Source organism: Camelus dromedarius, chromosome 29, assembly GCF_036321535.1.
Source record: "Camelus dromedarius isolate mCamDro1 chromosome 29, mCamDro1.pat, whole genome shotgun sequence".
Taxonomy (NCBI): domain Eukaryota; kingdom Metazoa; phylum Chordata; class Mammalia; order Artiodactyla; family Camelidae; genus Camelus; species Camelus dromedarius.
The window spans coordinates 26959413-27028092 of record NC_087464.1 but is presented as its reverse complement, the minus strand read 5'-3'; the positions used below and the strand labels follow the sequence as shown (position 1 = coordinate 27028092).

Here is a 68680-nt window from a genome sequence, read left to right as displayed (position 1 = left end):
GGTAAGGCAGGAACCAGGGGCCTGGGCCACGGGAGGAACGCTTCCCACCCGGACAGTCCTCTCCATGTCAAGGGGCACTTCCACTCACGGCGTGCCAACTCCAAGCAGCGCCGTGAGGCAGGCCGTGTCACCTCAGCTGCGTGGATGAGGAAGGGACGTGGGTCCTCCTGTCCCACACTCAGTGCCCCCCTTTACGCCACAGCCTCTCGGAAGAAGGAGGGTGAGGCGTCTGCTGAACACCCTGCTTTTGGAGTGGGCTGTCTCCTGACATTTCTGGGGCCTGGAACCGGAGCACAAACGGAGGCCCCGCTTCAACAGGCCTAAATATTTAAAAGTTCTTAATCAGCCTCACAAGCCCCACAAAGAAGAATGTTCTCTCCTCCCGCCTTCGCCAATAGACCTCAATAATGACAACACTGAGAACTAGAGTTTCTCATGTGGCTGAAAACTGGGTTTTTTGCCAGTTTTTTCATCGAAGTATAGTCAGTTTACAATGTTGTGTTAATTTCTGGTGTCCAGCATGGCAGAACTGGTGGTAGATGCCTGGAAGTCAGTAAAGCAACAGAGACGGCTGGACTGAGCACGGCCGTGCACGTCGGGGCCCTGCGTTGGCGGGCTCGTGATGTTTGAAAGAATGAGAAAATGAAAACACGTAAGTCATGCATTTATTTCATAAAATCTCTCTCCCTTTATTTCAACAAAATCACTGTGTTGTTAAATAATCGGTAACAAAATTTTGTTCTATGGCCAGAAATGCCAAACTGGACAACCTTTCTTGAATTCTTAGTTTTTCTTTAAATTCTATATGGAGAAACTTCGATTTTCTGAGATGAAGCATCTGGAATTCTCCATATACCCCTTACAGCGGTACCCAGAGCCGGCAGTGCGCCAGACGTCTTACCTGTTACGTTAAAAAGTGCAATGAATTTCCATATAATAACTCATCACCATCGCAGGAAACACCACACGATATTCTGTTTTTCCCGAGAAATCTCTAGCTCTACAGGTGTCAGCACCTCCTGAAGCAGCGTCTGCCCTGCCGCTGCCCGACACGCCAGGCCGAACACGCGAAGCTGGCCTGTGACGGGCCGGCGGGGCTCGGAGGGGCTGCGCCCCCGGCGCACTTCATTCATTCAGCTGGTACGTTTCCACAGCAGGACTTTCTAGATAAAGGAAGCAATGTGCTGGTTAACGTTCCTTGACCAGCATGAGGAAGCCATGTAGCGCTTCCTAAGTTCTTCCACATTCTTCAGCACTGAGACATCATAAAGAAACCCCAAAATACCAGTGTTTTGTTCATTTGTTCACATCTCTGCTCACTTGAGACTCTGCCTTGATCGGTAACGGCCAGAAAACGGCCTCTGTAAACTGGACTATTTGAACGTGAACCTTCTTCTTTATGGTCGTACGAGCGTTTATTTCTGTTTTCTAGTTTCCTTACATTTTATTGGAATATTACTCTCATTGCATATTTTACATGAAGGTTCTTTCTACTTATAAAATTGTTTTTCTCTAAACATTTAAAAGTGACAGTCCTTTAAAAAAAGACACAGTCAACTTAGATGTGTCTGTTTTTTAAAAAAAGCCTTCTGCTGCATTTTTGGCAGCAAGCTCACACCAGATAATTAAGGACAGCACAAACTTCTGAAAGTACTTCCATTTTCTGCGGAAGTCCACGGTCTTCCCTCTATGGGAGGATCTTCTGCGGTTCCACGGGAGTCTCCTAGCGATCCTGCATCTCACCCACATTGCATCCAGCCCCTTTAAGACCATGTCGCCGGCGTTCCCATCAGGTCTGTGAGTGGCTGGAAGGTCAGGTTTGATAGCAGTTTCATCCAGATGTTCCGTCTTGGAGCAGATCCAGAAAAAGTCGTACATAATCGCTGAGTTGTCCAGAGAGTGCCATTCCACCAGCACAGCTGAAGCCGCTCCCCCAGTGTGAGCTGAAACCTGCACGCCGCACAGCGCACGCCTCTGCATGTGGGGCCAGAGCTCTGGCTCGTGCCCACTTCTCTTTATGACCGTGTCAGTGGCGTCACTGCAGGTCCCTCTCAAACATTTTTTTAAAAGCAATGCCTGTAATCGAAAGCTGTTTATTCCGTTTGTCACTTTAATCAAAACCTTTGCTTTTTATAAAAGGTATAAAACCAGTGAAATTCTCCTTAATTTTGACCTTGTTTTCTTTTTCTATAGGTCAAAACTTGTACAACAAATGTTAGTCATCCAGTGTGGCCTTTGTCCCTCATACAGCCTAACTGATCTGAGTAATAATTACTTTTAAAAAATTATGCTCAATTTCATCTCTCATTTCTTACTCTCCAAATTAATCGTTTCATTTTGAATTTGATATCCTAGAAAATTATTTGTTTCAGGTTTTTAAAAAACCCATCTTAGCTGTTTTTTAGTCATTTCTACTAAACCTAGGCCTTATTACTTTGTTTTGTGTATGTACCAGTGCCTCTCCCACCTCAGAATAAGCCATTATGTTTGGCTGCGTAGAGGGCACATAATTTAATTCTTTTAAGAACATCCCATCGATGTTCCTTTGTCTTTTTTTTTTTTTCAAATGGAGGTGCTGGGGATTGAACCCAGGACCTCTTGCATGCTAAGCACGTGCTCTGCCACTGAGCTGTAGACATACCCCACCTCTGTTTCCTGGTGGCGTTTACTCACCTGTGCTGAGGACAATCCACAGGTGGCTGTTCCATCAGCTCCTTTTCCACTTCTGGTAATCAGGGGAGTGTTTGGGGGCTACAGTGAAAGCTGCTCACTTGTTGTTGGCAGTTTTAAAAATGTTAAGCAGACTGTCTCTTTCAAGATTTTCTATTTCTTTTCGCCTTTTTTGGTCCATAATTGCTCTTTCTATCATGATGTCTATTTGGATTCTCAATGATCCAAGGGAATTAAAAATAATATGAATTCCATCCAGAGTATAAAATTTGAATGCATTTTCGTTGTAGAAATGTAAATTAAATCAGTCGTAAAAATTTTACTTTTTTGAAAATGTACGGGAAAAATAATTTTTTGTAACGTGTTAAAAAGTATCTATTAAACTTTAAAGGCCAAATACAGATGATAAGAAGTGGATACCAAAACTTAAAATCAAAATTACTTAAACCTGGAATTCTCAGTTTAAGTTTTTGAGACTGTGATCTTCTTAAATATTCTCTAAAAATAAAGCCGCGTGTGACTCTAGCATCCAGTGGCGACCTGGCTGGCAGTGTAACCTTTCCTGGCGCTTTGACACGTGGGTTTGCTGAGTAGCAACGATTACTAACGTTTACTAAGCGTTCATCAGCTGTCCTGGCGGCCCTGCGAAGCAGGAGAGACTGCTCACTGTTCGGGTGGGAAGAGTAAGGAAGGGCGTGCCGGGGTGTTCCCGCACAGCGAGCGATCTGCGCCGGGTCCTGCTGGGCCCCCGCGCCGAGGGCCACCCAGGGAGGCCGCTGCGGGCCCGGGCAGGCAGCTTGGGCGGGGCTGCTTTCTGCCTTCGCTCTGATGCCGCCGCGGCCTCGGCTCTGCGGGCGCAGGGCGGGGCCGGCCGCTGCGGCGCCGGGTCAAGTCCCCGCGCCTCGGGCCGGCGCGAGGGCGCCACCTGCAGGGCAGCGGGGCGCCTTCCCCAGCGAACTGCCTGCCGCAGAGCGAGGCCCCCGCTGGGTCAGGATCCCGGTGGCGGATCCCAACGGCGGATCCCGCGGGGAAGGAAGGAAGCCCGGACAAGCGCGACCAGAAGGACCCACCCTACTCCCCCCACCGTGAACTCAGCCATCCCGCTTCACTTCTCCCCCTCGGACCGCAGTGGGAGCACGGCCAGCACGGCAGCGGAGCACGGAACAAACCCCAGGCCGTCTGGTGGCCGCTTCCCGGGGTTTGCAGAGATTCCGCTCCCCGGGAACCCGTCAAGAATTCCTGCCCTAGTGAGCCAGCTGCGCTCCTCCACCCAGAACTCACTCGGACCCGCCTCCTTGCCTTACGAAGCCTCGGTTTGTAAGTGTGTGCGTCCAGAATCCGTTCACCGAGCTCCACCCCCACGGGCTCACAACAGCGCCTGAGACCAGGATTGCTACTGCCGCTCTCAGGGGACGAAACTGAGGCCCAGGGAGATGGACTGACTTCTTTCCAAGAGTCGGGGCAAGCTGGAAACAGGGACCCTGCACACTGCACATCTTACACAAAAATTACCCCCAGAATGGACCATCGTTCTAAACGTAAAATGCAAACCCATGAAACTCCTGGAAGATGCAGGAGAAGACGTTTGTGACTCTGCGTGAGGCGAAGCATCCTCAGGTAGCAAAAGCACAGCCTGTAAAAGGAAAACATTAATAACAAATTGGCTTCATGAATATGAAAAACCTTCGCTCTGCAAAAGACATTGGGAATGAAAACCAGACTGCGAGAAAATATTTACATATCACATCTCTGACAAAAACTTATGTTCAGAATATATAAAGGACCCAACAATAAGAAAAGTAAGTCAATCCAAAAACAGACAAAAGATTTCAGCAGGTACTTTGCCAAAGAAGGGATAAGGGAGGCAAATAAACACAGGAAGGCGCTGAACATCCTTCGTCTCAGGCTAACGCGAATTAAGACCACAATGCAAGAACTTAAATACTCAAAAACAAGGACACAAGTAAATTATGGGGCATTTGTGCGAAAAGCATATTATCCACCCTCCAAAATTTATATTTTACTCTTCAGAATAACATGAAAATACTTAGGGAACAATGTATTAAGTGGAAGAAACAGGACTTAAACATACAAACAGTATTACCCCAATTTGAAGGAAAATTGTGTATGTTACACACACGTATTAAAGATTGAATTGTATAAAAATGTAAATAGGGCTCATTTCTGGGTATGATAATGACAAGAGATTTTTGTTTTCTTATTTATACTTCCCAGAATTTTCCAAAATATTTCCCAACATACGCACATCGCTTTTATAAATTATCTAATTAAGTCGAGAGAGAAAAGGATGCTCAGCAAGGATCTGAAGAAAGAATGAATGAGCAAATGAAGAAAGAAGCCAGGGCCAGAGGGAGCCTCCCCTCCCTGCCCTGTGAGCCCTGGCCCACCTGTGAGCATCGGAGCGTCTGGCCTGGTCCCCGGGTGATGGGGCCCCACGGCGCTGCTCAGCACATTGGTCCTGCAGCGCGGGTTGGCAGGTGCAGTGTGCTGGGCAGGTGAGGCTCGACAGTGAGGCTTTACCAGCCAGGTCACAGGCTGGCAGGCAGCCCTCACCAGGCACTGGGGCAGGCAGACCCTCAGCGGGAAGGTCGGCTCTGAGGGGGAGACAGAGAGGCAGGCTGGAGGGATTGGTGTCGGGAGCACGTGCACCCTGGGGTCCGTCCTGACTCAGCCACCTGCCACCTCACCACTCCACGCCTCCCCGGTGACTTCGTCTGCAGTGTGGGATGGCATCACGGCCTCACTGGGTTGTCGGGTTGTGGCTGTCGTGGGAACCAGAGATACGGCATGTGGCACTAGGCCCTGGAGGGTGAGTGAGGGCGGGACAGAGGCGGCGAAGTGGGCTGCGGGGCGGGGCGGGTGCTGACTCGGCTTGGGGTGCCTGGCGATCAGCCACCGCCCAGAGGCCCCCTGGTCCCCAGCCTGCAGCCCTGGGTGTGAACGAGGCTTTAGGGCTTACGTAGCCCTTTCTTTCCATGCAACTTGCTGACTGGCTTTAGTCATTCATTACAGGGAACTGAACTCAGAGAGGGCAGGAGTCATAGGGGGCCTCCCTGTGGGCCCCAAGGTGGGGCAGAAAATGCTCAGGGTCTGGGTGAGGAAACCTGGGCTCGGTTGGCTTCCCTGACCCGTTGAACCTCCACTTCCCAGTCTGTAAGCAGACACGATGCAATCTGCGCCCCCCACCCCCAGCCCTGGGTGGCAAGGATGTGCCGGGGGTGATGGGTCACAAGGATGCGGGCTGGGAGGACGGCGGGAACAGAGTGCAAGTGACAGAAAGAGGCTCCCCTGGAGTCTGCTGACCTGGGGTTTGAAGCGAGCCTGAGACAGGGCTGTCTGTCCTTAGTGAGACCCAGGAACATTATGATGAGGACATCAGTGTTCTGCAACTAAGACATGGGCTTGGGGCTAAATTAAATATCTACACAGCCCTTGATTAGAGCTCCCTCCCCGAAGCAGCTCCCTCCCCACGCTGAAACATTTAGCAGGGATTTCAGGAGTATTCCCAGCCCCAGCCGTGGAGCAGGACGTTGCCTGAGAGTGAGGACAATGGTGACCACTTGCTTTTAGCAGGTTCCCAGCCGCCGCCCAGAGGCCAGGACAGCTCTCAGAACTCAGGCGGACCTGTGTGTTAGAAGGAAGACATTGATTGTACTTAGGTCTTTAAAGGGCAAATGAAACACACCCCGTACGCCAGGTCCGACGCAGGCTGGACCCGAGGGACTGTCTAGTATTCGCGTCAGAAACCACCCTGAGAATCATTGCACACCAGTCTCTGAGGAGGAGGAGAGACGGCAACCTAGTGCAAATTCAGCCGTAAATCCACGGGTGACCTCTGCCGAGTCACGGGTCCTTCCAGGGGCCTGCCGTTCTCACAGTGGCTCACACACCTCTGCGTCCTTCTACCCTGATGCAGGACACTGACCGCAGGCACCCCTGTCCCCCACAAGTGGGCATTTCCCAAAGGCTCCGTCCTGTGTGAGCTGGAGACTGGCTGGCTGAGGTGAAGAGGACCCGTGTTTTCAGTGTTACCTACAGGATACGTGCTGTGGTGAACCTCAGAGCGCGTGTGTTCCAGTAAAGCTGTCTATATGTATTTAATTTCTGATTCCCAAGGACAGTGTGGCACAGTAACTGAAGGCGCAGACTTTGGACCAGTCCTGAGCTGAGTCCTACTTGCCTGACCTTATAGAAGCCACTGCCTCAACTTCCCAATCTACGAAATGGGGGTAAATGGCCTGGGCTCTTGGCGGCCGTCAAGCGAGATACCGTGTCTACAGAGCCAGGGCGCCTGGCCTGTAGCGAGAGTGTGGCGAGCAGGGGTCCTGTTACCCCTGCAGTTCTTGTCAAGGCGAAGCCTTTGTGCTCTGCTGAATGTGTTGTGTAAAGCTGGGCTTCCACGCTTTAAGCAGACCGGGTACGTCACCGGGCGCACCGGCGGTCCCGAGCTGCCCTGCCCAGCCGGTGCGGCCCCAGGAGAGCACGGCGGGCACTTCTGGCCCCAACCCTCACAGCTCTGAGCTGGGTGGGGACTGGCTTCTCCGGCCTTTCCTGAGACAGACTTCAAAAGGCCCACACCCAGACTTGAAGAAAGCCTCAGGCCCAGTGCCAGCCCCTTCCTCCCGGGCCAGCACTCTGTCTAGAGGTGTCCGTGCCCATCCAGGCTGCCGCCGAGGTCGCTCTGGACAGCACCGGGCCACCTCCCTACCCCGGGGGAAGTCCCCAAAGCAAGGGGGCGCAGGCCCTTGCCCTTGGCTGGGGTCCACCTAGGCTCAGACCTTTGCTTGCCTCTTCCGGGCTGTGAGCCCAGCCAGAGTGGCCCTGTTTGGCCCACATAGATCCTTGCTACTGAACGTGACCACGGGCAGAGCAGACGGGCTCCGCGGCCTCGCCTGTAAGCTCTTCCTGCCTCTGTTGCCGCACAAAACGGGCCCCTGAGCTGAGAAGGCAGGTGGTGGGGGTAGGGGGGGTGTGCGGAGAAGGGGGCTCCCCTCCAGGTGGGGCCTTCAGGGCCTTACCCTGCTGGGGAAATCGCTCTGCCACCCTGGCCTGGGTACACGGTCTGTCTGAATCGTTAGCTTCTTTCAAATGCAAACACTCCACTGAGGCAGCCCCGTCAGGAAAAGGCGTGCTCATGCATCCCTGAGCCTGAACAGACTATTCAGATTCTTCCCTGGGAGGGGAGGACAGGCCGTGTGCTTAGCACGCACGGCGTCCTGGGTTCAATGCCCAGAACCTCCATTTAAAAAGTTAGGCAAAAAATACCGAGCCCACCTGCCGAGAGCCCCATGGAACTGGTGCCTGACGCTGACGTCCAGCCGAGGTCAAGGACTGCTGGGCCCAGTGTTGCGTTTGCTTGTTAGGGCGCTTTGGGGCACAGGGGCAGAGCCCCTCTGAGCCTAGCAGGGAAAACAACGGCCCTTTGTGTAGTGACTGGGGCCACTTGGCTGCTGTGAAGATACTGCTGGGGCCTGGGAAGCCGACATCTGAGACAGAGGCCGCCCTGGACACCACGGTCTGCGGGTCCCGCTCCTGGCCTCCCCGTTGCCCTCTGTGAATCTCTGCACCTTGGGTCGAATGAGCCTGAAGGCCCCTCTGCATTCTCTGGATCTTGAGGGATACCAGCCCCAAGGGGCCCACCCGGCACAGGACTTCCCTCAGGCACCTGGGATGGCGGACCTTCATGGTATCTCCCTGGGGAGGCCCGATGGCCAGACAAGGTGGGTCGCTTCCTCCCCTCTCAGCATCTTCCTGCTCCACATTACTCCGCAAGGGTCACCCTTTCATGTTCCCCTCCCTCTATCCTGCTCTGAGGTCAGGACCCAGGCCTGGGGAGGGACTGTGTGCCCCGGCCCAGGGGCTGTGCCTGGGACTCAGTGCTCTCAGCACAGAACGCAGGCTCTGTTGCTCCCTGGCAGAGGGCTGCCAGCACCTGGGCGTGAGAAGAGGGGCCAGGACGCAGGGTGGGAGGAGGACTCTCTCCCAAAGGGGTGCCTTTCCCACAGGCCCCCCACGATGGAAGGGGTGCGGGGTGCTGTTGAAATAGCTATGGTCTGGCTGTGGGGTGGGGCGAGGCAGTCAAAGAGAGGTGGGTCCCCCAGCTCCATGCCCCCAGTGAGGTCCCCGTATGGCGTTAGTCTCCTCTCTCCCCCAAAGGACCGGGCTGGAGAAGAAGCGGGCAGTCTCTCCAGGCAGGTGAGATGAGGTGGGAAACTGAGGGAAGAAGGAAAGGAGACTGACCTCCGGGGGCCACGAGGTGCCACCAGACGGAGGAGAGCCACTGCAGTGGGTGGAACAGTGTCCCCTGAAAAGCTAAGTCCAGTCCCTGTGACTGTGACTGCATTAGGAAAAGAGGTCTTTGCAGAAGTATTTAGGCTAAGGATCTCGAGATGGGATCAGCCCGAATGCAATGACCGGTGTTCTTACACCGAGAGGAGAGGACACAGAGAGAAAGCCATGGGGAGTCATTCCACCACCGCCCAGCAGCTCCGGGGACCACCAGAAGCTGGACGGAACACATCTTGCTGGGGGAGCCTGAGAGGAAGCACGGCCCTGCCGACCCCCGGGTGCGGGGCTCCCAGCCTGCAGGACTGGGGGCCGGCAGGCCCCTGCGGTTTAAGCCACTGCGGTTGTGATGATGTGTCCAGCTGCCCTAGGAAACCAGTCCCAGTGTTGCCCACAGCGGCTGAAAGGAAAGCGCCTGGAGCAGTTGCCATCAAGCACATGCTCTCCCTGAGTGGCCATTTCTTCCTCTGTAAAAGGAGGCAAATGTTTCCAGCCCTGATGAGATGATGGCCTGGGAAGGGCCTTGTCAGCAGGGCAGCTCCAACAGCATGAGGAAGGTGTGGTTCCAGATCAGGTCCTGCTGAGTGAGTCCTGGCACCTCTCCCAGCCTCAGTTCTCGCAGAGTGGAGCTGTAAGCCCTGCCCTGATGACGCCACTGCAGGGAAGATGGCGGGGGCACTGATGGGTTAAGATAAGGTCGGGTGCAGGGGAGCCGAGTTCTGCTCTTCCTTGGGGACGAGAGTCTCTCTTGCACTGTTCTGCTGCCAGACAGCTTCTGAACACAGAGGACACCACCCAGGAGGTGCTGGCGAGCCCCCCGAGGTGGAGGCGCCAGTGGGGAAAAGTGACCTCGGATTCCTGCCCCTAAATGCGCAGGTGCCAGGGCAGGGCAGGGGGGAAAGAGAGACGCCAGGTCCCATGGATGGGGCAGGACTGTTCTCCCAAAAAGGGCATTTGAATTATGTTTTACAAGGTATCTGAAGAACTGTGCTCGCCTGTCTTCCCCACCTCCCTTGCATCCACCCATTGCCACCAAGGGACCTGCCACGCCCGACCCAGTGTGGGCAGGGAAACAGCAGAACCCTGTGCATTACACTCAGGCTGCACTCTGCAGCTTCCAGAGAGCCTCCAGATGCACTCTGTGGTCACCATGGTGCTGGGAAAGGAAGATGGTTACGATCCTCGCCCTACAGATGAAGATACTGAGGGTCAGGGAGGAGAAACAACTGCTCAGGGCCACCTGACTCCATGTTACCTCACTGCCTTTCTGACACATCGTCTACTGCCTCGCTGGCTAACTGGGGGCCTGTGTGCCTCCAGGAACACCCCATGCCCATATCTCCCCAACTGGTGTGGCCTCAAAAGTGGCCATGGCCAAGGCCTACAGCTCTCAGCCTGGCCTTCCAGCCCCTCCCTTCTGCTCGCCTCCACACGTCAGCTCAGTTCCTCTTCCCGGCTAGGATGCTGGCCCCAGGCACCGGTACACAGCCTTGTTCTTCCTCTGCTCACCATTTCCTTGGGCTGCACAGGAGGCCCAAACCCAGTACAGAGTCCTGAAATCCTGGTCCAAGCTGCAGCTCTGCTAACTCACTGCTGTGTGACTTCAGGCAGGGCACTTCCCCTCTCTGGGCCTCTGTTGTTCCCTCACTTAGGAAACGCGGGAGGTGAGCCTGATGTTCTCCACATGGCCTGTGTCTAAGCCCTCCAGGACCCCCCTCCTCGCCTCCGCTCTGCCCTCCTTGTGTCTCACTGCCCACGAGAGTCCCCCCTCCCTTTCTCCAAAGGGCTGCTGTTTAATCACGCAGCTGGACTTTAATCTCCCTAAGAGCAGAGAAGGGTGTGTGTGGCACCTACTGGCCGGGTGTTCGGCCGAGACATGCTGATTACTTAATCGGTAATCCACCCACCACCTCCCTTTATGTCGGGAGACAGTCTTCCCTCTAGCTTCCTGAGATGAGTGCCCAGAGGCCTGCAGTGGGCCGGAGTGCTGGGCACTGCATTTATGTTCACCCTGACTAGTGTATGTGTGTGGGGGTTGCTGTGCTGTGTCCATGGCAGTGTCTAAAGGATGTGGACAAGGCCACCTCACACCCCACTCTGCCTCCGAAGCCCATCACTGCCACGGGCACCAAAAGAAAGCACACACCTTCTGCCTTCCCCCTTCAGAGGGCTCCGTATCTCGTGTCTCACCTCGTGTCCCCTTCTTGGGAAGGCAAAGCAGGGGTTGTTAACGGGGGTCTTGTCCGAGCCACCCTGAATCCAGCAGAGGCTGGCACTGGGGGCTCCATTCCTGGTCAAGCTCTAGTTTGCACAGGATGACTGTGCCTGTCTGTACAGCCCACCACTTTCCCTTCAGAGACTTAGGTCTCAGAGGACAAGCTGATCTCGATTGAGGGGACACACGCACAAGCCCCTTTACAAGGTGTATGGCCACCAAGAAAACCTCATGAGCCAGATGCCCAATAGCACGACTGAGGCCTCATAAAGAGGACCTGAGAGACAGTCAGCTGCAACCCACTGACTGCAAATAGGGAAACAGGACCAGAGAGGGACAGAGACTTGCCCCAGGATGCAGAGCAAAATGGACCCCAGGCCCAGGGCTCCTCCCACGGCCTGCACGCCTGGCAGAGAAGGCCAGGAGGCGGAGCAGAGGGAGCTCAGAGAGCCAGGGGCCACGGGGGAGATGCGCCCGGGGAGACTCTCCGCAGTTCTCCTGCAGGGGCCGCAGGGAGGGCCGGAGGCAGCGGCTGCCTGCTCCTTCGCACCGGGGCGCAGCCACGAGTCTGCGTGGTGGGGAGGGAAGGAATGTTTTCTCTTTGTCCTCTGTGTCCGTTCGACTCTTGTCACCTTGTCCGCTGAGTGGCAGAGGTCCAGGCCCAGCACTTTCCGGACCTGGGGAATGGAGGCCTGGGGAAAGGGTGAGGGTGGCCAAGTGCCCTCGGTTGGGGCGCTCCTGAGACAGCGGGGTGGACCTGACGACGGGGCCGACAGGGCGGAGAGCAGCCAGGAGCCTCTCCCACAGTGGGGAGGACACGGTGGGGTGGGGCTGCGGGTGCCCCACCTCATGCGTTCTTCTTCAGGGCAGGCTCGGTGGCCCAGGCCTCTGTCCCTGACAGTGGGCGCAGGGAGGTGAAGGGGCCCGTGCGCACCCCCTGCTCCGTCTGGGCGCCGGCTTCGCTCGCACTTCAGGCCGGCGGGGTGGGGGCCGTGGGGGTGGGGGTGGCGACCCCTGGAGGTCACGGGGTCCGGCGTGGGCGGCACGCGGTCAGGTGCAGGCCCCTCCCCCGCCCGCCCCGTCCGCCCCGCCCCGCCCCGCCCCGCGCGGGGCGGGTGGGCGGGGCTGCGGGGAGGCGCGCGAACCGCCCCGCCAGGTGCAGCGCCGGCCGGCCGTCTGGGGCCACCGCGGCGGGAGGAGAGTCCGGGGCTCCCAGCGCCCGCCGCGTCCCTGCGCCCTCTCGGCCGGACGCCCGGGACACTTGGAACCCAGGTAACCGAGGGCGGGACTGCCCCGCGGCGCGCGTCCTCCCGCCTCCCCGTCCGCGCGCACCCGGCCTCGGCGGCCGCCCCGGGCTCCCCGGAGCCGGCTGGCCGCTCCCCGGGCGGCGCCTGGAAAGTTTGCGCCGCGACGGCCGCGCCCCGGGTGGCGGTGAAACGCGGCCACTGTCGCCCACACGCCCTCCGCCCCGTGTCTTGCGGCGCCGGGAGCCGCTGCTGGTGCCACAAGACGGCTGCCTTGTCACTTTTCTCGTCTCTCCCTCTCCTGAGCGTTTGCGTCTCTGCCCCTCGGCCCCCAGTCCCTTAAAAAATCCTCAGATGGGGACCGCAGAGTTGGCCGTGTCTTAAGGGATGTTTACACTTGCGCTTCCCGCCTCCTCGGGCCAGATGTACGCTGGGAGGCTGGGCTGAGTCAGACAGGGTGAGGGGCAGGGGCGGGGAGCCGCCGGGCCGGTGAGGTGGGTGCCCAGCCCCCGTTCTGGGCTGCCTTATCTCCTGCCGGCCACAGCCCAGCGGGGCATCTTCGGCACCCCCAGCCCACCCCAAGGTGAGCGCCGGACAGAGGGTGGCCCCAGAGGCGGCTCAGCCGACAGTTGAATAGAGTGGGCTTCCTCCAGCCTGGGCGCTGGGGGGCTCAGCTGTGCGGAGGAAGGGGGTGAACGATGGTCTGGACGGAGCAGCAGAGAGAACGGATGGGGGGGTCAGTGGATCAGGAGAGCTGGCAGCACTCACATGGACACATCCCTGACTTCACCCCCCCACCCCCACCCCCACCGCCGTTAACCAGCGAGGTGGTGGGTCTCACTCCGTTGTCAGATGAGCGAAAAAGGAGGCTCCAAGAGGTTATGTAATTTGCTGGAGAAAAATGTGAAACTGGACCTCAAACCTCAGGCAGGTGGCTGGTTCTCCATTTTGCTGGGCCCCTGACTTAGCGGGGGTTCATTTCTTCTCCCCTCTCCCTTGAAGTTCTTCCGCTGAAAAGCGCACCTCCAGGAAAAAATAAAATCTGATCAGGGGTTTCTCCAAGAGGGCCAGCCCTTTGCTGAGCCGTGAGGACTGCAGGAGGCAGGGACCTGTTTTGCTCACGGCTGTAGCCATGGTACCTGGCACGGGGAAGGTGCCCCACAAGAATGGAATGAATTAACCTGAAATAGCAGAGACTTTCCAGTTGATGGATCTTTGCCCTTGGGGAACAGAAAGGGCACTCTGAAAAGCTGGACCAGAAAGGCACCCAACGCCATCACCGAGGGTCCTTGAAATCCTTACCCTCTTGGGGCAACTTAGTTGTTTTTCAAGCCAGGGAGCACAGCGTTGCCGCAGGTGCTGTTCCAGACAGCCAGGCCTTCACTTCACCCCCAGCCCACTTCTTGCCAGGCCTGGGAGAAGCAGAGGGGAGTGGGCTACATGCCCGGCTTGGCCCTGCTCTGGGTTGGAGGCAGAGGACCATTGGCCCATCTACACCAAAGTCTTACCCATCTCTCCAGGAAATCTTATTTGGAAACACTAATCTTCATTGCCTCCTCCCTCTCCTTACAAGTTCATGGGACGGCCATGCACTGAGCGAAGAGGACTTGCTTTTCTGAGCCTCAGTTTTCTTATCTGTAAAATGGGGACAGCAGAATCTTCATGGTTTTATGTGAGAATGAGTGGCCTAGAGGGCTCTGTAAGCTTCAAAGCAAACTAAGAGATGACTGTTATTTCCCCACGTGAATGTCCATTAGCCTGACCTCCCCGGTGGACTGTAAATTCCTCCTCAGGAGTGATCGCACAGCTGGGTATCCCTCTGAGAGCTGCCTCTTCCTGAGCACACCGCAGGTTCCCAGGAAGTACTGACTGGTCAAAAATCATCTCTAGAGGAAGAGAAATTGCTAAAACTGGCGAAAAAATCCCTCTCCCTGATCCCCATGTGAGGAGAGGGCACACTACACCATACAGGGGTGGGAGGAGTCCACGGTCCAAGGCCAGGAGCGAGTGGGAAGGCGGGGGCATGGGAGACTCCGTGGCAGTGCCCTGCAGACTTTTAACCTTATATTCCTTAGCAGACGTGGTGCCTGCTTTGGCCTGAGGACAGACCAGGACACTTCGAGTTGGCCATTCCTGTTCCTTGGAGGAGGCCTCTGAGAGCATAGCTGGTACTCAGGCCCCGGCAGGTCACCCCCTTTCCCGCCCCACTGGTCCCTGCACACACAGGGCCCCGCCCAGCTTCCTGCTGCCAGTTCCTAGCTCTTAACTGGAACCCCGCGGAATGAGAGCTCTCGGCCCAGAATCCCTCGGCTGGGACAAGCCTTCGCGTTCACACCCCTGCGCCCCTCCCTGCTTCACTTTCTTTAGCAGGTACCGCCGTCCAGCCTCCGTGTTCCACGTTTAAGTCTTGTTCATCGCGCGTCCTCCCTGTTAGAAGCTCTGCCCGCCGAGGGCAGGGCTCTCTGTCCGTGTCACTCCCTGCTCCACCCTCGGGGCCGGGGCAGGGCCCGGGGTGCGGTAGGCGCTTAGTTAGCGTTTGCTGAGTGAATGAACACGCCCAGCCTGCCCCTCCTTGCGGCACAGGCGGGGAGACTGAGGCCCAGAGCTGAGGACTGACCTCCTGAAGGCGGAGCTGGAGCTTGTCTTGACTGGACTTGGGGTCCTTCTGAGCTGGTCCCTGTCCCCTGCACCAGGTTGCTGGGGGTTCAGGAGCCACCTGGGCAAGAGCCTTCAGGCCGACTGCCTCCAGTTCCTCAGAGGGGCAGCGCCTCGGCCGAACGGACCGCGGTCCACGCAGGGGGAGCTGCGAGAGCCAGGGAGGGGCGCTCCCAGCCGGCCCCCCCCCCCGCCTCGTCCCCAAAGACACCTCCTAAGGCTGCTCTCCAAGGTGAGCGGTGCCTGTTAGTGGTGGAAACAGTGCCCTCTCCAGGCGGCCTTTCCAAATTCCCCGGGGCACCGTCCCTGGCGGTGGGGAGAGAGGTGGCGCTTCAGGTCAGCTGGGCCGAGGACAGCAAACTGGTCCGAGGAGGTCCGGCCAGAGCTGTGGGCCGGAAGAGGGAGGGCGGTACTCTGCCCAAAGCCCGGGCTCGGAGGCCTCTCTGAAGACTCTGATGAGTGGCGTCCTTGGAGGCCCCAAGAGCTTGACTTTCTGAGACACGTGTCTGGACGAGCAGGATGGAGATGGCGGTGGGGGAGCGGGTGGCGGGGGTAGAAGTTGGAACTTCCTCTGGGATAGAAAATATGGGAGACACAGCCACAAATCCAAGCGACTTCAGCCTGCCCTCCCCCCGTCATTCTTCTGGGCACCATTGTTTCTGCAAACAAAATTTGTTTGTTTTTGCTGGTGGCGGGGTGCGGGGGGGTGGTCATTAGGTTTATTTTAGCTTTATTTATTTATTTTAATGGAGGTACTGGGGATTGAACCCGGGACCTTGTGCTCTGAACTCTACCCTCCGCCACTCTGCAAAGAAGTTTTGTCTGTGTCCGGAGGCAAAGCTCCAGGCTCCGTGGAGTTGACTGGAGGGGAAGACCTGGCTCAGGAGGACCGGCTCCTGGAGTGCGTCCCCGGAGGCACCTCTCCGCCTCACTCCCGCTGCCGTGTGGACCCCGCCTTCTTTCCTGACCGCTGGGGGTGGGAGGGCTGCCTTTCTAATCACAGTAATAGGCGTTCAGTAGATGTTCCTAGGGGGCCAGGCCCCGGTCTAAGCACTTTACGTGCATTAGGTCATCCTTACAACAACCCTATGAAGCTGAAACTGTACCATCTTCATTTTACAGATGAGAAAACTGAGCCTCAGGAAGGTGGCATAGCTGCCCAAGATGACACTTGCAGGGAGAGGGCACCAGACTCAGCCTTAGCCTCCATGCCGTGCCGCCTCAGTCAGCCAAGGAGGCCACACTGGCAGGACGGAGACCTGGAGGCCACCCCTCACAGGGAAGCCGCTCCGCTGCGGGCCCACGTGTTGGACCACAGAGAGCTTTGGCTCTTTTTTCCCTTCTATTGATCCCCAGATCTTTTCCCATTGTCATTGTGTCTTGCCAGGTTCAGAGCTGGAATTGATGTTGGGGGAGGGACTCCAGAAGTTGGGCTGTGAAGGATGTGTAGGAGTTTACCAGCACATTGGGAAAACTGGTGAGGAAGGGGACTGTGCAGGTAGGGGGAACAATGATAATGCTTTGCCTGAAGAAATGAACCCATAATGGTGACTCCTCCTCTGTCTGAGGCCACTGAAGTTCCCCCTCCCCCATTTCTGCCTGTAGCCACTCTTTACCAGCTCCTTTCCTAGGGAGAGGGTGGGGCCCTGACCCGAGACAGAGCTCATGCATTCCTGTCCCTGGCTTCTCTTTATCGCCACCATCACGACAAGTCTGGTGCTTCCAGCAACAGTGGATGGAAAAGTACGCCTCTTGTGATGTGGTGTGAGTCAGCCCCTCGTAAATAATGGGGTTGCATCGTCAGCTCTGATGCCTGGACCTGTGCCCTAGTGTCTGGCTCATGGTGGGAAACATGGTGTTGGCTCCAGGGGGAAGAGGACAAGGGTGACTTCAGGTGTCATTTTGAAATTGTGCAGAATGGCAGCGAGGAGCCAGCAGGTGCGAGAGAGATACAATCATTTTTGGCAGCTAGGAGAAAAGCGCTCTCCCAAAGCGGTGACCGCACGTGTGCTTTCTGCCCGCGTCCTGCCTGCTAAGCCACGGTTTATCTTACAGGGTTGTCCTTACCCCTGGCCTGACCCCGGGTCAGGGCCAGCCCCAGAGAGCTCTGTGGAGACTTGCTGCCAATGGGCGTTTTGCCTGGACACACTGTAGCCTCTTAAGACATTCTTCCTCTTTGGTTATTTGGGAGCCCTGGGGTCGGGCTGACCCAGTGGGATTCGTTTGGAGCCACGGACCCAGCCATTGCGGATAGCTAGATCCCAGGGTCCTGAATCCGGCTACTCTGCCAGCCTGCCACCGGGCTTTGAGTCAGTCACTGAGGCCTTGGGAGCTGGTGTGGTGGGTGGGGAGCCCTGAATCTCACTCTGACACGATCTGACTTTGGCCCTGTCCCTTCCCAGGCCCAGTTTCCTCATCTGTAGGAGAGACAGCGTGGCTTAGATCAGGACTGTGTCATTTTGGACCAGGTGTGAATGCTGACGGGAGAGACTGGCTGGGGAGGGGTGACCCTGGCACGGGGGTCCCTGAGGAAGCGCGAGGGTGGGTTCCGGATTAGGACCAGGATCTGTGCAGTGCGCGGAGGGGCAGGTGGAAGGAGAGTGGCCATGCCGGGGGTGTTGGCGGCAGCAAGTTTCGGGGGTGAAGGCAGAGGGCTGAGTTTGTCCGGGATGGGGCTGTGTTAACAAGGTGGTGGTGTTTGAGGGCAGAAGGACTGTGCCCACGGGAGAGTGACCGCACGAGCCAGATGAGGGGAAGGGAGTGGATGGGGGTCCCCTGGTCTCTCAGACAGCGTGTGTCTGACTGAGCAAGCTAGCGGCCAGTGCTGTCTCCATCTCCCCTGCGATCAGACCCTACCCTCGGAACCCCTGCTTCTCTCACTCACACGCCAAACCAGTATCTCTTCTGCCCCGAACCAGCTCTGCGCTGGGTCCGGACAGCTGGAGGCAGCCCCGATGCCCCAGAGCTGCCGGAATTACTCAGACTAGCCAGGCCTAACCGGCCTCACTTTGCCTTTCCCAGGGGAACCCCGGTAAAGGCTCTGGCCTCAGGCCCTCCCCTCGCGCCTGCTTCTTGACCAAAGCCTAGAACCCCTCCCGTGGTCCCGTGTGCCACGATAGGCCCCTTCTCTTGGGAAATGCAAGTAATAAGTCCTTCTTTCAATGGCGTTAGCCTCTCCGTGTGCCATTCAGATGCCTCCATCAGTTACAGTCCTGGGGGTGCACTTGAGACAGCGGGGGCCCCGGGACAGGAACGGAGCGGGAGGGTGAGTAACCGCAGGCCCCTGGGAGGCTCCAGAGCCGTCCCTGTGTGAGTGGTTAAAGAAGCTGGCTCTCAGGGCCTGGAGAAGGGGGGTGGAAGGGCAGGAGCAGACTGGGAGGATGGGTGTATGGGGGCCGGGGGCGGGGGACCAGAATGGGGAGGCTGGAGAAAAATATACCATGGGGGGGGTGGGTCTGACCATGAACAGGGAAGGAGGGGGCCAGAGTGTCAGTGATGCAGGGTGAGTCCTGCACATGCTTCTTGAAAACAGTTTTTAAATTCTCAGGAATAATCTGACTTTGTGTTCACTCCCTTTGTGAGTTCAGGGTGGGGCTGGGAGTTGCAGGTGATGAGGGACCTAGAAATGACATGAATGTAACCAGGCTCCAGCATTCTGATGTCACGTTAACAAAACCTTTTCTTTGGGTGAACTCAGCGAGCTGCCTTCTCTCCCGACTTCCTGCCACCAGTCCCCGCGCCGGCACCCTCCTCCCACCGTTCCCGGCAGAGGTGTCCCCTCCTGCCCCACGTGAGCCCCCGCCACCGTGGTGCTTTCTGCCTCCCCCCGAAAGCCCCCTCCTTCCTCCCAGAGCCGCCTTCCCCCAGGATCAGATGCCCATCCCTGTCAGCTGGTGCCAACAGTGGCAGTTGATTTGAGAAAAGAATCAAAAAGTCCTCAAAACATGGAGAATAGAGCAGTGATGGTGGGAGGGTCGGCAGTGGCCTGGCTGTCTTGAGCTGGGGGATCTGGTCCACACGGCCTCGGATCACACAGAGTCGTGTGTGTGTGTGTGTGTGTGTGTGTGTGTGTGTGTGTGTGTGTGTGTGGTCATGCCGGCCTTCCTCCCAGTCCTCCGTGCTCAACGTCAGTAAACCCACTGGAAGTCCACCCACACACTTGGTAGTCACTCCTGCTGCCTTGCGGTTTTTCCTTCATTGTTGCCTGGAGAGTTATCTAGCTTTCTGAGAGTGGAATTTGCAGGGAAATAACCTCACATTCAGCTGGTGTTGACCCAGTTCCTCTGACCTCTGAACGGGGCTGGGCCGTGTGGGTCTTGCTTCCCCAGGAAGGACGGCGAGTCCCAGTTCTCCGCCGTGCTCTGCCACCCCAGATGCCAGAGCAGAGGATGAAGGGAGGCCAGCTGGGCAGAGCCGACGTCTGGAAGGAGGAGGGGCTTGAGCAGACCGCGGGTCTGGAAGAGACGGCCACCAGGAGGGCAGCTGTCCCGGGGGGAGGCTGAGCATGAGGCCCCTGGGGGGTGGGAGGAGGTGATGGCGGCCGGAGGGGGGCCACGGGTGAGCCCCTGAGAAGGGACGGGACAGGAGAGGTGTCCCCGTGGTGGCTCTGCAGGTGTGCTGCAGGTTCTCTGCTGGGAGGGGGGCCCGAGGGCTGTGGGCTGGACGGACGTGACCGGCCCTGCTGTGAGGGGCTGTGAGGCCTTGGCAGTGCTTCCAGCTGGGGGTGTTGGGCCCCAAATATCCTGCAGGGGCCTCAGGGCAGGAAACCGCTCCTTCCCCAGGTCAGGGCCCAGTAACGCCTCACTGGAGCCCTTTCTTGTGGCAGGCGGAGCTGGGGGCCGCAGCTGCGAGAGGCTGCCAAGGTGGGGGGGCGTCCACTTCTGAAGTGTGGTGTCAGTGGTTTATTTCTTAGATGTTTTTGGTACACATCCTCTCTAGAACCTGACTGATGGTTTAAAAAAAATGTGTTTTTAAAAAAGGGAAATTGTGTGAAGGAGGATGAAACATTTGGCTTAAGCTTGAGGCTGGGGGAAGATTCCGGAAGAAGGGAAAGTGGGCTGTTGCCCTCCCCCCTCCTCCTTCCCTTCTCCTCCCTCCCCCCTCCTCCCTCTCACTCCTCTCTCTCCTCTCTCCCCTCTCCCCTCCTCCCTTCTCCCCCCTGGTCTGGTTTGGCTTTATCTTCACCGTCCTCCCAGGGACAGTTCCTCCAAGTCCAGCAGATGCCCAGTTGCTGGAACGTTGCTTCTGGGTTGTGGCTTAACAAGACCCGGGGCTTCTGGACTTACCCGAGGACCAGCTCGCTGTGTGACCCTGAGCAGGCCGCCTAATGTCTCTGGGCCCCAGTTCTACGCTAGCTGCTCTTCTGGAAGCATCAGTTTTGCCCTTTGGGCCCCTTAAAATGATCAAGTCTTGACTCACCATTCTCTAGATTTTCTTCAGGGTCTGAAGAGAACAGGAGTCCGAGGAAGTGAATTCCAGGAGCCAAGCGCTCCGGCCAGGGAGGGGAGGGGGGGCTGCAGCCTCTGTGTGGGCCTCCACCCGCCTGCCTGGCCATGCTGCCAACACCCCTCCTTGTCCATCGAAGGGAAGACACCTGCCCTGATAAAGTGGGCCTTGTTCCATTCAGGCTGCCTTTGTTCAAGCTCCTGGATTTAGTTCCATGTCTTGCTGGTGTGAGGACAGAGGCTGGGCCTGGTCTCTGGGGGGTTAAATGGTCCCTGCTTTGGGAGAGCCGGGGGCTTCACACATCTGGTCTCGCCCAGCTGGGCCTTCAGAGCCGCCCCCCGAGCACCTCCTGGTGCTCCGCTTTCTCATGCTGGGATTTGGAAACTGAGGCCAGAAGGTCACACAGCTCATGCAGAGTCGCCTGGGCCCCCAAGACAGCTCAGTCAGACATGGGCCAGGTCCTCGGACCCCTTGCCCAGTACTCTCATAAGCAGTAACTGTTTATGGTGGGCCCTAACACAGCTGGGTCTCTGCTGCTGCGCTCCAACCCTCTGCTCTGACTCACTCCCTGCAATGCCATTGGCCACCAGCTACTGTGGAAATGAGTTCACTCTGCGTAGGAAGGAAGACCTGGGACTTGGCATGAAAAGTAAGAGGGGAAGAAAATTCCTCTGATAATCTCTAAACCTCGTGACACCTCTCTTCTCCCCAAAATACCAGCATGTTCCTCAGGCCTTTCCTGAACAGCCCAAAGAAATGAATCTCTAATAGTGAAATTTCTAGTCTCACAGTGTAGTGGGTGGCCCTCGACTCACACTGCAGAGGTGACCATTTTTCCACTTCCTAATGCAGATGCCAGGCCCATGTGACATTCCTGGGCCAAGGAAATAAAATGGGACCTGTCTCCAAGCGTATATCCCCCTGGCGGAACTTCCAGCTTCACGGTGCTCTGTGGGACACTGTGGGGACACGTGTTTGCAGGAGGTGTTTTAAGCATGGAAATGATATTTTCCTCTCTCACTTTGCAGATAGAGGCCAGCTTTCCATCCCTGGGCAGAGCGGATCACTGTCCACAATAACCAGCGGCCGTTGGGGGCTTGGGGGCCAGGAAGGGATGGCCAGGGACTGCAGGAGCCAGAATCTGCACCCACTGTCGCCTGCTCACCGGTTCCCCCCGGCTGCCTCTGGTGGCCTCTTGGGTTCTGGGCAGACCTCCAGGCAGGGGTGCAAGGCCAGCCTGGAGCCTGGGAGGTGGAGGTGAGGCAGTCCGGCAGCCGAGGCGTGGGCGAGGCAGGGTGCACTGTTCCCAGCTTCCCGAGCTCTGGCTGCACCTTCTTGGGGGCTGATTTGAAAGCACCTGTTTTTCCCAGTTCTTCATGGGGTTTTGAATAATGCATTTTTCCTCAGCCCTTAAAGAGCCTGTGCTTAATAATATAGAGTAATGGCCGCGCGTCACGTTTCGGCCCCTGGGGCTCTTAATCCACCGCTGCATTCAGATTGTGAAGTGTGTTGCTTCTGAAGTTGGGGTGGCAGGAATCCCTGCTGGCGAGGAGGAAGGAGGCTCTGTCTGTGGTCCACCTTGTGGCCTGTGGCCGACCAGAGAAGAAGCGTCCTGTGTCATAAGTGTCCCTATGGGCAGGTGACTGTACGGGACCCCTACTGTGTGCCAAGGTCTTACACATAGGCTCATGTCAGTGCTCGAAACAGACCAAAGACACAGTCACTCTGAGGACTGTAAGGCGCCCTCCTGAAGGCAGATTGTCAAGGTGCAGCGGGGTGTAAAATGCCCATTAGAGTCGGAATAGACCGAGGGCTCAGTCAGTTCAACGCCATCGCCCCCACTTAGAGGAGGAGAGTGAGGCCCGGAGAGGCCTCAGGACTCAGCGCCAGGGCCCCCTGACTCCAGGGCCCAGACTCACTCCTCACCCATGAAGCTGTGTGTTCCCGAGGCGCCTACCTGTCTGAGCTCCTCACTGGCTGTGCGACCGCTTGCAAAGTCAGGTGGGCCCTGGGTCCTTCTCCGCCCCTCTGGTCTCCACTGAAGGGCTGGGCACATACCGGGCCCCTGCCCCGTGCGAGGGACCTTCTTCCTTTGCACCTCCCAGCTCCTTGGCTGCCCCTGCTCGTCCCCACCTTGCTCGTGGGGTGTGTTCTTTGGGTAATAATTACAGGAGACGGCTCACTTGCCAGTTTGATCAGAAAATAATTCCCCTCAGTCCCAGGGGGTGAAGCTCAGAGTTAATGATCGCCAAGGAAAGCTGCTCAGAATGCAGATGGGGGGGGAGGGGAGAGAGGAGGGAGGGGAGAGGTTGCTCTGAGCTCACTGGGGGAGGAGGAATGCACCCAGGGGGCCGAGTCTCCCGTCCCCTGCTGTCCTCCCATCTCTGGTCCCTCTGAACCCCCTGCTGGAAGCCAGCCCACCCCCTCTCGGGGCCTTTGCCCTACAGTGCCTCTCCCTTCCCCTCTTCTCCGCCAGAGCAAGCGGTCCCTCATTCGGGATCCACCTCCAGTGCTGCCTCCTCCAGGGGCCTTCCCTGACTGCCCGACACCCTTGCTCTGGGCTCCTTCTCTGGACTCCTCAGGGCCGCTGGGCAGGCGTTTTCTGAGTTCTTTCCAGCGTGCTGGGTGCAGTGCTTGGTTCCAAGGACCCAGCAGTGAACGAGGCGGGAGCCTGCTGTCCTGAGGGCTTGGACGTGCTCCAGGAGCATCCATGCAGCCTCAGGTGCGGCAGGGGCGCCAGAGGAGGCCCCGGGGCTGAGGGCCGGCGCGGGCACTGGAGCTTGATGGAGTGGGGCTTGGGCGGACATGGAAAGCTGAGTTGGAATTTTCCAGGCAGATGGAGGATGAGGGCAAAGCACCTTAAAGCCAAGGGAGAAGCAGGCACCAAGCACACCGGCACGACGCGGTGGTCGGGAACGGCTCATCTGCGCGTGTGGCGTTGAGGCACCTGGGGAGCACCCGGTGGGGGCGTCCAGGGGGCAGGCGGCCCCTCGGGGGCGTCTCCCTCCCGCCCGCCCTTTGCTGCTGCGGCTGCGTTACTGGGCGCGTCTGTCTCCCCAGGAGGAAGGGACTCTCTGCGGGGGCGGCTGTGCTTTCTTCTGCGCCGCTCCCTGCTGGTCGGCGCCCATGACGACTCTCCCGTCCTGCCTGCCCCTCCCCACCGCTGCGCACCTGCTCTGCACCCTCGCCCGCTAGTGCTGGTCCTCAGCTCCCGCACTCCTACCCTCTCTGGGCTCTGGGCATGTCTGCCCGGTGGATTTTGGGTGTGAAGGTGAACGATCCTGGAAGGTCAGGGCAGGTGCTTCCTGACTGGGCATGTGTGGGGTCACCACTGGGGCTTGATAACGGGGGAGAGTCCCAGGCTCCCCCACCCCTCAAGCGTCCAGCTTGAGAGAGCCTGAGACAGACGCAGCTTGAGAGAGCCTGAGACAGACGCACTCAGGTGGTTCTGTGTGCCCAGCAAGCCCCTGGGTGGCTTGGATGCATGGCTGGGTCTGGGAATTACGGCCAGGGTGGTTTCTGAGGCTCCTGCCTCCACCCCAACCTCACCCACCCCCAGCGTCAGCACGCCAGACCCCACCTGGACGTTTCCCTGGTGGGAGCTCTGCCTGGGAGCGGCCCTTCCCACCCTGGGACCGCAGCACCTCTGTGACTTGAGCCAACACCTGCCTCCCAGAAGCTCACGTTTGGGGTCTTGGTTCTGCCCTCGGGGCTGCGTGCCTCCTCCGGGCTTCCAGAACTGCTTCCCCAGGATGGGGGAAGGCGCCTGCCCTCAGCCCAAGTCCCCACCGGGGCTCCCTGCCTGCCTTCCTCCTGTGGTCTGGGCTCTCTCACGGCCACAGCTCCATCTCAGACTTGAAGTTTCTGATCAGATTAGCAGCTTGGGAGGAGGGTGGAGACAGGACCGTGCCTTCCCCAGCAGCCTGACGGTTTCCTGTTGGAGTGAAAGGAACCCCCCAGTCAGGGCCTCATGCACCTTCCATCAGCCTGGCAGAGACTCACCCCTTCCCAACCTTGGGGGAGGCACCTGCCTGCTGCACCCAGCCTGGAGGCCAGCAAGCCACGTAGCCTAGGCACCTGGTCCTGATTCTCCAGGGCTCGGCGGCGGACCGGCTCGGCTCTCACCTTGGCCCAGAATCCCAGCCGCCTCGACCTTGGCTGTGCTGTGCAACCACCGGAGCTCCCTCTTCCCTCCCTGACCTTCGGAGGCCTGACTTGGCTGGGCGGCGGGCCCAGGCATCAGTGTGCTGTGCAACCCCCTGGGCGGTTTTGAGGCACATCGGGAGTTGAGAGCCGGCTAGACCCCTGGCACCCCCGTCCAGCTCCGGCAGTGTGTGGAAGTGCCTACCCCGGAGTAGAATGGCCGGGGCCATCTAACTGTGTCTGTCACCCGATACTGAAGCACACTTTGTGCTTTATAAGAAGATATTTAAAAGTTTCATCAGTCCAAGAAAATATTTAATAATTTTAAAGACAGAAAATGTGTAACATTTTAGAACATCAAGTGAACACAAACTTATAAAAACAGACCTTGTAACCCTGGCCTGTATTAGCAGATAAACAAAAATGAACTATTTAAGACACTGAAACCTACACACCTCAAAAACACAAAATCTAACCATGAAAAACGGAAGGTGAAATGTCATTTGATCCCTTTTAAAGCAGGATCTTAAAACCAAGGTTGGCAGGATCCTTATGTCACTTGTGTCTTTTTTCCTATAAAATTCTCTGGAAGAAGCTTTTCCGGACTCACCTCTAGCTGGGGAGAAGATATGCTTGTGAGATATCGCGGGCATTTTCCGCTGACAAGGCCTTTTGACTTTTCTTTCTGGGGCTGCAGTCTTTTATTTATAAGGAGGTGGGTTTTGTCCCTAAGGCATTTCTGGTTTGTCCTGAAGCTCTTCAGCTTCAGCTCGTTCGGGTGGAGATTTTGGTGCAATGCTTCCTGTGTGCGTTTCACGGCTGTCACGTTGGTGTCCCACACGTTAGGAAAGCCTGGGAACAGAGCAGTAATAACTACTCTTGCAACAGCGTTTTGCTTTGTGTGCTGCTGTGCAACGGCTGAAGCATATTTCACATTTCAGCATTTTTTGTTTTTTTCATCGTGATCGTCTCCTTTTAAGAACACACACACATTGAGAAATTGGTATAATGAACTTCCACGCCCGGCCTCAACAGTCATCAACTCACGGCCAGCTGACCTCGTTCCACCCGCAGCGCCCACCCGCCCTGCTCCAGCTGGACTCCGTGTCATTTCCCGTGGGCTTGCTGCGGCGTTCATCTCTAAGTGAAAAGGGCCCTTTAAAAAGTGTAACCACCATACAATTATCACATCTTAAGAATGGGTCATTTCTTGTTATTATAAAATATTCAGTGCTCAGGTTTTCCCAAATCTCTCAAAAATTTCTTTACAGTTGATCTGAGATTTCAGATCTTAGAAATGTTAGAGCAAGCAAAGTAGACCATTTTGGCATGGAGGTGCGGGATTCTTGAACAGAGTGTGCAGCCGCTAGGTGGAGGTTCCTAGACAGATGGGCCCGACCCTGCCGCTGGGCTCCAGGGTGCGGCCGTGCGCAGAGCCGTCCGGCTGCTCAGTGAGCATGCACTCATTCCGCAGTGGCGCTGCGCCGGCGCTGGGGCGGGCATCTCGGGCCTAGCAGTGAGCAAGACAGACCTGAGGGGAGCCAGAGCCTTGTGTTTCACTGTGAGGTTTGCAAAGGGGATGACAGAGACCCTTTCAAGTGATGCTGAGTTCAGCCCGGAGGAATGGGAAGAGTTTCATCCAGAAGAGACAGTGGAGGCAGAGGCGTCTGTCCCCGAGGATGCAGGTGCGAAAGCGTGAAGTGTTAAAGCCCGGCGTGCTCAGGACCGCGAGGGCTGACGGGGTGCGAGTGGGCAGCAAGGCTGGTGGGAGCTTAGGGGGTGCCTTGCAGGGAGTGGCGTCCCCAGGACCTTCCAGAAGGGACTCCATAGTTTTGTCGTAGAAGCACAAAGTGTGGCCCATGAGTCAGGAGGGCAGAGCCTTGCAGGAGCTCTGAGGGGTCATTGGGGTTTCCTGGCCCTTCCTGGGCTCTCCCTCCACTAGACCGGAGTCCCGGGGGGATGGGGGCGGCCTGCGTCTGCCGGGACCTCCAGGTACCTCCAGGGCTAGCGCAGGGCCTGGTGCACAGCACGCTCTTACTGTGTGCCTAGTACTGACGACCTCGCGGTGCTCCCAGTGCAGGGCGCCCCTCCTGCCTCCGCCTTCACCTGGCCGTAACGGGGAGCTGTTTGGCTTTAGAACCTGGCCCCAGGGACCCTGAATGGGGGACTGCAAGGCCAGCATTGCCCGGGGCCAGCAGGCAGGCTGACCCGCTCAGTGGGTGTGAGGGCACGCCAACATTCGCAGCCCCTGGGCTGGCTCACATGGTTGTTTCTCCAGAACTGGCCAAGTGGGAGGGCCCGTTCATTTATTTCCTTTCAATGGCATTGCTGCTTTAGTTTTTTTAAAAAATCAATTAATTAAGTGCTGGTAAGAACACACACGCTCATTACAGAAAAGCAGAAGGGAGAAAATAAAGCAGATCCCGTGATGTGGACCCACCGTCCACAGAGAGACCGCCGAGCCTGAGGGGAGCGCCCTTCCCAACACGCTTCTGGCCGTAAACGTGAGCAGTCGGAAGGAACACAGGTTTATACAGACGGCGTTACAAGATTTGTGCTGTTCCATAACCTGCTTTCTTCGTTTAACGGCATGTCATGGCACCGTTTCCTGTCCGTAACCACAGACCTGTCGCACCTTAATAGCCACACAGTGCAGTTTTACATGGACGGACCGCGACTTACCCAGCAGCTCTCTTTTGCCAGCGATTTGTATCGTTTCCAACTTTTCTCTCCAACGTGCGATAACCTATCATCCAGCTTTTTTCAGATGTGCAGCAGTCGCCTCGTGGTAAATATGCTGCACAGCCGGGTAGCTGGGACAAAGGAAAGGTTCGGTCCACTCACTGAGTCCTGAAGCCAAGCGGGGAGGTCACCATGGCAGCCCCTCGGGCTTGTGGAGCGCCGGCCCCTCAGCCTCAGCTCCAGCCAGGGAGGTGGGGCAGAGCCAAGGGGAAACAGTCCGTTTTCAGGCAAAATCATAAGCCAAGGAGGAAGGAGTATTACGGAGCAGGAACGCAGAGCTGAGGTGCTTCAGGAGGCAGTGGTGTTATTTCCGTCCTCATGAGAGCCATTGATAGTTTTATTATCCTCATTTAGCTGATAAGAAAATTCAAATTGAAGAGATTAAGGAATCTGCCCGAGGGCGCACAGTAAAGGTGGAATCAGAACTTGACAGTGGCCTGCATCCCCTCTTAATTCTCCTTCCCAGCATAGGGTCGCCGCCCTCTCTCCCATCAGCACCCCCGAGACCTCCAGTCCTGACCCCGCCCCCCCCCGCCACTGCATCAGGCGGGGTCCACGCTGTGCCTTCACCTGGCTCTTTCCAGGCTCCACCTTGGCCCCCTGCCCCTCCACACAAGGTGCCCCCTCCACACTGAGCTGTGGACAACTCCTCCTCCCTCTGCACCCTCAGCCTAGAATGCCCTCCCCTCCATGGCTGCAGGCTGCCTGTTCACTCTTCAAGACTTCGCGGAAGCTCCATCTCTTCAAGAAGTCTTCCCCAGCTCCCTGATGTGACGTCTGTCCTGTGGTCCCCCAGCAGCATGTGGTTCTAACGGCAGTTCTACCGTCAGGTGCGCCTGGGACAGTGGTCGGCGGTGACCTGCACCAGCTGTGAGCTCGTCAGGGACAGACGTCGTGACGTTCATTTCTCCACCTCCTCTCCTGCCGTAGCCTCGGACACAGAGCGGGCAGCGGTAAATGGATGCTGAGCGACTAAGTGACCGAGCGTCTTCCCATCTGCTCTGCATTTCTGCTCCCAGCCCCAGGGACCACCTTAACCCAAGCAGACTGGGTGCTCTCTGCTTCCCTGCTGCTTACCTGGCTGGTTCCCCAGTGTTGCCCCCAGCACCTGCCCCAACCTCCAGCCTCCTTAGACCTGGACCGCCTCTTTTTCTCACCACGATTCCTACCCTTGCGTTGCCAGGGAGACCGAGGTACTGGGCAAACCCTTGGTATCACCCCCCGCCCCACCCCCGCCCCGGCTTTGTCAGCGCTGCCCCTTCAGTCCCGGGAGCCTTTGTCTCATCCCGCGGGCTCCTCTGGGCTCCTCTGCCCTGAGAAACCGCGGGACTTTGAAAATCACCCCTCTGCCTCCTGAATTGATCTGTAGCCTCGACTTCTCCAAAATGTGGTCACGTATTTTCAAACTGCAATTTGTGTGAATCCAACTTAACTTGACTGGAAACTGCCCTGGCCGTCGTCCTCCCCTGCGTAGGTGCCACCACCTCCCAGCCGGGGGAGCTGGTGCTCTGAGCCGTGATCTGGGATCAGAAACCCGACCTTTATCACCAGGGCCCAGAGCTCCGGCCAGGCTCGGCTGGAGTGTGGGGGCTGGGAGGCACCTCGGGGCCTGGCCTTGCCCGGGGGCAGCTGTGGAGGGACCCGCTCACTCTGCGGGGTTTGGGGTCTTCCCTCCCGGTGGGGGTTTCGGGGCTGGTGCTGGGACCTGCGGTCTTTCGAGTCCTGCTGCACGTCTCTGTGTGCATTTCCCCTGGCGACCCCAGACCTCGGCTCATCCTGACCTCGCCGAGCCCCTGCAATGCCGTCGGTGACACGTGCGCGTCCCGTGGTAGTTTGCACCAGATGACCTCTCAGGAGCTCCCTGATCTCCTGTTTCTAGTTTTCTGAAAGAAGCGAGGGAGACGCTCCCTCCCAGACAGCGTGCTTTGCCCTTGCTGTGTCTGCCCAGCGGGGAGTCGGATGTTTTCCAACGTCACGCTTTTCCAGAAAAGGAGGAGTGGCATTGCGGTCGGCTCCGTCCAGAGTTCTCTTCATCCTTTCTTCCTTTATTTTGAACAACAAGCTCTCTGGGCTGCTTGGGGAAGGCATGGTCACCTGAAAACGTCCCCATGAATGCTTGTTTGGGATCCTTTCAGGAGGCACCTGAAGTGCACCATCAGCTTAAAGAGGGAGGGGCAAACCACGGACCTCCGACTGGGGTTTACTCTCGGGAACCTGCTCTCCCGTTTGGAAGAACTGGTTCTGCTGTACAGGAGCTTTTGAGCCCCGTGGAAATCAGAGAAGTGAGTCTGCAGAGTCGCCGTGCCAACTGACCCGAGCCAGTCCCTCGCTTACCATCGCTGCGTTCCGTCCGTTCCTACGGGCACATTCAAAACAAGCAAACAAGCGAACATGCAGACAGCTCTGACGCCAGCGCTGCCCCATGATGAGAGCTGGCAGCAGTGTTTTCTGTCTTACTGGTACGTGAAGCCGAGGTGTGACTTCCACCTGGCAGGATCTGAAGTTCGGGAAACGCAGCCTCAAACGCGTCGGTTCTTCAAGGTCCGTGAGGGCTGGCGGACCCCGGCCTCAGCACCGGGTGCCACAGCACGTGGGGGGGGTGTCTCAGGCTGAGTCCCGCCCCGTGCCTCCCCCCACACAAGTATTTTCCAGGAAGCAGGCACAAAAACAGTGAGGTGGCCGCTCTGTTGGCGGGTGAAGTCCCCGCAGCCTCCCCCTTGGGCGCTCTCGGTGCCTTTCCTGAGGGCTCACGTGAGGTGGATGCGCCCGCTGGACTTCTCCTTGGTTCAGGCCCTGAAGCCTCCTTCGAGGGCCCACCTGGGCCCATTCAGAGGGGCGGCCACCCCGGGGCGCCCCGTCACTGTCCTTGCTCCCGCCGGGGTGGGGGAGGGGGGCGGGCAGCTGTGCGACACTTCTCACCAACATGCGCGTCTCTGATTCCACTGATCTCCCCAGTGAGACGGCATCCATTCCGATAACCAGCAAACCCTCTGGTGTTGATCAAAAATAGCCCCAACCCAGCCAAAGCTGAGGCCTCTGGAATGTGAGCCCTCGGCGAGTCTTCAAATGCTGGTGAGCCGCCGCCCCAGAGGTGTGGGCTAAAGCTAACGCCTTCAGATCACACTGTGTGAAGTGTTTGAAAGCAGACTGCCCACAGTGTCACGACGGCAGATGTAGCAGCAGCATTAAACACAGCTTCAAAAAGTGCTGCTTCTGAGTAACTTCGATGGAAGTGGTAGCTGACTCCAAAAAGTGGCGGCTGAAATCCTGCTGTCAAAGATGCGGATGAGGGTTTTACTCTGCACTGGTGCGAGTTATCCTTGTTTCTATGACCTGGGAGTGGAAAATGACACTTAAAAACTAGCACCGTGCTGGACACAGTAAGGGGTTCTAAGTGCGCACGTCTAGCTGAGCAAGTCGTGGTGATGAAGGGTGTGTGCTGCCCCTGCGTCTCCAGGGGCGGCACGCTTTGGGGCCTCTCGCTGGGAAACAGCCCATCCGTTTACATTCGGCCGCCTTGTATGTAAACATATTCGGGGGGTGGTAAGTTTTGCCGCCCGAGTCCTTTAAGGCCCGGGATGTGCAGAGTGTAAGTGGAAGTTTGCTGTGAGGAGGGTGGACAGGAGCAGGGCCCGAGCACTCGCCTGCGAGGGGTCACGAGGCAGGTGCCCAGAGTGTCATCTCTTGTTAAGTCCCCTCGTTTAGCTCTGAGGGGACGAGCCTGAAGCTCCAGGTGGTGTTTTGTTGTGAGCTGCCTCGCCCTCCCCTCTCCCTCGCTTCTTAGGGCTACTTCAGGAGAGCTTGGCAGGTGCGCGCGGTGCCGTGGGCCTCTCTGAGCTGCAGCGCGGGGCTGACGCATTGGCCGAGCGTCACACTGTGTTTTGATTTCAGAACTCTCCAAAGCCTTTCTGTCTTATTCAGTCTTGTTTCTAAAACCCTGGGAAGAGGCAACAAACCAGGCTGCCGTTTGAAATGCTGGAAATCATGCTCTGACTTGCACGACGCCGGTGAACTTCAGAGCTTGGCTGGTGATGGGGAGAGACTGGAAAGACCAGTGGGCTCACGCGACGATCCTGAGTCTGGGATGCCTGGCAGTAGGCGGAGCCCACACTTCGGCTGTGCTCCGCGACGTCCCTGATCATCCGGAGACGCTCCGCACATCCGCGAACAACAAAGTGGACGTTTAAGACACGAAGTAACAGGGTATTAACGGGAGAGGCCTGATGCCCTTGAATGGTGGGAAAGCATGACCCAAGACGCTGCTGCGAGAGCGGTGTCCCCTGTGAGCTGACAAGCAGGGTCACTGTGTAGCATCTGGGCTGTGAGCACCGTTGTCAGTGCTCTGTATTCTTCATCTGTTCTCAGCAGCAAAGAGAAGCTAGGTCCTCCGGCTCTGTGCTGGGACTTAATTCCCTTTAATCAGAGCCACTTCTCTTCCTAAAAGGAAGCTTTTGCTTCTATTTTCCTTCTCAAAGAAAGGGCTTTTGTTATTTTGTTTTTACTGTAATTCAGAAAAATTCCACCCGAGACATCTTCTGGTTGACCTGGGGGTGGACGTGACCCCCTCTTCCCTCCAGTTACTGTACAGCCCGCACGGCTGAGTTTAGGCACAGGGGATGCCATGTGTGTCACAAAGCTGTGCAGCTTTGACTTCAGCTAAATTCCCGCCTTTTCCTTCCAGCCGAGGTGGCCCACAGGGAGCGACTGGCTCTGCTCGGAGCCCTCGCCCTTAAGGGCTTATTCGTCATGCGAATAAGATGCCAGACACATTGGCTGAAGGAAGAAATGGGTGAATCGTGTGCTTTCACAAGGCCCAGTCGGCCGCCCTGCCTGGCGCTGTGCGCTGCGAGAGCGAGCAGGGACCGTCTCTTTCCTTTTTCTTGCCCGCAACATTGAGATCCAGGAGAACCAGGGGACCAGGGTGGCCAGGTCTGTGGAGACCCAGCCTTGGCCCTGTTATGGTTCGGGGTTTTTCTGGTGTGCCTGAATGTCCCCAGGTACTGGACGGTCATCTCCAGTCCCGCCACCAGGTGAGCTAGTAGTGTTCTGGGAATAAAAGCTTGGCGATTTAGGTCAAAAAGCCAGGAGGACCACGGTGTACCAGGTCCACTCACGTCAGTGTTGTTCCGTTGTTTGCAAAGTATCGGCTTCCAGGTTTTAACCTGGGTACAACGTACATGTGCTTTAAAGATTATTTTCTTTATCCTGTGATTCAGAAATATAACTTGTGTATCATTTTTAAGTGTATAATTCAGCGACATGACAATTCCACAGCCATCCCACTGCCCATTTCGAGAGCGTTTTCTCATCCTGTGCAGGAGCTCTGCGCCCCGAGCAAGCCCGCAGCCTCTGCTCTGCGTCCGGTGTCTGTGAGTCGCCTGTTCCAGGTCCTCAGACAAGTGGAATCAGGCGTATGTCCTTCTGTGACTGGCTCATCTCGCCTGGCGTGTAGTTTCCGGGTCTCCATCCACGTTGCAGCGCGTCAGAACTTCGTGCCTTTTCACTCGGTCACACCCCAGTGTGTGCGCCAGCCGGGTCCTGTCTGTAATCGTGTTTATTCACCTGCTGAGGGGCACTTGGTCGGCTTCCACATTTTGACTGTTGTGAATGACGTTCCCACCCGTGTTTGTGAGGAAGAAGGGCATTTATGGTGGAACGTAACTACATTGTGCTTTGTGCACAGTTCCTGATGGTAACACGTGGAACATGAAGAACTGTAATGAGGCAAAGGCATGAACAAACCACAAAAACAAAAACGCACTCTAAGTTCAAAGGATGAACAGCATTGCATCATGAAGGAAGCATTTGCTGAAGGTCGGGGTTGCGCCAGGCACACACCCTGAGTTCCCAAGCATCTCAGGAGGGCCCTCCCCAGTTGGGAGGGGCGGCGAGTGTGTGCTGGAGAGACAAGGCCCAGGCAGGCAGCTTTGCTCGCAGGCAGAGGTGGCTGGTGCTGCCGGAGAGGTGCAGGCAGGGCCTTCGGGCCTTCAGAGGCCGGGACAGGGCCCCCCGGGTCAGCGTGGGGGCGTGAAGGAGGCTGCAGGACTCAGCCCGGCACCACGGGAGCAGACAAGGCACTGACTGTGGTCAATGTCCAGCTCTGCTCTGTCTTTGCTGAATCCAGCTTGTGTTCTTCTGCTTCCTGGGCCTGCCCGGAGGGCTCTGGGTTCCTCTGGTTCACGGTGCTCACCGCTGTTAAGCAGTCTTCATCCTGCGCTTAAACAGTCCTGCCGCTCTGTCTCCAGCGGCGCCTTGGATTCGCTGGGTCTGGCTCTTCTGTGTCTCCGGGCGACCACGCTCTGCTTAACCTTCTGGAAGAGCTGCTTCTCTCTGGGTGGTCTGGAGCACCGCTCTCAGGGGACGCAGACCTGGGCTCACGCTGTGTGCCCAGGGGCAGCACACGACGCAGTGAGCAGCAGCCCCAGCACTCCCGAGCTGTGTGACCGCAGGGAAGTTACTCCACCCCTCTGACCCCCTTGTGCAACATGAGGGCTTTGGGCGACACCTGAGGCCCCGTCCAGCGCTACAGCTTTATGCTTGCCCGTATTGTGAGTTAATTGCCTCCCTCTGTCACTTGCGGAATGAGTGACTCAGCAGTCTGACTGCTTTGCGGGCGTTTCTGAGGAAGCCTGGTTATCCTGCCATCAGGAGCAAGGGCATGTCCATGGTCAAACAGTCTGACGGTCTGATCTGGCTGGCGTCTGGCTGACACTCACTGGGTTTCTTCTCGCTGCCCCCTTTCAGTGAAGCAGCTCGGACATCGGCTGGCCAGAGGCATCCGGGCCATGGTGGGACTCTGAGCGAGACCTGCCAACAGGAACCGGCTGTCACCCACCGGCCTTCCCAGCCCGGATTCAGGATGCTGACCCTGAAGCTCCCGAGGCTGCTCAGCGCCGAGCAGGTGCCCCAGGTACGTGCTCTCGTTCAGGTGGCTGAGCTCCCGGATGGGGCCCGGTGACTGCTCTGTGAGGCCCACTCTCTCCCAGAGCCCCTCCCAGACTCCGTCAGGGGATTCCAGCCTCCTGTTTCCCTCACTTACACCGAGCCTGGAAACAGAAGGGACCCCGAAACCACGTAAGGTGTAGCCCTTCCCTGTGACGGCTGCATTTCATTCTGAAGCAAAGTCATTGTTAAGACTGCAGGCTCCGGGCGGAGGGTGTAGCTCAGTGGTGGAGCGTGTGCTGAGCACGCACGAGGCCCTGGGTTCAGTCCCCAGCACCTCCATTAAGATAAATGGTAAACATAATCCCCCCAGAAAAGGGAAAAAATTGTTTTTAAAAAACTTAAAAAAAATGAAAATGCTTTCTAAAAAAAACCAGGACTAGATTCAAGCTGAAGAGATGAAGCCAGCAGCACGGGGTGGGGGGACGTTTTTTAAGGCCCCTCCCATGGGTGCTGGAGGCCCAGGCCAGGTGTGGGCTGAGGCAGCGAGAAAGGTGGCTGATCCTCCTGGGCCGGGGAGCCCTGGGGCGGCTGCCCCGAACGCGCCTCCGGGGACTGGTCATCTGCGGTGCTGGCGGGAGGTGAGGCCGTCTGCCTGTGGGCCGGCCCAGCGGGGCATGTCCTCCTTGCAGAGCAAACGTCTCATTACACCTGTCTCAGAGTCAAATTTCTTTCCTTTTTGACTGAGTGGGTGTTATTTCACGGTGGAAACATCATCTGGAGGACGTTGGGAGGACAGCTCCTTTCCACTCTGCTGACCCCCATGCCCGTATGACTTTCCCCAGGAGAATAAATTCCAAATGACTTACTGGAAGATTTAGGGGAGACAGGCCTGCAAACTTTCTCCCTAAAGCCTGCGTGGGCCAGGGGGACGGGGGGACGGCGCAGGGCGGAGCTGTTGGGGGTGGGGCCGAGGGCCGCGGGAGGTGTCAGACGCGTGGGAAGCGAGGCCGGCTCCCCCACCCAGGGAGCAGGGGGCCCCGCGCCCCTCTCACGGGCCGCGCACGTCTCTTCCTGGGGCGTTGCTCTAACTCAGAGCTGATGTCATTTCCCACCAAGATGAGCTTTGCTCTGTATTTGAGGACCCTCTGTGTTTCACTGGTTTCTTTCAGTACCTTGCACATCCTGCCTAAGTTAAATCTGAGTGTTTAGTGACGGTCGTTGGCATTCCCTTCGCCTAAATAAGAATAGTTTATGATCCAATTTGATACACATTTCGGCAAGATGTCCCGTATCGGGGAAGATTCAGAGAGTGCTGTGTATGCTCTCTGAATTATTCCAAAGGAGGCATCAATTCTTCTGGTCAGAAATTTGACCCATCTCTGCAGTAAGGTTGTTCTTGGATTTGGGGACAAATTCCGGTGTTGTATTAGTTTTCTTTTGTTGCCATAACAAATTACCACAAATTCGATGGCTTGAAAAAGCAGATAAATTCATTCTCTCACAGTTCTGTAGGTTAGAAGAAGACATGGGCCTCACTCGGCTGAGATCAAAATACCAGTGGAGGCTTTGGGGGAGAGTCTGCTTCCTTGCCTTTCCCAGCTCCTGGCGACCTCCCGCCGTCCCCGGCTCCCGACCCACGTCCTCTGTCTTCAAAGCCGGGAGCCGTGCGTCTCCTGACCTTTCTTCCGTAGTCACATCTCCTTCTGCCTCTCCCTTCCTTCCACTTTCAAGGACCCTGTCATTACATTAGGCTTACCTGGATCATCCAGACAATCTCCCTATTTTAAGGTTAGCTGATTAGCTACTGTAATTCCATCCGTGACCTTAATTCCCCTTTGCCATATGACCTGACGCACTTCCAGGTGCTGGAGGCTTGGACGTGGACATTTTGGGAGGCCTCTGTGTGGCCTGTCACAGCCTTTCCAGTTATGCTGCGTGGTTATCACAAGCTCACCTGTGGTAGAGTTTTAAATCAATGCCTGAAACTGAAGGTTGTTTTTCTGGTTCTTCAGTCAAAGACTGAACCCAACGGGACGCTTCACTGTTTCAGCTTCTTGACTTTCTTCTGTCGATCAGCACCCTGCATGATGCTGGCCCTTCAGTGGGCCTTCTCACTCCGGGACACCCAACCTGTACTGGGTAAAGTGTACTTTTTAAAACCATCTATGTACTTGCGTGGAGGGCAGACACCATGGTCACGAAGGGGTCTTCCCAGGGCGAGGCTCATCCACCGCCTCTGGACGTGCTGAGCCCTGCGATTTCCCCAGACGTGGGAAACGCGACTGCGTAATTTGTGGCAGTGGGGGACTGTTCACGCTTCCCTTGAAGAGAAGAAAACAATCTGTGTGTCCTTCTTCCCCACTTTTTTGTTCACTGAGGTGCTGATGTCCTCGGGACCCCCCCCCCCCGTAGACGGCGGTAATTTGTTCCATGACTTTTTATCTGTCGCACGTGTTCGAGCAGAGGGACTTTGCCGTCGTCTTGTGTAAACACTGGGCTGCGTGCGTGACAGCATCCTTATGCTGGACTGAATGCTGGACACTTGTTTTTAAGGAGTGTCACCCTAGTGTTCTAAGTTAACACTGACCTACGATCGCTTGGCACCAGCCATGCTTGCTGTTAATCCAGCCTGTTCACGGTCCTAGTGACTGCGTGTGGGGCGTGTGCAGGCGGTGCTTTGCACTTTTTCAGGTGACAGCCTGCGTGCTCTCTTTTGCCGGGATGAGCCTGGTCGCCCTGCACGAGGGGCTTGGCGTCCGGCCGGCGTCGGGCGTGCGGCAGGTCTGCGCTGAGCGACGACTCATACTTGGTGCAGCGGTTTGCGGCCTGCTCCCTGCCCTCCCCGTCTCCATGCCCCTCCCACTAACCCCTGGCCACACTCCTCACTCCTCGCTGGTCCCTGACCGCCCCTCCCTGGCTTTTCATGTCTGCGCCCCTGGGCTCATGGTGACTTACCTAAAGGGCACCTCCTCTTCTGGGATGAGCTAGATTCCGGGCAGGGAGGGGACAGCATGATGCTGAGTCAGGTGTCTGGGCGGTGAAGCCAGAGCTGGTTGCAGCATCACAGGCCCTGGGAAAGTGTTGGAAATGCAGGCTCACCCAGCCCTGCCAAACTGCAGTGAGATCCCCGGGAGGTCCGCAGACACCTGCAGGAAGAGCCGGAGAGCCTCTGGCTTAGAGACGTGGCACCCAGCCTCCCCACTTGTGTGAGCCGGCTCAGGCTGCCATGAAAAGCACCGCAGACGGGGAGGCTTGAACAGCAGAGAGTCACCTTCTCCCATCCTGGAGGCTAGACGTCCGCGATCAAGTGCCACAGGGCTGGTTTCTCCTGAGGTCTCTCCTCAACCGGCAGACGCTGCCTTCCCGCCGAGTCCTCGCGTGGCCATCCCCTGTGCACACACGCCCCAGTGTCCCCCCGTGGGCCTGCATTTCCTCCTCTAGAAGACTCTAGAAGAGGTGACTGTCGCCGTATGTGGGTGACAAGGTACTGCATGCAGAAGACCCTACAGGCCCCACACGGATCTACTGGAGCTGACGAAAGAATTCGGCAAGGCAGCAGGACACAAGAGCGACACACAGACGTCGGGGCGTTGCTCTACACGGACAATGAAATACCAGAAAAGGAAGTAAAGAAACAATCCCTTCTAAAATCACGTCCAAAAAAATGAAACGCTTAGGAATAAATCTGACCAAGGAAGTGAAAGACATATACGTGGAGAACCGTAAACATTGATTAAAAAATTAAAGACGACAAAGAAGTGGAACTACACCCCACGCTCCTGGATGGGAGGAATTAATACTGGTAAAGTGGCCACACTGCCCAAACCCCCTGCAGACTTAACGTGACCCTGTCAGACCACCCAGGACGTGCCTCACAGGGCTCGAACCAGGAACCCTAAAACGTATAAGGAATCGCAAAGGCCCGGAACTGCCAAAGCCATCCTGAGGAAAAAGAACAAAGCTGGAGGCATAACCCTTCCAGACTTCAGACAACGCTACAGAGCTACAGTCGTCAAAACAGCACAGTACTGGCACAGAAACAGACATACGGATCGATGGAACAGAACAGAGAGCCCAGAAATACACCCACACGCTTACGGCCAGAGGAGGTGGGAACACACAACGGAGAAAAGACAGTCTCTTCAGCAAGCGGTGTTGGGAAGACTGGACATGGCATGTAAGTCAGTGAAGCTAGAACACTCCCTCACACCATACAAGGAAATAAACTCAAAATGGGTTAAAGACTTAGATATAAGACCAGATGCCATAAACCTCCTAGAAGAAAACACAGGCAAAACATTCTCTGACATAAACCCTAGCAACATTCTCCTAGGGCAGTCTACCCAAGCAATAGAAATAAAAGCAAAAATAAACAAATGGGACCTAATTAAACTTATAAGCTTTTGCACAGCAAAGGAAACCATAAGCAAAGCAAAAAGATAACCTACAGAATGGGAAAAAATATTTGCAAATGATGTGACTGACAAAGGCTTAATTTCCAGAATATAGAAACAGCTCATACAATTTAATAACAACAAAAAAAAATCCAATACAAAAATGGCAGAAGACCTAAACAAGCAATTCTCCACTGAAGACATGCAAATGGCCAATAGGCATATGAAAAAATGCTCAATTTCCCCAATTATCAGAGAAATGCAAATCAAAACTACTATGAGATATCACCTCACACCAGTCGGAACGGCCATCATTCAAAAGTCCATAAACACTAAATGCTGGAGAGGCTGTGGAGAAAAGGGAGCCCTCCTACACTGCTGGTGGGAATGCAGTTTGGTGCAGCCACTGTGGAAAACCGTATGGAGATTCCTCAAAAAACTAGGAATAGACTTACCATGTGATCCAGCAGTCCCACTCCTGGGCATGTATCTGGAGGGAACTCTAATGTGAAAAGACACCTGCACCCCAGTGTTCATAGCAGCACTATTTACAGTAGCCAAGACACGAAAGCAAAGTAAATGTCCATCAACAGATGACTGGATAAAGAAGTTGTGGTATATTTATATGATGGAATACTACTCAGCCATAAAAAAGAATACAGTAATGTCATTTTCAGCAGCATGGATGGACCTGGAGATTGTCATTCTAAGTGAAGTAAGCCAGGAAGAGAAAGAAAAATACCATATGACATCACTCATATGTGGCGTCTAAAAAAAAGAAAGAGAGAAAAAAGACACAAATGAACTTATCTACAAAGCAGAAGCAGACCCACAGACAGAAGACAAACTGATGGTTACCAGGGTGAAAGGGGGTGGGCAGGGATAAATTGGGACTTCAAGATTTGCAGATACTAACTACTGTATATAAAATAGATAAATGACAAGGTCCTACTGTACAGCACAGGGAACTATATTCAATATCTTGTAGTCACCTATAATGAAAAAGATTATGAAAACAAATATATGTATGTATCTGTATGACTGAATCACTATGCTGTACGCTAGAAATTTACAGAACATTGTAAACTGACTCTACTTCAATAAAAAAACAAAATAAACATGAAACTGCTCAAAAAAAATAGATAAATTAATAAGTTTCCTGTTCTGATGAGGGACTTGAGTTGCATTGGATGAATGGGCTCGCTTTAATTGATCACCTCTTTGAAGGCCCTGTCTCCAAGCATGGCTACGGAGGTGCTGGCGTCAGGGTTTCAGCGTGGGTTTTGTGGGAGCTGCAGTTTGGGCCACGACAGCACTTTAAAGAGGAAGTCCCTGAGGCCCAGGGAAGTCTGTGACGGTCCTCAGTCGCCACAGGCGGAGAGATGGGCGCTTCCTCTCCAATGAGCCCCGCGGGGCGGCCGCCAGGGACAGTGCGAGAGGCTGGGATGTGGGACTGATGCTTCAGCTTCGCCCCCACTACTGGAATCCTGGGTGAACGCCTTAACCTTTCCTTTCCTGAGAAATGGGGACAATAAAAGGCTGTCCCTCCTGAGGCTCTGAGGGCTCCATGAGATCCACACGGGAAATGCAGACAGGACACGGGGCCTCGCTCAGCCTCTCGGTTTAGCCGGCTGTCACCGTGCGCTGCTCCTACTTAGCGCTGAGCCAGAATGCCCGCTGCTCTTCCCCAGGTGCAGCTGAACAGCTGGCAGAACCAAGGGCTTAACAAGTCGTGGTGGAATTTCGGGCGTCCGCTGGCAGGGCACAGGGCCTTTCCTGGAAGCCACCCCTGGCGGGCAGGGAAAGGAGACCCGCGGACGGCCTTCGACCCGCTGCCTGGGGGGGTCTCACTCCTAAGTGGCAGACTGCGCACGGCTTGATTTCATTTCGCTCTGAGTTGCCTGGCCTGCGACTACCGGGAGGAAGGTGGGGTCACGTCGCCCCTGCTGTGTGGCTGAGCCGTCGCCTGCCCGCTGGGGCTGCTTGGGAACAAGGCTGGCTACGGAGGGTTAAGGAAGCCACTGCCACCTGCCCTTTTGGCGCGAATGCAAAACTGTTTTCACAGGTTTTGTCTGTTGTTCAGATTTAAGTCGTCTGTGTTCTGTGCCGTCTCCTCCGTGCAGAGCGCTCGCTGAGGCTGGAGCCGCACGGTGCAGGGATGATTGCCCGCCCGGCGCTTGCCGCAGGGCTCAGACCCGGGGTGCGGGCTGGTGAGCGAGGGTCAGGTGGGGGTGGCAGAGCCGGGGGGCCGTCGCTGCTCCGGGACAGAGGGGTCCCTTTCTTTTATCCATCTTTTATCTATCTGTCCTTTCTGGGGAGGGGCTGCTTTAAACCCTGCCCCTCATGGTGTGGCTGATGGACCTCCCCATCCATGTCTGGGGTCAGGACAGCAGGTCAGAGGGACCCAACCCTGGCTTTGGTGGCAAGGCATCCTCCCAGCTCTGGGGCCAGATTCTTAAATGTGGCCCAGTGGTCTAGTTTGTGTTCCCCTCTGGTTTTTGGCTAGGGCGGCGTCCTCTCCTGCCTCCCAGAACGCAGGGTCCACAGAGAGAAGCATGGTAGACACCCCGAGTCATGTGGACAAGATGAGGTGCCCCCCCTCTGGGTCCCGGCGATCCACGGTCCAGCTGTGGCCGCACTGTCTGTCCTGCAGCCCCGCCCTGCTCGCTTCCTCCCTGTCCACCCCAATGCCCGGGGTTCCCAGGCCACTTGTCATAGGAGTTCCTGCTACATAGGATCTGCTGAGCATATTCATGTGAAGGAGTGAGCAATTAATAACTATCGCTCCTTTCTGAAGTTTTTGCAGCTTAAAAAAAAAGAAACTTTTTTAAAGGAAGAAAGAAAGAAACATGAGAGGTAGAATGACAGACCCGCAGTTTCCACTGGAGGGCCTTCCACGCACGCCTGCCAAGCACACGCCACCCTGCTTGCAGGGTCAGAGGCTGAAAGCCAGAGGCCCACTTGTCCCCCATGTCAGCAGCCCTGATGGGGGGCCACTGCAAGCCAGGATTCCTGCCTGTCCGCTGTCAACCGGGCACGTCAGCAGAACTGAACGGTGAATCAAAAACTGGAACAGGTCGCTTCAGTGAGCTAGGTCCCAAGCCTAACTCCAGTAGTGTGTCTTCACTGGACCGTGAGCCACCTTCGCCTCCCTCCCCTCGCCCCGTTGACCAGTTTCACCCAGAACTGAACCAAGAAGGGCGCATACTCACATCTGGCACGCGAACCCCTCCCATTTCGCAGGCGAGGACGCTGAGGCCCTGGGGGTCGTGGCCCAGCGCTCGGTCGCAGGGCCCCTCTGTGGCCCAGACTGACTCTCCGCTCTGAGGCCCCTCGCTGTCCCCGCTGTCCGTGAGACCCCTTGACTCGGGCCTCAGGGCATGGCATCAGGGGTGCCAGGTATGGTGTGTTTTTGGATTGAGAGCCTCTCTTACCGTGAATTGGTAACCCAAATGGGGGTTCTCCCAGCCCGCACTCCTCCCACAGCCCTAGAAAATCAGAACCTTTAAGATGCCTGTGACTCGAGGGGGAAGGGCGTAGCTCAGGGGTAGAGTGTGGGTTCAGGCCCAGTACCTCCATTCAAATAAATAAATAGACAGTTAAAAACCCTAATCCTCCCCCCAAAGGAAGTAAATGAAATGTACGGTGGCTCGGTCCACGTCACGATCACTAACCTTTTCATTATTGTTACTTGCCTCTGTTGGTCTGCTCCCTTCTGTCTCCCTTTCAGAGGCTATAATGACACCCACCTGCACCCTGGTCCTTACCTGGGGGGACGTCCCCCGGACACCGGCAGCTTTGGGAGATGTTGCTGGTTGTGGTAACTTGGTGAAGGGGGGCACAGAGTGTGCTGCAGGCACCTGCTGGGCAGAGACCACAGACGCGGCCGCATGGTGCCCAGGCCAGCCCCCCGCAGCAGAGCTGCCCGGCCCCAGCCTCCAGTGGTGGTGAGACTGAGAAACCCCGATCCAGTCCGCACAAAGGGGCGGAAGAACCTCCTGCAAGTCCTGCCACCTCCGCAGATGAGGCTTTTTACCTCCCACGCCCCTCCCAGCCTCCCCCCGTGTGTCGGAAGTGTCTCTAGTCCTAACGTTCACGGCAGGAACGCGACGCGCCTTCTGCTTTTACCCTGAGCTTTTGTCTTCCCTGCCTCGTCGCCACAGTTACCATTTCTCAAGGGTGCAGTGCAGTCCTCCAAGCAGGCTGACACCCCGTGCTTTCCCTGCTCCGTCCAAGCTTCTCCTCGAGGGTGGTGACTGGGAGCCTCGCCGAGCGGGCCGCGTGGGGCGGGGGGCCCGCCTCGTGTGGGCCCTGCTGTGGCCGCCTTCCTCTCTCCCTGCTAATGTCATCACCGTCTTCATCATCAGAGGCCTTTATGAGGCGCCTCGGTTCATATATCCCGGCACTGGGGGGGTCTCCGGCAGAGACCACCCCACCAGCCCCTGACATCCAGGGCTTGTCGGCTCGGACAGGCAGCACACATGTCAGCCAACCACGAAGGCATCTGGAGACCAGGCTGCAGGCCCCAGGCAGAGGGTGCGAAGCCAGATTCTTAGGCAACATTCATGACAGGAGTAAGTGTGCCTGGGAGTCGGGGCCCTAAATCCTTTCTAAGAGCTGGCTGCAGGCTTCCTGAAGGACCAGGGGTTTCGAAGCTGTGGGAAGGGCTCGGGGTCACGTGTTCCAGGCCCAGCCGGGGAGAAAGCTGGATGCTAGCGGAGCTGTGCCTCCTGAGGCCTTCCCACCACGCCCGCCTCGCCTGGCTGCCCCTTTGTCTCCCCCTGCAGGTGTTCCATGAGCAGGGTATCCTCTTTGGCTACCGACATCCACAGAGCTCCGCCACTGCCTGTGTCCTCAGCCTCTTCCAAATGACCAATGAGACCCTCAACATCTGGACACACCTGCTGCCCTTCTGGTAACTCCCCGCCCCCTGACCAGCCATCTCGGTCGAGAGCCTGGGAACCGGGGCTTCCTTAAACACAGCCGGGGCTGAGAGAGCTGGGGTTCCACGCTGGGGTTTGTGGGACTCCCCCGTGGGGCGTAGGCGTGGAGTTGGGAGATGTTGGGGTCTCCCGCTGGGGTGAACTCTAGGGCACAGATTGCAGTCGGATTTGAGGGGCTCCTGGCAGCTCCCCAGTCTTTCCCTGCTCCCCTGCTTCAGGGCCTGATTTGATAGCATTGTCTTATTCAGTCTTGGAGGCTTTCTGGACCCTCTGGAAGCCCTAGTTAAAACTCCCCAGCTTGAGCAAGTCCCTTAACCTCTCTAAGCTTCACATTTTCCCACCTGCAAAGCAGCCGTGATCGTCTGCGCCCTTCCCGGGGTTGCCCCGAGGGTTTCGGGAGGAGACATTGGGAAAGGACACGGGGTGCGGGGTGCCCACGGTGGCCGTGAGGTGCGCGGTCAGGCAGCTCTTTGACGGAGCCAGCAGAGCGGTGACTCTGGGAAGCGCGTGGGCACAAGTGAGAATCGGCAGGAGGTGAGGAGGGGCTGAGGAAGCTGGGGCTGGAGGCCACCTGCACACACCTGGGCCTGTGCCTAACGAGGGGGGTGGAGTCGGGGTCAGGGGCCGGGTCATAGTGCATCAGTGCCGGCAGGCCCTCAGCGGTCACTCAGCCCGGCCAGTGCTGGCCGTGGCTTGCTCACGTCCCCTGGCCGGGTCCCGCACAGGCTGGGCTCAGACTCCCTCCCGCAGGGAGCGGTAAGAGGGTCTGTCGGGCACGTGCAGCTGCGGCCTCTCTCACTCCCCCTCCTGCCCTTTTCCAACCTGAGGAGGACCCCACTCCCCCTCCCTTGCTTGTGGCCCTGACACCAGAGTGAGACCGCTAGGGACCGGCCACCCCAGGGGAACAGAAGGCAGACGACCGCCGGGTCGGGACTGTGAGAGGCGCCCCGGCCCGGGAGGCTGAGGGCCCCCTGTGTTCCAGCTTCTTCACGTGGAGGTTTGTGAGTGTCCTGCGTGCGACGGACATCCCTAACGACAGCTACTCCTGGCCCCTGCTCGTGTACATGGGCGCCAGCTGCGTGTACCCGCTGGCGTCCAGCTGCGCGCACACCTTCAGCTGCATGTCCGGGAACGCCCGGCACATCTGCTACTTCCTGGACTACGGCGCCGTCAGCCTCTTCAGCCTGGGTACGTGCGGCCTCTCCCTCCCCCCGGGACCCCGCCGCCTCCCGCCCTTCCCCCTGCGGCTGTGGCGCCGTGCGGGAGGGTGACAGCAGTCCCAGCGCACGGCCCAAGTTCCTGACGAGCGTTTTATAAGGAACTCGTCTGAAGGTGTGCTGGCAGGTACTGAACGCTGGCTGGCTGAACAAGAGCCCTGGGCCGTGTGTGAGCCGCCGCTGTGGGGTAACCCTCCCGCCCCGCTGGCGGCGTGAACAGGGGTGGGGGCCGATGCGAGGCGGGGCCCCGTGCTCGGCAGGGCCGCTGCACAGGCACAGTGGGCTGAGGACTTACTGCTCCCCTGACACGATTCCTCTAATTGTCAGCTGACGTCATTAAAGTTTTAATCATTGTTAATGATTGAACAGTTCTAACAGTGGACTTGCAAGTTCTCTGACACTTTAACCACCTGCTGTCGCAGGCCAGGGGCATCGTGCTGGCCTCTGGCGTGCCCAGCAGAGGAGGCGTGGCCAGGGACCCTGCTTGCTGAGGCGGGAGGAGTGAGCCCTTGGCTCTAAGTGCTCCTGGAGCAGAGTTGGGGGGGTGGGGGGTGACACCTGGTGTTTCCCTCTAAGTGATGCCCCTCCTCCTGTCTGCTCACCGCCCCCACCTTGGGCATTGTCTGTCCCCTCTCACCCCAGTTCTAGCCTCTGCCTCCCTCCTGACCCCACTCCAGGTGTGAAAGCAAAGTCCCCATCTTCCCTCAGCCAAGAGGGCGTGCGAGGAGCCTCACTCCCTCCTCTTCCCCACCCCTCCTCTCCCCCCTCACTAGTTACACATGCGTACACGCACACATACGCACACGAATGTGTGCACACGTATCCGTACACACACACACAAGACACATTCACACACGCGCGCGTCCACAGACGTATTTATGCACGCATGCACACACACGTGCACGCATGCACACACACGTGCACACATGGACACACACACAGTCTTCACTGCCTGCCCTCCCACTCCTCAGTGCTCTGCTGTCCGGTCCCCGCTGTTTGATGGAACTCTGGCTGCTGAGGCCCCGGTCTCCTCCCGACCACCGGGACCGAGCCTGTGGTGCGGGGCCCCCGTTCTCTGGAAGCCTGCCTCCTTTTCTCTGGCCCTGTGTAACATGTGTATCCCCCTCTCCCAGTCCTCCTCCCACTCGGCTGCCTTTGCGTCCTGCTTTGCTGGGTCCCTTCCTCTGCCCTCCTCCCTGGGTGGGTGAGCTCAGAATCCATCCCCGGGGCCCCGCTCTTCCGTGGCCAGGCCCCCTGGGAGGCCTCCTCAGCGCCCACACGCCCCCCTACACCTCTGGAGGAGGCCCTCATAAAGCCTCTCTCTAGTCTAAGCTGCTTGCCTGAGGTCCCCACCGCATCCAGCCCTGAGGCCTAGCCGGGCCACACCCTCCCCACCCCGCCCTCCACGTCAGAAACCTGTGAATGACCCTCACCTCCTCCTGCCACTCCCCCTCAACACCCACCCCCTCTGCCATCCTGCCCGATCAGTGGGCAGGCTCCATTGCCTTTCTCCTCAGTACCTTTCGGACCGGCTGTGCCCCCCTCAGCTTGGCTCACGCACTCACTCGTCTCCCTGGGCCGTACCCACCTGCCCTGGGGAGGCTTCCTCAACGCCTTCTAACCAGGGCACCCTCCCACTTACACTCCCCTGGCTCCCGGTCACCTGGGTGTGCTCCTTCACCCAGCGGCGTGCAGAGCTCCTGCTCAGCTGCCCCCAGCGCATCGTGATGGGAGCAGGTGTCTTGGGGCAATCAGTATGCGGCAGGCTCCGTGCTGAGCGGCTGACACATGACCAGGGGCCTGTGGTCCAGCTGCCACCACGCCCTAGAGGTTACATGCTCTCGGCAAGTTTCCTGCCCTCGTCAAGCCTCGGTTCTCTCACGCGCAGAATCAGCACAGCAGCTGCGTCACGGGAGTGTCGTGAAGGTTAAGTACGTTTGTAAGTGAGCAGCTCAGACAAGCCTGGCGCTTAGCCAGTGTCACAAGGTAGCAACGACCCCAGTTGCCAAGGGAACCGCGGCAGCAGTCCCCGGACGCAGGGACTGCCTTACGCCCCCGCCGTAGGTGAGGACAGCGGGCACAGGAAAGGCGGCTGCCCGGCCGCGCAGTCCGTAATGACGGAGCCAGGGCCGGAGCCAGGGTTTGGCCGTCTTAATCCCCCACCCAGAAACTTCCAGTGGCTTCTTCCCGCCTGAAGGGGCAAGTTCCCTTTCCGTACCCTGGTGTCCAAAGCTGTCTCCTGCTCCTGCTCCCGCTCCCTGGAAAGCCCCCCCCGCCCTCCGGCCCCCGTCAGGACCCCCCGTCTTCCGAGGTCAGCCGCTCTGCTGCCTGCCCGCTCGCCCCCAGTGCCCACCTCAGCTGGAGCCGCCGGTGGGCCCTCGCTGATTCTGCCTCCCGCTGCAGCTTCTGGCGAGGGCTGAGGCCGCCTTGCTCTTGCAGGGCCGTGGAGCTCTGCCTTGGGCAGTGTGCACGGGGCGGGCGCGTCCGGGTCGGCAGTGTGCACGGGGCGGGCGCGTCCGGGTCCAGTGGGGACCTCGCCCGGTGTCAGGCGGAGGGAAGGGGCCGTCTGTCCGCGGAGGCGGTTCCCAGCCGAGTCGCACGGGCAGCCTGCGGGAGTGGGGAGCTCTGTGCCGGCAGGTGGCGGTTCCCGGCCCTCCCGCCTGCTCAGCCTCGGGCTGGTCACTTACGGCCCAGCCTTCAGGCGGGATCAGGGGCAGAGGTTGAACCTGTGCGGCCTGAGGCCTGCTTCAGCCTTGAGCTAGGATCCCAAGGTTCCAAGGTCTTTGGCTAACAGGTGACCCCAGTCCTGGTCTTAGGCCCTGGGCTGGCAGGTCTGCACTGCCTCTCCCCGAGGGGCCTCAGCAGCTGACAGGACCGGGGAGGCCATCAGGCCCAGGCCCCCGGACACCTCTGGCCCCTTTGAAAAGGACAGTGACCGCTCCTGTTCTTCCAAATAAAAGCCGCAGCAGGCAGGCCTCTAGAAGGCCTTTCAGTCCCTTGCCCTTGCCAGCTCCAAAACCTAAAACAAGATAAAACACCCTGGCTAGCTTCCCACGCCCAGCCTCTCAGCTGGCCGGCCGCCGGCCTCGCCCCGGCGGGGCCCTCCCCACCTGCAGCCTTGACCGTCCCCGGGAGCGCCCGTGTCCTCGGGCAGGCGAGGTGTGCATGCTCAGAGCAAAGCTGAGTGCACTGGGGGTCGGCCTGGACCAGAGCACGTGGGCAGAAGGAGGCAGCGTCACCAAACTGCCTGCGCTTGAAGCTTGGCTCTGCTGCTTTGTAGCCGCGTGCTCCCGGGGGGTTACCCACGCTCTCTGTGCCTCCACTCCCTCACCTGTAAAATGGGGCCACGTGCAGGATTGGTGTCAGAGAGGGGCTGCAAAGATGATGTGAGTTTATACATGGTCAAGCCCTCGGGCCTCGCTGCACTCAAGGACCACTCCCTGGGTAGGATCTGGGTAGGCAGGGGAGAGAGGGGGGCGTTCTGGGAGGGGCAATGGCGCAGGCGAGGGGGAGTGGCAGGCCTGCTTGCGGTCTGTGGGGCGGGCAAGGGCTCGGCCAGGTGCTGGGGCTGGTCTCCCCCGGGGCCCAGGAGGTGCCGAGTCCCGGCCTCCTGCCCAAGGCTGCTGTTTCCCCAGGCTCCGCCATCGCCTACTCGGCCTACGTGTTCCCGGACTCCCTGGTGCGCAGCACCTTCCACGACTACTACGTGGGCCTGGCCGTGCTGAGCGCTGTCATGAGCACCGGCCTCTCCTGCTACTCCAGGTACCGGCCCCGCATCTCAGGTGGGACGGGGTGGGGGACCGAGCAGGCAGCTGCCCGGACGGTCGGAGGGCACGGTGGGGAGGAGGCACTCGGGGCCTGTGGCTCACAGGACCGGCTTCTCGGCCACACAGCCTGTGCAGGCGCTCAGGGCCCCGTGACCGAGAGGGCTCCACGCTTGGTTCAATGCCCTGCTGTCGTCGTCTTGAAATCCTGAACGACTTTTGAACAAGGGGGTCCCCTCCTTTCCTTGTGCTCTGGGCCCTTATGCCCTCTCCTTGTGCTGGTGCTGTTGCTGGATGGGACGCTTATCCTTCTTGAGTCTGTTTGCTCCTCTATAAAATGGGGCCAACACAGCTCCCCTGTGAGCCGATGTGAGGATTACAGGCAATGTACCTGGAACACTCAGCACGCAGAGGAGGCGCCCAGAGCTGGGCGTCCTGCTGCCAGGGACTGGGCAGGTCTGCCTCTGGATACAGGCGCTTCTCAGAGACGCTGTGGGTTTGGCTGCAGACCACTGCAATGAAGCGAGTCACACGAAATGTGTGGTTTTCCAGTGCGTGTGAAAGTATGTGCGCACTGTGCTGCAGTCTGCTAAGTGTACAATAGCATCATGTCTGAAGGAACGAGGTGCACTCCGTAAGCAGAGAATACTTCGTGCTAAAAAATGCTAACCATCCGACGAGGGTTGCCACAAATCACCAAGCTGTAAAAACCACAGCAAGGCAGAGTGCAGGGGACCCAGGTCTGCCTGGACGCGGGATGCGTGAGGGACGTTCACGCGCCCGACACATCCCAGGGCAGCCGCCCGCCGCGCGTCATGCCCAGCTCGCTGGCTCTAATCCCTTCTTCTTCTTTTTTCCCTTTTGCTCCGGGAAGCTCACTGGAGTGTGAGTGCTAGAGCGTTGTTCTGAGAATGACTACTGTAGTGTACGTAGCTCTTGGTAAAAGCGAACTGCCCCAAGTTACTTAGAAAGTCTCTCGAGTGGTGGTGTTGGGGTAACGTGCCTGTGCACACGGTGCCAGGTGACGTGTCCCTGGCGGGGGCCTCCCATGGTGGGTGAGGAGAAGCGTCACCCCTGGTCACCTGGCCGCCACCCGCGGTTCCACTGCACCCGTCTGAATCTCCCTGTTAGATGCTGCTGCCTCAGAGGACGCTCATTCCTGGCAGCCGCCCGCTCTCCCCTCCCCAGGAGGACACGGGGATGGAGAGCGAGGCTCTGTGCCTCCCCTACAAGGGTTTGGCTCTGGCTTTCTTTGGGCGACACTTAGGTTTTGTGAGACTGAGAGGTGGGCAGCTTTCCCCAACTTGCCGTGGGCCTTCCTGCCCTGAGGCTGCTGGGCTCCCGGGCTGGGGGACGGAGGGTGGGGGCCCGTCCGGGGAGGGGGACCTCTCGTCTCCAGGTTTATTCTCGAGACTGGCTCCTGTGTTGCTTCATCCTGTGGAAAGGGCTGTGTGGGGGGGTCAACTCCCTCTTCCCTCCTCCTGGAAATCAGAGCGCCCTTCCTTCTGGGAGGAGACAGGGTCGCCCAGGGGGGCAGAAAGTGGAACCAGACGTCATGGGTTATTGGTTCCTTCCCCCCTAGTTCCTCAAGGACTCTGGCGATTAAGAGCCCTTTCTGAAGCACTGCCTCCGTGTCCAGGCCAGAGCTGGGAGGGCTGCTCAGATCACGGTGGGGAGAGGAGAGCGGGTCCCTGCCTTGGGTGAGACAAGGTGTAGCACACGTAGAAAAGTGACTCTGATGCTAAAAACAGCCCGAGAGAGAGGACTCGTGGCCTGGCGGTGCTTCCGGTGGGTGCAACCGGTGTTCCAGGTTCTTGTCCCGTCCTAGAAAGAGTTCAGAGACAAGACGTAGTGGTTAAAAAAAGTAAAGTGAGGATTTCCTAAAGGATGGACAGTGCACTCTCAGGGGAGGGCAGCAGGCTCAGGGGAGCGGCTGCCCTGAGTTTCTTTGGCAAGTTAGCTACACAGGGTGTAAAAATGAATGGGCAGAATATTCACTGGGGAGGGAAGGGTCTGGGGTCATATTCCCTGATTATCATCCCAGCTCCACCTTCCCGTGGGGGGGAGGGGTTTCTGTCCTCATTTAGTCTGGATCGGAAGTGTCATGGCCTCGGTGCGTGATGGGTACTTCTGATCTGCAAGGCTAATTTTATTGAAATGAGGGCATAATGAGCAAAAGGTTACATTCGGAAACTGGAGATTCCTGCCTTTTCTCACCTTTCTTTGTCAGTTTCCAGGCCACTCATCCCCCCAAAAGGTGTGGCCCCTTATCAGCCCGAAGGTTCCTGCTTTTCTTTCTCTGCCCAGGGACCCTGGTGCTCACATGGTGTGTGGTGTCCTGCATTTGGCCCGTGCCCCTCCTTTCTGCCCCATTCCTGCCATGTGGCCTGTATCCGCTTTTCTCTGCTCATGTCTCGCTGTCTGCTGCTCTAACAGAGGCAGAGGGCCTGGATGTGGGGGCTCACAGGTGGGCCTGAGCCAGACACACCTGGACCAGATGTTTGGACGAGCCTCTGTCCTGCTGGTCAGCGCCTGCTGGGCTGTGTGGCTCTGCTGCCTGGAACTGAGGATCTGAGGGGGGCGAGCACGGTGGGCTGAGCGGGCAGGGACGGCTTCGTGGGTGTGGAAGACCCAGCCTCAGAATTCATGATCTAGGACTGCTTTCCCATGAACCCCCAGTGCGAATTCTCAGAATGTTTGCTACTTTTGTTTTTTTTTTTAGGCTTCCTGAATCACCTACGGGGATATACTGTTTTCTTCTAGCCAGGAGTCTTCCCTGGTTGTTCAGATACAATGAACGTGTCTTTTGGGTGTGACATGCCTGGTACCTTTGGACAAACTTGCCTGGCAGGACAGGTTGGCCAGGAATCTCTTGAATGTCTGTGCTTGGGGCTTCTCCCTTGTCAATGAAACAGAGTATTTCTGTTTATTTATGGGGCACATCTTTGGCTGTTTCATCCATCTTTCCATCCACTTGGCCACCTATCCATCCATCCACCCACCGGTTCATCCACCCATCCATCCGCCCACCCATCCATCCACCCACCCATCTGTCTACCCACCCATCTACCCATCCATCCATCCATCTATCCACCCATCCATCCATCTGCCCACACAACTGCCCATCCACCGATCCATCCGTCTGCCCACTCATCCACCCATCCTTCCATCAATTCATCCAACCAGCCACTCAACATTCTTTAAATGCCTACCATGCTCCAAGCATCACGTTCAGCTCTGGGAATACAAGAATGAGTCAGGTTCAGTCCTTGTCCTCAGAGAGTGCCCCATGTGGTATGAGAAGCAGACTGCAGACACGCAGAAAGTCCAGGTGGAGTCATCATTTCCTTTAAAGGCCAGAGGGAAGGGCCTAAAGGCACGTAGCATCACAGAATATGGCAGGAGCAAATAACAGTAATACAGCTGCTTGGATGCACAGGCTCGGTGAGGTGGCGTTAGGACTGAGTACTGAGGAAGGCTGAACACTTTGGCTGGAGAGGAGGGGAGGGCCCTTTGGACAGAGCCAACAGCCTGGACGGGGGCGAGGGCCCAGACCGGCTGGGATGGTGCTGGGAGGCAGCAGCGAGCTTCAGAGTTGCCGGAGTCTGTACGGCTGGAAGGGGGAGAGGAGCTGGAGGGGGACCAGAGGCCGCTGGGGATTGGGAGCACCTCGTGTGTCCCACACAGGACTGCCCTGTGCTCACGAAGTACAGTAAACAGCCAAGGAGGACGGTTCTGTGGACTCAGCTTCCATGCCCTGCGCGGCGTCCTGGCACGTCCACAGCCGGTTAAGTGGAGGATCTGGGGGCAGAAAGGGAGGACGGCCCCATGCCATGTGCTCGGAGCCCCTGAGAGAGGGACAGCCCACCCTGAGAGCCCGCCCGGTTCCCCTGCACCCTGACCTCGCTCCTTCCCTCGGGGGTGGGTCCCTCCTCCACAAGGCCAGTCCCCTTTGTTTTCATCCTCCGTCTCCGTCTTCAGCATCAGGGGAGTGAGGAAGACGCCCGGGGGTGATTCTGGCCCCGACTGACCAACTTCAGGAGGAGGGCGAGGGGCGGCCCTGGTTTCACAGACTTGCTGGCCTCGGGCCAGCCACGGCCCTTAAACAGAGCGTCTGAGAAGATGTCCCCTGGGCTCCTTCTGGCCTGGGGGTGGTGTGGTGCCAGCTTCAGCAGGGCTTCTTGTGCAAGACTTCTCCCCTCCCCTTCTGCCTCCCCCCACCCCGCTCCATCAGCCCGTGGTGCGGCCAGCAGTGGCTGAGAACCACCCTGTCCGCCTGAGCAGAAGGAGACCATGGGCCTCAGGGGTGCTGCTCCAGTTACCACGTGCTTCCCAGGATAGCACGGTCCGAATGACATCATTCCCTTACGACGCACGTCCTTTAGGTCAGTTCCACACAGAGGGCCGTGGACTCCCCTGACTGGTGTTTTGGTCCTTACTGTCATTGCCTTTAGTTCAGACGAACACGCTCCAGAAGCCTGCTGTCTTGTTCTGCAGCACTGGCGCGGGGCGGGGGGCGGGGCAGAAAGCGTGGCCTCTCCGTGGCCCTTGGAGCCAGATGGGGTGACGGAGACCCCGCCTGCTCATGCCTGCCGACCACCGGAGGCCCAGCAGGGCGGCACCACTGCCTCGGGGGCGTCAGTTACCCAGTGTTTGCTGTACCTCACGAGGCGCTGCAGGCACTTTTCCATTCATCCTTCCAAAGCATCCAGCCATTGGTTTTTGACAAATGCTTGCTCAGTGAAGTGCCTTGTGGTCAGTGCTGCGAGGGACAGATGAATTGTCACCCCTGGTGGAGAGTGAGCTCAGAGTGGCACGGGGCAGGCCTGGAAGAGGGTCTGGAGGTCGGAGCCCGAGACGGGAGGCTTAGCGGACTCACCTGGAGGTCAGAGGGCTCAGCCAGAGGACGGGGCGCTGCAGGGCCAGGGGCAGCACATGGGAATGTCCGCGTCCCTGCCACGTCAGCCACACGACCACAGAGCAGCCGTACCCCAGCACACGCACACGCACACGCACGCAGCTCTGCAACAGAGCGATGCTACAAAGGCCCCCTTGTTCCGAGCGCAGTTCCAGGACTTGCAGATGCTTCCAGCTTTGTTGCAACAAGATCTGTCAGGTTTTGAGTGGGCTGGTGCTGTGTGAGTCCTCTGCTGACGGAGGCTGCTCCTGAAATCCAGCGGTTCCTTCCAGCCTGGTTCAGGCGGAGGAGGCCTGACTCCCTGTAGGTCGGCGCCCACCCTGGGGCGCAGGGGTCGCCTCCCGGGCGGGGCTTCGGCGACTGGGGCTCGATGCTCTGGGGGACGCAGGCGCCGCCTCTTGGGCGCTCTGGCTGTGGCGACACCCTGTGGTCTGACTTGGAACTGCATCCTGGTAGTGGTGGTCCCCGCTCGGCGGCTGCTGGCCCTTCTGCCCTTTATCCTCTGTTGCTGTCGCTCTTCTGTTCTGCTTTTTCTCCTTTTCTCCCCTGTAGACTCGGCTTTGCAGCTGGAGAGGCTGGTTCGCTTGCCCTTGGGGAAGTACTTTTTCAGGCTGGGCGAAATGTCTCGAGTTGCAGAAAATCCATGCTTTGGGGGATGGCCCTCGCCAGCCAGAGCCGGCTTTCTGCCCGTGTAAGTGGAGCATGCTTTAGGAGTGAGCCTCTCTTCGCCAGGGGTGCCAGGTGGCGGCAGTGCATGGGGACGGAGGGAGCTGGCTCGCCGTGGTTGGGCAGGGTCTGCCAGCGTGGACCGAGAAGGCTGTGCGGACAGGCCCTGGTTCTGGGGCGGTGGGAGTGCGTTCTGTTTGTCCCCTGGGGCAGAGGGGTGTCTGTAAGGACAAAGGCTGGGTGGTGGTCTGAGGCCTGTTCAGTGTGCTGAGGGGAGGGTCGTGGAACCAGCCAGACAGCCCTGGGCATAAATCCTCGCTTTGCCTCTTAAGAGCTCATCTGATTTTAGGCAAATCACCCAGAACTCTGTTCTCTCCTGTTTCTATTTTCTGGTACAATGAAGCTACAAGATGAGGAGGGGAGAGGATGGGTCCCTCCATGCACGTTTTTTTTAAAGCTGCCCTTTGGTGAGTCTCTGTGCTGGGCGCAGCCGTAAGCTCCCACCGAGGACCATTTCATGAAACCCTTGCAGCAGGCCCGTGAGGGGTCCCGTTGTGGTCCCCGTTGCACACGAGGACGCTGGGACACAGGGGTACGCCACCTGCTGGGTGACCTGGCTGCGAAGGGCAGAGGCAGGATGGGACCCAGGGTGTCCAGATGGACACTGAAGTGGGATCGCAGCCCCGTGTGGCCGCGCCTTCCCGGGGTTTGTGGTTCTCTCCAAGGCTGGGCGTCTCTTCTGGAAGACAGTATATTAAGGTCCCTATTTCTCCTCCTCCTCCTCAAGCTTTTCTTCCTTCTCCGCCCAGTGTCTGCAGGGTCAGGAAAGGAGGAGGGAGGTGCCCGTGGGCTTGAGAGAAGTTGGAGCTGATCTCTGGATCTCTGGAGGCCGCAGGGCTTCTCGGGGCCCACGGTGGCCACCTCTTACCCAGAGCAGGGATCTCCGGGCCGAGCTGCCATGAGGGCTGGGCAGGACGCACCAGCCAGGTGACATCTGCGTCCTCAGACAGGCTTCTGAGCTGGGTGCTGGGGATCCAGACCAGCTCTGCCCTTGAGGAGGGGTCCCTGACCGCCCAGGAGGTGGACATGGGCATCTCGGCCACATTCCACCCCAAAGGATGTGGGCACAGGGGGCTTGTAGTCAGGTGACTGCACTGGCTCTTAGGGCAGGGGCGGTGGGCCCGGGATGGAGGAAGGGCAGGCTTGTGGGCTGAGACAGGGCGTCGGGGAAGAGAAGTGAGGCTCAGTTGGGGGCACACACTCCATCCTTTCCGGAGAGTGGACGAGGGGGAGTGGGAGAGGCTGAGCTGGCCCCAGCGCCTGGGTCGCCTTACAGACCGCACCAGCCCTGGCCCTGCTCGCCACCCCGTGGGGGCCTCTGGCTTCGCCATGCGCCCGGGTGGGTAGTGAGGGAGGACCAGCCCTCCACAGACACTGCGGATGAAGCAGGTACTTGTCCTGCCACCAGGCCCAGCCTGGCCGCGTGAGTGCTCCCTGGCCCGCGCCCCAGTTCAGGGCTGTGGTTTTGTGTGGAACCTCCCCTTCCCCATCCTCCTGGTGTCCAGCCTGCTGTCTCCCTGCCCTCTTCCCAGGCTGGGCCCACGCTAGCTGAGGACCCATCGTGTCCATCCCGGAAGACCCACCTGTCTTTGGGACAGTCAGGACCCTGATTTTAATGTTGGTTTCATCTGCCTTTGAACTGGAGGCAGGCGGGGGAGGCCATGAAAGAAAGAACAAAAGACGGTGTTTACTCAGTTTCCCCGTCCGTTGTCCCTGAGTGTGGTACTAAATATTCCAGGAATCTCTGAACTGATTAACTCCTGATTGCACCTGCGGCTTCTGCAGGGCGGTCACCTGGCGGCTCGGACTAGTTCGGCATCTCAGCCCTTGCGGGCGTGCTGGCCCCGGGAGCCCGTGCCACCACTACCCGCATGCCCCGTGGCCCGAGGGTTACTGGTCTGGAAGGCCTTTCGGCAGTTAGGTGACATGGCCCTTGAAGGACTGCTGCTCAGTGCCTGTCCCTGTCTCATCCTGATACCACTGCTTCTCGTGGTGCCAGGAGATTGTCGCCCCCCACCCCGCCCCAACTCTCTTCACATCTGAGACTGAAGGAACGGAGAGGGCTGGGGAGAGGCTGCTGGCCGCAGGCGGAGCTTGTGCCAAAATGCTTGTGTTCGGTTGGTTACTTGGCCCGCTGTTATTTTCTATGCGCACGCGCGCCCGCGCATGAGTGTGTGTATGTGTGTGTGTGTATGATTTACTGAAACCCTTTCTCATTCTCATTTCTCCCCCCTTTCCTTCCCCGATTTAGGTTTCTTGAGATCCAGAAGCCCAGGCTCTGTAAGTTGCTCCGTATCCTGGCCTTCGCTTATCCCTACACCTGGGACTCCCTCCCCATCTTCTCCAGGGTAAGGGCCCGGCTCCATCCCCTCTCTGCCTGTTGGCAACACCAGGCAATCAGCTGTGTCCTGAGCTCTGAGGGTCAAAGCACTGTCCTGGTCACAGTAGGACACGTGGGAGTTGAGCCCCAGCTGCTTCCAGAATGACACTTGCAGACTAGTTAGCAGATGGCATGAACACAGAGGCCAGTCAGTGGCCAGTGCTGACTGGGGGCCCAGGAGCAGTCCTGGAGGGCTGGGCAGAGGAGGGGCCTGAGGTTTAGCAGAGCGACCAGGAGAGCAGGCTCTGGAGGCAAAGCTCTAGTATTTATTCCCCGCAAGACTTTGGGCAAATTGTCTGTCGTCTTGGTGCCTTGGTGGTTAATAACCTCCTTTCCTCATCTGCGGGGAGGATCACACGAGACAGTATGGACAGTGCTGGCACGTGGCAATATTCCTGTGGATACATCGTCATCTAGTCTCGTCAATTCACGTATTAGTAGTAATGAAAAAAAAGTATCAATGAAAGTCTTAAAGGATAGATGGGAATTAGATGAAGAACACAAAGAAGAAAGTCCATGTGCTCTCAAATCAGATGGGCCTGAGTTCAAATCCCAGTCCCTCTGCTCACTGGCTCTGTGACCTCAGGCAGTGCACACAACCTCTCTGAGCCTCAGTTTCCTCCTCTGTAAATGAGGCTGATGTCTCCTCCTTCACAGAGGGCGAGAGGGGGTTCATCAAGAAAGAGATCTGGTGGGCTCAGCAATGCCTGGCCCAGGCTCCCAGAGTGGAAGTCCCCTCCCAGAGGGAGTCTGAGCTGAGATGGCAGGGCCGGGTGAAGGAGAGGCGTCCAGCCGCTCCACCAGCTGAGGCCCCGAGCTCGTGCCCCATGCCCAGCCTGTGTGGGCCTGGGGGAGACCCAGGGATGGGGACGCAGCCCATCCCCACGACGCCTTCCTGGCAGGAACACAGGAAACCAGGGCAGAGAGGACAGGCCGGTCCCACGGGCCGCGGAAGCCCACGGCGCAGTTCCTGTGTTAGCAGAGCCCCGTGGGCAGCGGGCAGCAGGCAGCGGGGGGTGGGGGGAGGTCTTCTCCTAATCGGCGCCGTTGCTGAGCTAACCGGTCGTGGAATCAGCCTGACTTCATTACTGATTAGTGGTTGGCAAGACTCCCTCCAGCCCAGTTTCCTCACGTGCAAAAGGGGAGAAACGGAGTCTGCCTTGGGGTCACTGCTGAAGCTCCGATGAATGATGCAGGTGGACGGCCTGGCCTGGTGCCCTCAGCAAGTGGCGGACACGCAGAAACCATACCTCACTCCAAACAGGACAGCGGCTGGAGTCAGTGCTTTCTGACGACCCGGAAGCCTTCCCGGGGCTTCTGGACCTCCATGCGCTGGCTGGAGAGCATCGCTGAGGGGGCGTGCTGCTGGGCGTGAGCGCGAGTGTGAGCTGGCCCACCCCCTCGAGGAGGGGCAGCGCCCTGTCTGACAGGACCGTCTTCCTTTCCTCTGCTCTTCTGTTTTCCTTTCCTCCCTTCTGTTCTTTCTTTCTTTTTATGTAATGAAATAACCCAAAGGCCCTCACGAGCACGTGGGGGATTAAACTGCAATCTCCCTGGGTCTCCATCCGCTCAGAACGGGAGGCCTGCTCACACAGCCCCCGGGGCCCCCTTTCCAGCACAGGCCTGGGCCGGGGAGGGCCTTGGCGGAGTCCACACGCCTGTGCAGAGGTGCCCGCGGCCTCCTCGCGAGACCTGACGTGTCTTTGAATACCTGCAGCTGTTCCTGCTCCCCGGGGGGAGTGCACAGAATGAAGCCACCCTGTACCACCAGAAGCACATGGCCATGACCCTCCTGGCCTCCTTCTTCTACTCCGCACATCTGCCGGAGCGCCTGGCCCCTGGCCGCTTCGACTACATCGGTGAGTGTGGGCGGCCTGGGGTTGGGGGTCCCATCACAAGGGAGGCTGGGCAGGGAGAGAAGCAGTTCTTCAGAAAGTTCTCCGGGTACAGACCACGGGGAGTGAGCGGTCAGGTGGGATGGCGGGGGATGGAGAGCAGGAGGGCCTGGGATTCTGGAGCGTTCCTAGCCGGTGTGGGGCCAGGAGAGTCCCACGATTACCCTGGTGTGAAATCCCATTATTAAGTGAACATTGAAGGCAGCTGCGGAGGAACAGGAGCGCCCGAGTGCGGAAGCCTCCAGGGCACCAGCTGGTAGGGGGCTGTGTGGAGGAGGGGAGAGTCCTCTGCTTGTTCAGGTGGGTGTGATGGGCCAGGGATGGTGGCAGCAGTGGTTCTCGGGGTGGCCCAGCGTCAGCATCCTCTGGGAATGTGCGGATTCTCTGCACCTCCCACCAGATGTCCCATCCCAGAATCATGTGGGCCGGGCCGGGCGCTCCCTGGGGAGCTGTGTGGTTCTCCGGCGAACCTGAGCTCACTCAAGCTGGAAAACAGTGTAGAGAGGAGGTGTCAGGGCCACAGTGGTCCACTCACTCCTGCCGGCAGGGTTCCTTCCTCTCTGTCTCGGGAAGTGGGTGGCAGGGCAGAGCGTGTCTCCTGGACCCCAGCTCTGGGACTGGTTGGAGGAGGGGCCTTGGGCCACTGCTGGCGAGGCTGATGCATCCTGGGATGAGAGCTCCTCAGATAAGCGGTCGTGGGGCTCGCTTGTCTGCCGTGGTGGGCAGGAGCCCCCGCCTCCCCAAGCCCACTTTGCCCGTGAGCACCCACGTCCTCCCACCTAAGACATGTGGCCAACAGTTTGCTTTGTTCATTCTGATGAGAGCCTATCCCGCTCTCCGGCCGAAGGGATTACAAGAAGCAAAATGCTTAGAGGGCAGGTTTCAGAAGAGGGGAGACAGGAGGTCCCGGAGCAGGAGGGAGCCCGCCGGCGCGACCACACCCCAGCCCGGCCCCACGGAGTGGAGGCGGGTGGTGGGAGGTCTGGGCGCGGCAGGAAACGGCCCTGGGCCTTGCTCTGCCAACTCTGGACTCTCAGTAACGGTTTATTTATTCGCCCTCATCTGTCCTCTTGGGCCTAGAGCAGAAAGGCGTCCCTCGAGGGGGAAACTGCCAGAGAGCAGTTCAGGACAGATCTTCCACTGGTTGTGGAGAGCCCTCCGCCAGACCGGGGGTGGGGGGGTGGGGGGGTGGTGTCTGTCTCCAAGGCCCACAGGGAGCCCCTCCCACTCCTGCCTGGGCAGTACATGGACCTCTTCCTGCTGCAGCCACAGCCCCGTCTGTCAAGTCAGCACTCGTGGCCGCTTCGCCTTTTTATCTCCTGCCCTAATGGGGACAGATTTGCGCCTCAGTTGGTGAGCGCCCCAGTCACCTCCAACTCAGCCCTGTGTCCTTGGAGAGCACGGCTCTCGGCTGGATAAGGAACCAAAGCGGCTCACACGCAGGTCTGGAGACGGTTCACAGTGTGGTTGGTGAGGCCGGGCTGGCCCTGCGGCTCAGCTTCCCCCGGGGGATGCAGACCGGGGTCCCCCGCCACCCACTCGGCTCTCCTGCTCCTGCTCGGCAGCGCGGCGGCCAGGCTGGTCCCTTCCTGGGGCGCAGTCACTGAACGCTTACTCCTGGGAGGACAGCACTGAATTCTCGCTGCTGTTCTGTTTTGCTCGAACTGAGGGAGAACCCTGTTTACCCCTCGGGTTGCGTCAGTGAGCTAGGGCTGCGGTGACGGGGACCAGCCTGGCGGCTGAACCGGCAGGTCCTTTCCTCGTAGCTCTGGAGGGGAGAGGCCTGAGGCCGGGCGGGCGGCAGGGCCGGTGTCTCCTGGCGCAGGCGGCCTTCTCCATCCGCCTGCACACGTGCGTGCCCCGCCCTAATCGCCTCTTCTTACAAGGACGCCAGGCAGGGTGGGTCCTGTGCTACTGGCCTCATCTTCACTTGTCTTCAGAAGGTCACCTTCTGAGGTACGGGGGTTAGGACTTCCAGGTGCACATCTGGGAGAGGGAGACAGAAGTCAGCCCGTGAAACGTGTGGTCTCCCCTTACTCCTGGTGTCTGAGGGTCGTCCCCGAAGCCGCCCCCAGCCCTGGGCGGTGTGCTCCTCTTCCCACCAGATCAGCACCTCCCTGCCACTCCCCCCACCGCCTGCTGGGCCCCACCCTCTGTGGACGTGTGCCCGGTGAGGAAGAGCCCTGGTCACGTCTGGGGTTAACCAGCAGCAGGCAGAGGAGGACCGCGTCAGCAGCCACAGAAAGCGCGACCGGCTGTTCCTCCGGCCCTGAGGTCGGGCTCTGAGCTGCGTAGTGCCGGCCCCCAAGAGGTACCCTTGCTGTTAGTAGAGCTGTTCACGTGAAAAACAGGACCGGTGGACAGGTTGTTTTAAAAATGGATTTGGTTTGTTCTGGTGGCCTTTTTATTTTTCTCATGTTACCTTTGAAAGATAAATTTATTAAAGCATATATTATCACATAATTCTTTGATTTCAAGTATACAGTTCAGTGATTTTCTTAGTAAATTCACCACATTGTACAACCATCATAAACGAGTTTTGGAACATTCTCATCACCCCCGGCAGCTCCTTCGTGCCCAGGTACTGCTAGTCCCAGCTCCCGCCCCTGCCCGAGCAACCACTAGTCTGCTTTCTGCCCCCGTGGAGTTGCCTTTTCTGGACGTTTGGTATAAACAGAATCATCAGTATGTGGCCTCATGTATCGGCTTCTTTTCCTCTGCGCGATGGTTTTTGCATACCTGCTGTACTGTGCACCTGTCCGGACGTCTTTTCTTGCTGATTGGTGGCCTTCTGTGTGTTTGCTGTAGGTCACAGCCACCAGCTGTTCCACGTGTGCGCGGTCCTGGCCACGCACATGCAGATGGAAGCCATACTTCTGGACAAGACTCTGAGGAAGGAATGGCTGCTGGCCAACTCCAGGCCCCTGCTGCTCCCTCACATAGCTGGAGCCGTCCTCCTGTGCCTCGTCTGCAGCCTGAGCAACATAGTTTATTTCTCAGCTGCTCTGTATCGGATTCCCGAGCCAGAATTACTTAAAAAAGAAACATGATTCAGACCATAAGCCTTCTGTGCCAAATGTCACCACCAAGCCTGCAACATCCTACGCCCCTAAGCCAGGGGTGTGGTTCCAGTTTACAGTGGCTGGAAATATTTATAGAGCTTGGTGTCAGCACTTTTGAGTGGCTTCCTGTCAATAAGGTGTTCAACTGGGGGGATGTCTCTGGGTGTGCAGTGGTTCTGCATGTGTGATTTTAAAGGGGGAACATGGGTCCAGGTAGGTCCTCAGGCAGGCACACCATTAATGTTTCACGAAGCGTTAGCTTTGTTTAAAGTGAGCTCGCCAGCTCTATCTCAGCAGTTGGAGCGGGCCCACCGCCCTGCAGCTGCACATTAAGTAGCTGCTTTGGGCTTCTCTGCCCTCGCGGTGGGCCCCTGAGGACAGAATGTGCTTCATCTGCTGAGTCTCACGCAGCAGAGTCTCTCCGAGGGCTCCCACCGTGGGAGGAGGATGAGCTGGAACTACCGGCCAGTAGGGGAACCTGACAGAGAGGAGGCCCGGTGCATGGGAGCCCCGGGCTGGGAAGGCGATCCGGGGGGAAGGAGCCTGGTTGGGGAGGGGTCTCATCTTTTCCCCACCTGCGAAGGGGCCGGGTAGGAAGAGCCCTCTTTCCCCACGAGCCTGCCCCGCCTCGCAGAGCAGCTCCTAAGTAATATGGACTTGGATTTTCTTAAAATCCGGGACTGGGGGTCGTGCGTTCTGCTTTGCTCTGCTTTCTTGTCGCGGGTTCGGTGCCGCAGGTGTCAGGCAGTGCAGGGGAAGTGTGCCCCTTGGGGCGCCGGCTGAGCCAGCCCCAGCTGGCGGTGCTCGGCCCTCAGCTTTTAAACCAGTCACTGTATGTTGCCTCAGCGTTTCATAGGTGCAAAATGCAGCATTCGCGTGCGGAGGACGCTGAAGGCCTTGCCAGAGAGACGGAAACACTTGGTGAGCTTGTGCCAATGCAGGTTCCCCTGGGCACAGCCAGAGACCCTGTTTTACTAGCTTAAAACGTGGGTTTCCTGGAGAGGGTCTGCGCTGGAGCAAGTCCCCTGGGTGCTTCTAAGCCAGGAGGGCCATGGGCCGAGCTCGAAGACGCACTGGCGTCACAGATTCCATAGGGCACTGGGCTCTTGGCTTGGTTTCAGTCGGTCTAACTTCAGCAGCTCACCACCTCAGGGTGAGTCAGTCCCCTGCTTTCCACTCCATGCGGTGCTAAAAGGCCGAGTGTTTTCTCATCTGTTGCGTGACTAATTAAGGTCCCGTATTTCATGGGGTCTTCACAGTGTACAGAAATGCTGACGCAAAACAGGTTTTCACGGAGGCCTGTCAACCCCTGACGTGCACTTGGGAATGACTTAAGGGGCCACCCACCACAGCTGACTCAGGAGCACCCCCATATCTTGGAATACTGCCTCTGTGGTGGACTGGCCCAGACACCCGAATGGGCTTGTCAACTGCTCACCGCTCAGTCCTCTGGGGACAAGTAACAATTTACGTTGGCTGAGAGTGGTCAAGAAATATGATTCATTAGCTGTATTACCTGTTTACTTCCTCTGGGGACAGTGGACTGATAAAATGATGTGGGCTGGTAAATTTTTGGTACATTAATTGCAAGCTGCACAACAGAATTTGATTTTGGCAAGAGGCTGACGTTGCAAGTGGAATTCTACTCCAGCAGGGTCTGTGGGCTTCTGTCTCGTCCTACTGTAAGTTCGGTTCAGTTTTATGGTGAACAAAGGCACAAAGTTTAAACACCCTACTCTAGTGATGCCAGAGGCGTGAAGCCTTTTACATTCTCTTGTTGGTAGAGAGTGAAATAATGTTCTTCGCTTAGCCCAGAAACAGTTGAAAGATAACGGGTGACTAATTTGAAGGACTTTAGGATTATTTGAAAGTTACGTTGCTTCTCCAGCACGGTTAGTGAGGAAGATGAAATGGTAAACTTTAAGTCAACAATATCAGACCAAGTGTCCCATAATGTTTTTATAAGTTTGGTAAACCTAGTCCCATCGTATACTTTTGGACAGTGTTACAAACTACAATTTTATAACACTTTGTAATACACTGATTTGGAAGCTTCTAATGTCGAGTGAGAATATATTGTATGGGTTCAAATCTATTAATTATTAAGTATTATGAGGTTGGATGTGGGTGTAGTTTTGCTTAAGCCATTCCGGAAATTCAACAAGGTTGGCAGGGGGTCAGTTGAAATCTCACTGGAGAAATGTCTTTTAATGTAGCCGTTCTCAATTTTTTTTGTCTCAATACGCTTTAGAGGCTTCCCATCCTCCCACTGTGGTGATTGCTCCCCAGGGCCTTGTCTCCTAAAGGGAGGGGTCAAGGTGGGCAACTCCTAAAGGGGTGTGCCTCGTCCTCCTCCCCCTGCTTGAGAAGCACCACCGTGACATTTACTGGGCGTCGTTGCTGTGGTAAGACTGAGCACGTCTGAATGAGGCCGCTCAGTCAGCGCCTCTCCCTCCACTCCCAGATGGGGGAGCTGCATTTCCCATTGCTCAGCTTCTAGAGGAGAGGTCTCCTCTTCTTTCTAAAGACATGAACTTGTCATTGTGGGTTAGAATTAGCAGTGGGATGTTTAGCAGCCTTTTGGATACACAGTGATTTAAATATTTGGTCTGCAGTCTTCCTCAAAGTGTTCTTGGTGGAGACGTTCTGTGGAAGGCAGGTTGGGGGCCACTGCTGCTGTCAGATATGTTGGAGAAACTCTTCATTTGGACCTGCTGTCTTTAAAGTTCGTTTTGGCCCTGGTGCCCTTTTTATATGTAACCCCTGTTAACGCCGCGTAACAACACTTTACAACATTGAATGAACGCCAGCCTCTGGTCTTCCAGTCGACCGTCCATTAGGGATGAGAAGGCAGAGACCTGTTTCCAAACTCAGAGGTGTTCTTCCAGCTTACACTAATGTCTGGTTTTCTTAAACTGTGTGAAAGAAAAAATTTATTTATGATAATAAAGGCCTCCTGGTTCTCACCTGGCTTGGGTGCATTTCACTGAGCACACTGCAAACACGTTCACTCGTTGTGGGCAGCAGAGTCCCTTACGCGTGCGGACTGTTAAATCAGCCGGCGAATACTTACTTAGTGCCTGGAGCCTGTAGGACAAACCCCGCCCCAGGGACTGGGGGTACGGGGTGAACAAAGCCCAAACCAGCCCTCCCTCGTGAGGCTGATGCCCTGGGCAGTCAGTGGGACACGGGACATAGAAAAATTCAGATAATGGTACATGCTGTCAAGAAAACAAGTCTGGTGAGGGAAGAGGGAGGTGTGGGGAAGGGCCGGCGAGATCGGATGGTCGCTCCGATAAACTGACATTTGAGGAGAGACTTGATGGGCGAAAATGAGCCAGCTTTGCCAGCATGTGGGGTGAGTACTTCAGATCCATGCAAGCGCAAAGGCCTTGAGGCCAGCAGGCATGTGTCTTATTGGAAGGCTGGAAATCAGGCCACTCATTCCTGAAATGTGTAGCTGCGGAAGGCAGGAGCGTGGCTGGACTGGATGACTTCTAAACTTTCTTCTGAACCCTCCTGGGAGATGGCCCAAGGGACTTTCCTGCAGCCCCTTGGTACCCGTATAAATTCTTCACCTCTGCCACAAGTGCCCCTCGGCAAATAGCTGTCCCACACCTTCTCTTTGTGTCAAGTCTAAAACGGGCTTACGTTCTGCCTCCTCCAGAGCATGGAACAAGGAACCTCAGAGATAATTCAGTCCAGCCTTTCAAAAACTTGTTTGATGGTGTCAGATGCACATTCTCAAGTGTAGACTAGCTGGGGGAGGAAGGTGGGGGAGGTGGCCCTGGAGTTCTGAATTTTTATCAAAAGCTCAGGTGATGTTTAATAATATAAGGGAGTTTAAGCAGCACTGATACAGGCCAACCATTCCTTCTCTCTCTCTCTCTTTTTTTTTTTTTTGATAGAACACCAAATTGTACAAAGAATTCCCCAGTATTCTTCACCCTTGTCGCATTAGATACTTAGGAAACTCTCTGCTCCACCAGCGGAAGGCTCCATTATCTGCAGTGTGTTTGTTTACTTGCTCAGTCCTGCAATGTGCAGAATGTCGATTCAGAACTACTAACCCGCGTCTCCAAAAAGGCCTACTAATTAGAATTCAATGTGTGTTTCAAGTTCTTCTTGTCTTGAGCCCAAGGGCATACACTGCATTTGAAACCGTCTGAATAACTCGGGGAAAGGATAGCCTCCTTTCTCTGTGAGTGTGTTATTCACTTGCAATGTGGCTCCGATCATTCGTGGGTTTTCTGTATCAGTTTTACACCCTCCCCCAAGCTTGATTTTATTAATTTGTTTTTTGAGTTTGTATAACATTAACATTAATGCCCACTCATTCATTTTACAAGCGGCCTGGGAGAGCTCTGCCCAGGCCTGGGGATGCGGGGTTGCGCTGCCAAGGCCTCTGAGGCCTCGGCTGCGCTAGGTGTGCTGGGTGTGTCGCAGGCCTCTGGTCTCCATGTTACCGCCTTCGCTCAAACCCTCTGGGCTTTGGCAACTTCTGGTGCTTAATGGCTCAGTTCCCCCAGCTGGACTTTTTTAAGGGAGTGTTTGGATTAATTATGGTTTCCAGTCTGGGTAGTGTCAGCCCCTCTTCAGTGATTTGCACAAGACCCCCTCCCTGAGTCTAAAGTTGAACTTACCATGAGACCAGCAAGTCCACCCAAGAGAAACAGAAATGTCTACATAAATAACTGTATGCAAATAATCACACCAGGTTCATTCACAATTGCCAACAAGCGGAAGCAGCCTAGATGTCCATCAGCTGGAGAATGGATAACCGTCATTCGGGGGGGGCACTACTCCGCAATGAAAAGGGAGAAATTACCAACGGACGAGGCACGTGGACGGGTCTCAGAAGCACAAGCTGAGGTACAGCAGAGCTGTTCTTGCGGGGAGGGCAGAGTTCAGCAGTAGAGCGTGTGCTTAGCATGCACAGGGTCCTGGGTCCAGTCCCCAGCACCTCCATTAACAAACTGAATTCTTAAAACCCTAATTACCCTCAAAAAAAAAAAAAAAAAGAAAAAAGAAAAGAAAAGAAAGACATTCTGGAAAAGACAGAACTCTAAGGAAGGAGATCCAGAAAGTGGTGGCCAGCGGCTGGGGACAGGCAGCACAGGGAATTTTCTGTGTGACGGGAATACTGTGTGTTTGATTGTGGCAGTAGTCACAGGACGGTGTGTGTTTGTCAGATACACAGACAGCACAAAAGGGTGAATTTTACTGTATGTAAATTACACCTCAATAAACCTGATCTTTTAAGAAGCCTCCCAGTTTTACCCTCTGCTCTTACCCTCCTTTCTGGTCTGGATCTCGAGTTCTAGGGGAAATTGCAAATCTTTTACTGGCTACGGGGAGTGCTTGACCATTTTTGAGTGGAGAAATGATACAACGAATTGGCATTTAAAAAGTTAAGTCAGTGAGCTTTAATGAGGATAGAAGTGAAGGAGGAAGAAGAAACCTGTCTGAAGGCTGGGGGTGGTGTCCTTGACTGGGGTGTCCTGTGAAGGGATGGAAGCTTTCATTCCTCCAGACATTGGCGGAGAACCTTCCCTGCTGGGCACTGGAAGCAGCGGTGAGGACGCGGGGATAAGCTGGGAGAGGGGACTGAAAGCAGTGACTGCAAATTGGGATGCGGCTCCAAAGCAAATCAACAGGCTGAGTGACCAGGGGAGAGCAGGGGGCGGTGGACAGATAGCAGGGGTCCGGCTTCCAGGGCAGGGTTGTTGGCAGAAGATCTGCTGGGAACTGAAGGTAAGGAGCCGTTGTCAGAGGAAGGGAAGGAGGAGTGCTTGACAGCAGAGGGAGTGGTGTGTGAGCCCAGGGTGCTCGGGGCCTCACAGGTCATCGAGGCTGAAGAGGTGCAAGGGGAAGGGACAGGTGATGAGCTGGGGAAAGAAGAGTCGCAGGGCCTGTGTGGGTCTCCAGCAGTGGGAGCTACCAAAGTTACAAGCAGGGGTCGACGTGATCAGATCTGTGATTTAGTGGTGGGCTGGTGGCAAAATGGAGCCTTGACTGGAAGACGGCAGCAGGAAGCCTGCTAGGAGGCTGCTGCAGTCACTCAGACAAGAGGGGTGGTGGCCAAGGGAATGGAGGGAATGGGGGAGATTTGAAGGCTATTTAGGTGGTAGGGCTGTCAAGTTGAGTGGTGGAACAGAAGGAGAGGCACAAGTCAAAGATGGTACCTGACAATCGGCTTGGGTGGTGGATAGATGGTGATGCCATCCACTGAGGGAGAACACGTTCAGGGGAAGAAATTAGGATGTGTTAGGTGTGAGGCGCCTATGGGGCATGCAGGTGGAGAATTCAATAGGCTGTTGGACATACGGGTCTGGAGCTCAGAAGAGCAAATGTGAATCCTGTGTGAAGCCATAGGAGTGGCTGGGGGTGCCTGGGAAGAGGGTGTGGCTAGTAACTACCAGGTCAAAACCCTAAGTCACAACATTTAAGGGAGAAAAAAAGAACTCACAGAAGAGGCTGAGAAAGAAGGGCTGGCACGCTGCGAGAAAAAACAAAGGCACAAGAAGAGAGGAATGGGAAATACTTTTTCGTATGTTAAGAGGTAAGTAAGATAAGGGTGTGGAAGGGTCAAATAGTCTTAGCATCAAGGAGGTTTTGATCTTGGTGAGAAGAGTTCCACTGGAGAGACGGAGGCCAAAGCCAGACTGCAGAGTAACCAGCAGCCCAGCCCAATTCTTAAATAATATAGATTCCAGCCTTTCATTTAATAACAAAGTTCTAATGGTTCAAAGACTTAAACATAAAGGACAAATCAATGAAAGCATTAGGAAAAAGTATAAGATAAAAAAAATTATCTTGAGCAGGGAAGACTTTTTCTAGTATGACACAAAACAGAAGCCACAAAAGAAAAGCCTCATATATCTGGCTACTATAAAAATATTTGAACTCAGATTTTGGATGAGGACCAATTTCCTTCATATGTGAAGAGCTTTTACAATCAATAAGAAAAACTAACAACCCAATATAACAAGGAAGCAAAGGATACAAACATGGTTCATAGAGAGAGAAACACAAGTGGCCCTTGAGCATATGAACAGACCCAACCTCATTCATCA

At 57.0% G+C, this 68680-nt stretch overlaps 1 protein-coding gene, 1 long non-coding RNA gene and 1 other non-coding gene across 12 annotated transcripts; 2 read left to right on the top strand and 1 right to left on the bottom strand.

The window, feature by feature from the left end:
- Positions 1–12355: 12355 nt before the first annotated feature.
- Positions 12356–64570, top strand: PAQR5 (progestin and adipoQ receptor family member 5). 8 transcript variants are annotated; one of them, XM_031440932.2, is made up of 9 exons: positions 12356–12463; positions 28251–28373; positions 34165–34330; positions 43487–43614; positions 44625–44830; positions 48495–48621; positions 56519–56615; positions 58365–58506; positions 61351–64570. In XM_031440932.2, the coding sequence occupies exons 3-9, from the start codon at positions 34280–34282 to the stop codon at positions 61590–61592; spliced, it is 993 nt and encodes a 330-aa protein (XP_031296792.1). In that variant the 5' UTR covers positions 12356–12463; positions 28251–28373; positions 34165–34279; the 3' UTR covers positions 61593–64570. The 8 variants fall into 8 exon arrangements, 7 of the variants coding, with proteins under 7 accessions (XP_031296792.1, XP_031296791.1, XP_064336846.1 ...); XM_031440931.2 differs by lacking the exon at positions 28251–28373; XM_064480776.1 differs by lacking the exons at positions 12356–12463; positions 28251–28373 and adding an exon at positions 32254–32450 and having other exon boundaries at positions 32739–34330.
- Positions 24972–47616, bottom strand: LOC116149406 (uncharacterized). 3 transcript variants are annotated; one of them, XR_004133020.2, is made up of 3 exons: positions 47213–47616; positions 37261–37451; positions 24972–27774 (listed from the first exon to the last, which is right to left on the bottom strand). It is a non-coding gene; the product is annotated as an uncharacterized LOC116149406 (long non-coding RNA). The 3 variants fall into 3 exon arrangements; XR_010378367.1 differs by lacking the exon at positions 47213–47616 and adding an exon at positions 37577–40502; XR_010378366.1 differs by lacking the exon at positions 47213–47616 and having other exon boundaries at positions 37261–41601.
- On the top strand, positions 36473–36630 carry LOC116149438 (U1 spliceosomal RNA). The gene has a single exon (XR_004133050.2). It is a non-coding gene; the product is annotated as a U1 spliceosomal RNA (small nuclear RNA).
- Positions 64571–68680: the final 4110 nt, after the last annotated feature.

Excerpts from the sequence above, each read along its gene's own strand:
- PAQR5 (XM_064480775.1), top strand. The coding sequence starts at position 43,265 with ATGACAGGAGTAAGTGTGCCTGGGAGTCGGGGCCCTAAATCCTTTCTA. Across the intron at positions 56,616-58,364 it reads CCCTCCCCATCTTCTCCAGG|CTGTTCCTGCTCCCCGGGGG; the intron begins GTAAGGGCCCGG and ends GAATACCTGCAG. Across the intron at positions 58,507-61,350 it reads TGGCCGCTTCGACTACATCG|GTCACAGCCACCAGCTGTTC; the intron begins GTGAGTGTGGGC and ends TGTTTGCTGTAG.